This window comes from Vulpes lagopus, chromosome X, assembly GCF_018345385.1.
Source record: "Vulpes lagopus strain Blue_001 chromosome X, ASM1834538v1, whole genome shotgun sequence".
NCBI lineage: Eukaryota > Metazoa > Chordata > Mammalia > Carnivora > Canidae > Vulpes > Vulpes lagopus.
The window spans coordinates 57,128,531-57,189,478 of NC_054848.1; the positions used below are offsets into that span (position 1 = coordinate 57,128,531).

A 60,948-nucleotide genomic window follows, 5' to 3' on the forward strand; every position below is an offset into this window, starting at 1 on the left:
GGGGCAAGACGGCGGAAGAGTAGGGTCTCCAAATCACCTGTCCCCAACAAATTACCTAGATAACCTTCCAATCATCCTGAAAATCTACGAATTCGGCCGGAGATTTAAAGAGAGACCAGCTGGAATGCTACAGTGAGAAGAGTTCACGGTTCTATCAAGGTAGGAAGACGGGGAAAAAGAAATAAAGAAACAAAAGGCCTCCAAGGGGGAGGGGCCCTGCGAGGAGCCGGGCTGAGGCCGGGGCGAGTGTCCCCAGGACAGGAGAGCTCCGTCCTGGAGAAGCAGGAGCTGCACCAACCTTCCCCGTGGAAAGGCGCCCCCAGGCAGTTAGAGCAGGACCCAGGAGGGCGGGGTTGCCCTCGGGCTCCCTGGGACAGTAACAGAGGAACTGCGCCCCTGGGGGATGCGCCGAGCTCCCTAAGGGCTGCAGCGCTCGGCGGGACCCGGAGCAGCTCAGAGGGGCTCGGGCGGCGGCTCCGCGGAGGGGGCTGCACGGCTCTGGGAGCAGCTCAGCAGTGGCGGCTCCGGCAGAGGAAGAAGCTCCGCGCGGAGGGGGCGGTGTGGCTCCGGGAGCAGTTCGGAGGGGCTCGGGCGCCGGCTCCGCAGAGGGGGCTGCGGGGCTCCGGGAGCAGCTGGGCGGCGGCGGCTCGGGGCAGAGAAAGAAGCTCCATGGAGGGGGCTACGCGGCTCCGGGAGCAGCTCGGAGGGGCTCGGGCGGAGGCTCCGCGGAGGGGGCTGCGGGGCGGGAGCGCGAATCCAACAGCGCAGGCCCCGGAGCACAGGGCGCAGGGACACAGCCCAGGATCCGACCTCCCCCCGGGACAGGCAGAGACCGGGAGGGCCCAGGACAGCAAGGAAGCTCCTGCCTGGAGCTGACCAGATCAGCGGCCCCGCCCCGGAGCCCACAGGCCCTGCAGAGGGAGAGCCCGGGAGTTACTGCGGGGGCTGAATCCAGGGCTCCAGAGCTGCCCCCGCCACTGTGGCTTCCTCCCGGGGCCTCACGGGGTAAACAACCCCCACTGAGCCCTGCACCAGGCAGGGGCAGAGCAGCTCCCCCAAGTGCTAACACCTGAAAATCAGAACAACAGGCCCCTCCCCCAGAACACCAGCTGGAGGGACCAGTTCCAGGGGAAGTCAAGGGACTTAAAGTATACAGAATCATAAGATACTCCCATGTGTTTTTTTTGTTTTTGTTTTTTTGTTTTTGTATTGTATTGTTTTGTGTTTTTTTTTCTTTCTGCTTGATTACTGATTGCTTCCCCCACCCCCCCTTTTTTTCTCCTTTCTTTCATTTTCTTTCTCTTTTTCTTCTTTTTCCCCTTTTTTTCTTCTTTCTCTTTTTTCTTTTTCTCTTTTCTTTCCTTCTCTCTCTTTTTCTCCTTTTCCCAAAACAACTTGTTTTTGGCCACTCTGCACTGAGGAAAATGACTAGAAGGAAAACCTCACCTCAAAAAAAAAGAATCAGAAACAGCCCTCTCTCCCACAGAGTTACAAAATCGGGATTACAATTCAATGTCAGAAAGCCAAATCAGAAGCACTATTATACAGCTACTCGTGGCTCTAGAAAGAACCATAAAGGACTCAAGAGACTTCATGACTGCAGAATTTAGATCCAATCAGGCAGAAATTAAAAATCAATTAAATGAGACGCAATCCAAGCTAGAAATCCTAACGATGAGGCTTAACGAGGTGGAAGAACGGGTGAGTGACATAGAAGACAAGTTGATGGCAAAGAGGGAAACTGAGGAAAAAAGAGACAGGCAATTAAAAGACCATGAGGATAGATTAAGGGAGATAAATGACAGCCTGAGGAAGAAAAACCTACGTTTAATTGGGGTTCCCGAGGGCGCCGAAAGGGACAGAAGGCCCGAATATGCATTTGAACAAATCCTAGCTGAAAACTTTCCGAATCTGGGAAGGGAAACAGGCATTCAGATCCATGAAATAGATCCCCCCCTAAAATCAACAAAACCCGTTCAACACCTCGACATTTAATACTGAAGCTTGCAAATTCCAAAGATAAGGAGAAGATCCTTAAAGCAGCAAGAGAAAAAAAGTCCCTTTTATGGGGAGGAATATTAGGGTAACAGCAGACCTCTCCACAGAGACCTGGCAGGCCAGAAACGGCTGGCAGGATATATTCAGGGTCCTAAATGAGAAGAACATGCAACCAAGAATACTTTATCCAGCAAGGCTCTCATTCAAAATGGAAGGAGAGATAAAGAGCTTCCAAGACAGGCCGGAACTGAAAGAATATGTGACCTCCAAACCAGCTCTGCAAGAAATTTTAAAGGGGACTCTTAAAATTCCCCTTTAAGAAGAAGTTCAGTGGAACAATCCACCAAAACAAGGACTGAATAGATATCATGATGACACTAAACTCATACCTTTCAATAGTAACTCTGAACGTGAAAGGGCTTAATGACCCCATCAAAAGGCGCAGGGTTTCAGAATGGATAAAAAAGCAGGACCCATCTATTTGCTGTCTACAAGAGACTCATTTTAGACAGAAGGACACCTACAACCTGAAAATAAAAGGTTGGAGAACCATTTACCATTCAAATGGTCCTCAAAAGAAAGCAGGGGTAGCCATCCTTATATCAGATCAATTAAAATTTACCCCGAAGACTATAGTGAGAGATGAAGAGGGACACTATCTCATACTCAAAGGATCTATCCAACAAGAGGACTTAACAATCCTCAACATATATGCCCCGAATGTGGGAGCTGCCAAATATTTAAACCAATTAATAACCATACTGAAGAAATACTTTGATAATAATACATTTATACTTGGTGACTTCAATCTAGCTCTTTCTACCCTGGATAGGTCTTCTAAGCACAACATCTCCAAAGAAACGAGAGCTTTAAAGGATACACTGGACCAGATGCATTTCACAGATATCTACAGAACTTTACATCCAAACTCAACTGAATACACATTCTTCTCAAGTGCACATGGAACTTTCTCCAGAATAGACCACATACTGGGTCACAAATTGGGTCTGAACCGATACCAAAAGATCGGGATAGTCCCCTGTATATTCTCAGACCATAATGCCTTGAAATTAGAACTTAATCACAAGAAGTTTGGAAGGACCTCAAACACGTGGAGGTTAAGGACCATCCTGCTAAAAGATGAAAAGGTCAACCAGGAAATTAAGGAAGAATTAAAAAGATTCATGGAAACTAATGAGAATGAAGATACAACCGTTCAAAATCTTTGGGATGCAGCAAAAGCACTCCTGAGGGGGAAATACATCGCAATACAAGCATCCATTCAAAAACTGGAAAGAACTCAGATTCAAAAGCTCACCTTACACATAAAGGAACTAGAGAAAAAGCAACAAATAGACCCCACCCCCAGCAGAAGAAGACAGTTAATTAAAATTCGAGCAGAACTCAAGGAAATCGAGACCAAAAGAACTGTGGAACAGATCAACAGAACCAGGAGTTGGTTCTTTGAAAGAATTAATAAGATAGATAAACCATTAGCCAACCTTATTAAAAAGAAGAGAGAGAAGACTCAAATTAATAAAATCATGAATGAGAAAGGAGAGATCACTACCAACACCAAGGAAATACAAACGATTTTAAAAACATATTATGAACAGCTGTACGCCAATAAATTAGGAAATCTAGAAGAAATGGACGCATTCCTGGAAAGCCACAAACTACCAAAACTGGAGCAGGAAGAAATAGAAAACCTGAACAGGCCAACAACCAGGGAGGAAATTGAAGCAGTCATCACAAACCTCCCAAGACACAAGAGTCCAGGGCCAGATGGCTTCCCAGGGGAATTCTATCAAATGTTTAAAGAAGAAATCATATCTATTCTACTAAAGCTGTTTGGAAAGATAGAAAGAGATGGAGTACTTCCAAATTCGTTCTATGAAGCCAGCATCACCTTAATTCTGAAACCAGACAAAGACCCCACCAAAAAGGAGAATTACAGACCAATATCCCTGATGAACATGGATGCAAAAATTCTGAACAAGATACTAGCCAATAGGTTCCAAGAACACATTAAGAAAATTATTCACCATGACCAAGTAGGATTTATCCCCGGGACACAAGGCTGGTTCAACACTCGTAAAACAATCAATGTGATTCATCATATCAGCAAGACAAAAACCAAGAACCATATGATCCTCTCATTAGATGCAGAGAAAGCATTTGACAAAATACAGCATCCATTCATGATCAAAACCCTTCAGAGTGTTGGGATAGAGGGAACTTTCCTCGACATCTTAAAAGCCATCTACGAAAAGCCCACAGCAAATATAATTCTCAATGGGGAAGCACTGGGAGCCTTTCCCCTATGATCAGGAACAAGACAGGGATGTCCACTCTCACCACTGCTATTCAACATAGTACTGGAAGTCCTCGCCTCAGGAATCAGACAATAAAAAGACATTAAAGGCATTCAAATTGGCAAAGAAGAAGTCAAACTTTCCCTCTTCGCCGATGACATGACACTCTACATAGAAAACCCAAAAGCCTCCACCCCAAGATTGCTAGAACTCATACAGCAATTTGGTAGCGTGGCAGGATACAAAATCAATGCCCAGAAATCAATGGCATTTCTGTACACTAACAATGAGACTGAAGAAAGAGAAATTAAGGAGTCAATCCCATTTACAATTGCACCCAAAAGCATAAGATACCTAGGAATAAACCTAACCAAAGAGGTAAAGGATGTATACCCTAAAAACTAAAGAACACTTCTGAAAGAAATTGAGGAAGACACAAAGAGATGGAAAAATATTCCATGCTCATGGACTGGCAGAATTAATATTGTAAAAATGTCAATGTTACCCAGGGCAATTTACACGTTTAATGCAATCCCTATCAAAATACCATGGACTTTCTTCAGAGAGTTAGAACAAATTATTTTAAGATTTGTGTGGAATCAGAAAAGACCCCGAATAGCCAGGGGAATTTTAAAAAAGAAAACCATAGCTGGGGGCATCACATTGCCAGATTTCAGGTTGTACTACAAAGCTGTGGTCATCAAGACAGTGTGGTACTGGCACAAAAACAGACACATAGATCAATGGAACAGAATAGAGAACCCAGAAGTGGACCCTGAAATGTATGGTCAACTAATGTTCGATAAAGGAGGAAAGGCTATCCACTGGAAGAAAGACAGTCTCTTCAATAAATGGTGTTGGGAAAATTGGACATCCACATATGCAGAAGAATGAAACTGGACCACTCTCTTTCACCATACACAAAGATAAACTCAAAATGGATGAGAGATCTAAATGTGAGACAAGAGTCCATCAAAATCATAGAAGAGAACACAGGCAACACCCTTTTTGAACTCGGCCACAGTAACTTCTTGCAAGATACATCCACAAAGGCAAAAGAAACCAAAGCAAAAATGAACTATTGGGACTTCATCAAGATAAGAAGCTTTTGCACAGCAAAGGATATAGTCAACAAAACTAAAAGACAACCTACAGAGTGGGAGAAGATGTTTGCAAATGACATATCAGATAAAGGGCTAGTTTCCAAAATCTATAAAGAACTTATTAAACTCAACACCAAAGAAACAAACAATCCAATCATGAAATGGGCAAGACATGAAGAGAAATCTCACAGAGGAAGACATGGACATGGCCAACATGCACATGAGAAAATGCTCTGCATCACTTGCCATCAGGGAAATACAAATCAAAACCACAATGAGATACCACCTCACACCAGTGAGAATGGGGAAAATTAACAAGGCAGGAAACACAAATGTTGGAGAGGATGCGGAGAAAAGGGAACCCTCTTACACTGTTGGTGGGAACGTGAACTGGTGCAGCCACTCTGGAAAACTGTGTGGAGGTTCCTCAAAGAGTTAAAAATAGACCTGCCCTACGACCCAGCAATTGCACTGTTGGGGATTTACCCCAAAGATTCAGACGCAATGAAATGTCGGGACACCTGCACCCCGATGTTTCTATCAGCAATGGCCACAATAGCCAAACTGTGGAAGGAGCCTCGGTGTCCATCGAAAGATGAATGGATAAAGAAGATGTGGTTTATGTATACAATGGAATATTACTCAGCCATTAGAAACGACAAATACCCACCATTTGCTTCAACGTGGATGGAACTGGAGGGTATTATGCTGAGTGAAATAAGTCAATCGGAGAAGGACAAACAGTGTATGTTCTCATTCATTTGGGGAATATAAATAATAGTGAAAGGGAATATAAAGGAAGGGAAAAGAAATGTTGGGAAATATCAGGAAGGGAGACAGAACATAAAGACTCCGGGGAAACAAACTAGAGGTGGTGGAAGGGGAGGAGGGCGGGTGTTGGAGGGGAATGGGTGACAGGCACTGAGGTGGACACTTGACGGGATGAGCACTGGGTGTTTTTCTGTATGTTGGTAAATTGAACACCAATAAAAATTAATTAAAAAAATAAATAAATAAAATAAAATAAAATAAATAAAGAGCTCAATACCCCCCCCCCAAAAAAGGAAAATTGCCATATCCAACTTCTCATTAAGCAGAATATATGGTGCTTTTCATTTCCTCTCCATATGAGGAGAGGAAATTTAGAATTTTGAACACTGATGGTACCATAAATCCAGGAGTAAGCAGAGCAAATGACAAGAAGAGTGGTTCAGTCAGCCCATGAGGGAATCAGAGCTGCCAACGAAGTCAAAGCCTCATTAGACACCCAAGAATAACCTCAGGAGGAACTCTTTCCTTTTTTTTTTTATTTTTTGAGGAACTCTTTCCTAACCTCTCCACTTTTCCTCCACCAACTTATTCCTGTCCAACAGAAACAGCCCTGTAGAGAAATGAAAATAAATCAGCACGGATTACCGAGGTCCATTCTCTTTCAGAAGCAACACACCATGACATGCGTCAATTTTATCACCTGACACCCTACTCATGTATTACAAGGTTATAATGAGTTCTCCACGCACATGTGCTGAATTCACTTGGCCCATAAGGACTTAAGACCTTCTTCAAAGACAGTATTTGTCAGTGTATTTGCCAAAAAAGGAATAGAAACTCCTGCCTGTAAGCACTGCAAGGAGTCATATGCCTGTGAAGTCACCAATCTAACAATTCAGCATTTAATCATTCAGAGTTCTACGAACACCAAAAATCCATTGACTGAGTCAGGATTCATTAATTATAGGGATTTCCTTCCTGAATACATCCTACTTTCCACATCCTTAGAAAAAGTCTTGTTATGCCTTACTCCTGTATCACCCTGGTACCTAAATAGTTTTTTTGCTTCTCACATCTTTCTATTAGGTTGTACATCTCAGTATCCCTGGCCAAAGCAACTGAAGTAATAAACAAATGAGACCTCAAACCATTTATCCAAGCTGGGTGATTACGATAGAAAAAAAATGAGATTACTAGTGTATCTAGGAACACTGAGGTAGAACTTGTCACATCAAAATACAAAATTTTCAAAACAGTACATTTTATTTGACATTAGAAAACACATTCCCCAATTTGTTTCAGTTGTGACACGTAGATGGCTTTAGATTGTTTTTGTGGTCACTGATGCTGAGTAAGATTTTTCAATCTTCAAAACACTTAAAGCTCAAAGGTTCTGCATTTCACATCAGTTCATAAGTCCAAGTATATCTTCCCACTTATCGAAGTATTTGGCATAGATTCCCTTTTAGGTACAAAGGTAAAGACGAAGCAATTTCCTTTAAAAAACCATTTTGTTCAATTTCATTTATGCCATAAAAATCAGATGACAGCATGTTCTTATCCTTATCAGTAGGGGTAGTCTTAGGATGCCAGAAACTGTGAAAGGAAGGCTTTTAGTTACTTTCTCCTTTCCAATTTCCAATAATGCATTCCCCAACCCCAACCCCAACCTGAAAATACAAGTGTTACAGAATCCAGCTAATACCACATATTAAAAGCCAAACATTAGTATTTAGTTGATAACCATTTAGCCCAAAAATGTTTCTCAAAAACTTATAGAAATGAGTGGGGAGAAAGTACTGTGTCTTCATCTCAACAATGACCAGTTATTGGAATTGCATTAAACTGAAAAAAGGCAATCCCCTAGTTAGATTTGGAAGTAGTAATGCTCTTAAAACCAATCCAAAGCACAAGCAGGCTGCCCTTAGAGACTGGTTTGACCTTCTCTTTCACTCTTCCTCCTAATCCCACCCTCTGTGAGTGATTTAAAAATAGAAAAGGTCAAAACCCAGTTAGGCCTAGATTGAGAATTTTTTGTTGTTGTTTACCTCAAATTTTTGCCAATTATTTCCAATTTCTATTCTTAAAAATTAAACATGGTAAAATTGTTAAGCTATTTTTATTCACTGACGTAATTCCACTCTAAGAAATCCTTTCCTGAAACATGTTTTGATGGTGAGATTTCTAAAGGTTAAGTTGCAAAGCTGTTGCAAAAGAGAAATCATGTCTCTCCCATTATGTTATGTACCATCTGAGGCAGTGTTTATTTGTCAGAATGTAAAATGTAAAGAATTAAAAGCAGATAAAACTGGTAAATGCATTTCAAAACCAATTGTGGCCTGAGTATGAGTGATTTCTCAAGGCTGTTACCAGTGAGACTGGGGATTGGGAATTAGTTGTCATCCCTCCTCTTGCCCAGCAGTGGCTTTAATATTTAATACAAAAAAAAGCCATTTTAATGGCAACATTTATTACAAAACAGCCATTTTTCCTGAGGGATGGGTCGGTAAAAATAAAGTGTCTACTATAAGGAAAGTTCCTGATACTTAAAAAGCTAGCTCAATTGAAAACCCTGCTTATTGTAGTGGCCAGAGTACTAGAAGAAACATGGAAAAGGAATTAAAAACCACAACATTATTAAGGTACTAAGCACTGAGCCATGTCCCTACCACAAAACAAACCAAAAGGAAAGTTTAAATGTTCTCTAGGAAAGAATTCATTTTTATCTTGTCTCTGGGACAAACTGGGAATATAGCAAAACACCTTATACATAACAGGCACTCAACCCTGTAGAATGCATAAATGAAGAAATGAACAGTAACATCTTATATTCTAGTCTCTAAGCTAATAAAAAAAAAATCAACTTTCTTTCAGTCATGATCTTTTTTGTTTTCTGACTAGCAATTAAGAGAATGCCTTGAAAGAGACACTTCCATTTAAGGAAGAATTTCATTCTATTTTTTTTGTTTTGTTTTGTTTTACTGAATCTCCAAAATAAACTAAGTGCCTTTCATACCAGATCCATTCCAATTTAACATCACCTTCTTTGATGTTTGTATGAATAGAAAGTCCTCTCTTATTCCCACTCTACAAAACATGCCAAAGAGAAGGTGATCATTTATTCTTAGTGTCTTAATGTCACAGCTGCTCAATAAAGTTTTTTTTTAAAAAAAAGTTTTTTCAACTAATGAAAGAACTGCATTCTCTTATTAAATTTATTCTTATGTTTCCACCAAAAACTAATGAGATTAAATTACATTTTGGTCAAGGACCTTTACATTTCTTCAGGCGCACCATTTGAGAACAGTACTTCATTCAGAGTCAATAAATTTTTACAAAATATGGAAAATCTATAAAAAATCTATTGCTCAAGGTGCTTTCTGACTCTAAGCCAGGCCAATATGCAAATGTTTTTAAACTAGTTGTTTTATCTCAATTCTCATCTTAAGTCATTCATTTATAATAAAAACAGAATAGTAAATTAATTAATTCAAGGGTAAGCCCTAGGTGCTTTTATCAGTCTGCTGGCTTCAAACTAGGTCAATGAGCATGTGACACTGGGACTCTCTAGAACTAGGAGTAATGTCTTCATTTAATTTTAAAAGAACCATGTGCCGTATTTTTCTATGTTTTTAATCTCCAAGACAAGTCAATGGGTTTTCTGGACCAGACCCATTCAATGAATTTATTTAGCATAATACCTTCCAGAACATAAGCATTCAAATATTTACTCAAAACTCAATGATATTTTCTTATCTTCATCTATAATCTTTATTCTAATGCGCTCTTAACTTGGCCCATTTCAATTCTCTTAGGATCTAGAATGATGTATTCCACATAAAAAATGTTGTATATATCTAATGAATTTAAAAGCAAACCTTAGTGATTTATTTTTACTCCTTTAATGACTCAAGCCAGGCCAAGGTGGAAATAATTCACCTCCACCTTCAGCATTGAACATTTTAAAGACTGATAGAGAATTGTAACACCCTGCTTCTTAAAAATATTTCCCATCTCTTCAGCCAGGCCTGGGAGCAAGTACATTTCTGAGATTTTATCTTTCCACAGAGCTCAGCATTTAGCATTCTGCCTGGCACGATGGCATTTTTCCCATGTTTTTATTAAATAAGCTCTTTTATAGAAAGTAACCAGTAATCACTCATTAAGCCAAGTTATTTCCTTATAGAACACTAGGCTTTGTAAATTTACACAGATCTCTGATAATAAGTTTTTACATCCCCAGCTGCTATCTCTGGGGATAAAAGAAAGTAAATAATCAATAAATAATAAATAATTCAGCAGGTATTTCTTATATGTATGGCAGTTTAAAAACTTGTAAATTTATTTTATACATTATCTGCTGCTACCCAGGAAACAATAAAGATGGTTTATCTTCACATCCCCAATGCCTAGCAAGGAGATTGGCACATAATAGACAATTATTATCCAGTTTTACATTTATCAGATATTTAATCCTTTATATATTATATTCAGAGTGTTCAATAGTTAACAATTCTTCCTTAAAAAATTTTCAACTTTTTTCATAGTATAATGATGAATGTGATATAATTTATACTACTACTCAGCACCAAATTAGAAAATAAGTAGTTAAACTTACACGGTGCTGTAGACTTCCCAAAACACTAACATATATTGTTTTATTTTCAACTGTAAGCACAATGAAATGTTAAGTCTGTGTATCTCTATAGTGCCTGTAATGAGTTCACCTATTAAGCAACTGAGGATATTCATTTATTCAACAAGTATTTAAACCCTCAGTTTGTATAACTATTCATACTACCTTCATCATAGTGGATGTCAAGCACAAAATGAGAATTTTGTAGAGAAAATGCCTATTTCACAGAAAGGTTTTATTCATACAGAAAACAGCTAATACCTCACATTTATATAGCACTTTAGAAAGTGCAAGGGTGGGGACACCTGGGTGGCTCAGCAGTTTAGTGTCTGCCTTCAGCCCAGGGCGTGATCCTGGAATCCTGGGATTGAGCCCCACATAAGGCTCCCTGCATGGAGCCTGCTTCTCCCTCTGCCTGTGTCTCTGCTTCTCTCTTTCTGGGTCTCTCATGAATAAATAAATAAAATCTTAAAAAAAAAAAAAAAAAAGAAAGAAAGTGCAAGGGCAATCTCAATCATTCTAATTTCTTGTCACCTAGGAAAATACACTGGTGATAATTTAGACATGCCCAGTAACGTCTTGATTGATTAAAATAAACAATATCTAATTCCTTACATCTAAGTAGTCTAGGACATAAACCTACCTCTTATTACATGGGAGCATTATCTTGGATTTCACAGTACTCAAACAGTACCTGGACCGTAAAAGATAATTAATATTCATCGATTAATAAACATATAACCCACTAGTATTTATACAGTGCTTTAGTTTATAAAACACTTTAATATGCCCTTCATGATCTGAAATTTTTAATTCCATAATAACACTTTCTCCCTTTGACAATCTGTAACACCTAGCATGTATCTGGCACATTTTAAGTGCTCACAATAGCTTAATCCCTTTTGTTTGTAGTGTATCTTATGGTTTCAAAGCAGTTTCCATGTGTTTGTTTCTCTGCTACCTGGAATACTGTATTTTTACTTAAAATTACCAGGGCAGCAGAAACACAATGGCCACAAATACAGGAGTTATTCGTTTATCAAACAATTCCTAATCAAACAATTCTGCGTAGTATTACAGACTTGACAAAATACTTTATTCAGTCTTCTGTTAATCTTTGAATCTATAGTGTCTAGTACAGTAGAATAGAGTTACTATGTAATCAGTATTTGTTGATCAAATCAAACTGATAAACCTTTAAGTGCTCTATAATTTACAAAGCATGTTCACATATTTTTCTTCAGGTCACCAGGATGTGATCATCAATAATTATTGTATCCTTAGTGCCTAGCATAGGGACAGACACCCAGGAAAAATATTATTCAGCATATAGTCCCTGGTATTTACATCACAGGTGATAAAACCATGGCTGCCAGACCAAATCTACTTGGTTCACAAGCTAAGAATAGTTCTTCCTTTTTAAAGGGTTGTAAAAGAAAAAAAAGATGTCTGAGACCATTTGGCCCACAAACCCTAAAATATTTACCATTTGACCCTTATGGAAAGGGTGTGATGACTCCTGATTTATATAATGCTTCACAACTGACAGTGCACTTTAAATGTTAGCTGTGCATGGCTGCCAATATAGTATTAATAAGAATGCCTTGTGTTTTCTGTGTGTTAGAATATATGTTTTCACATATATTCTCAATTACTTATAATTATCTTCTCATGGTAAGGTAGGAAAAAAATCAAGGAAAGGATTAAACATGCTCAATCTTCCAAAATTCTCTCACCTTTAAGCCTAGAGGTGGGTATTAAACCCAGGAGCAGTGTTGGCACAATCTCCCAAATTATTAGGCCACTACTATAAGCAGGGAGTTCAAACTGTCTCCTTGGGGCCTTACTCTGTCCCAGGCCCAATTTTATAACCATCACTAGGAATCCCAAACCCCAAGAATCCCGCTCACCCAAGAGCAAAGAAGAAAGGTGTTGCAGGCTGGTGCTTCTCAACAGGCTGGCACATCTGGGTATTCTTTGTCTAATTCTTCTCATTGGCCTGGAACATCTCTTCACATTTTCTCTAGATAGCCTGGCACTTTTTTCCCCCAACAGCCTGATGCTTGCCTTTGCTTATCAGCCTACAGCTTCTAAGGAAAAGGGAGAACTGAAATACAATGTTATCTATATGTCTCTCTCAAGAAGTAGAGATGAAGAGAAATGGAAATTTAAAAAATAAACACTTAATAAATGGCTCAAAACTGTGATAAAAATTGGCTTAAGACTGGCCCAAGCATAATATTGCCAATCTCAAGATATGGCTCCTGAAGGCAATAGCAACATCAAAAAGGGCTTCTCACAAGAAGTGGGTTTATGTGAAAATGTAAGAACTGGAAAGGGAGAACTGAAAATGTCCATGAGTAGGGAGGACAGGAATAGAAAAAAGCTGGTGTTTTGTGTTCTCATCTTGGGATTTCCTCTGGTCTTGGGGCTTCTTTCCTTCCCGAATTCTGTGTCATGGGCTTCTAGCTGCCCACCTGATTAGTCTTGATATATCTTTCTCTTCAGCCTTCTGTCCATCTAGAAAGGCAGGAGTCCTCTGGGGTCTTCCATCCTTGTATCTTAGGTTTTTATCTCACTTAGACCTTGTGTCTTACGTCTCAGACATTCCATTAGTCCCCATGCTTAAGCCTTCAGTCTCCCACTCTGGGTCTCTGAACTCGTATTTAACTCAAGATGTGAACTTTCCATCCAACTCAGACAGGTCTTCTATCCAACAAGGGCCACCGTTTTAAATCATAGCTGCCAGGGCCATGATGGTCTCAAGCCTGAGGATTCCATCTATCTTGAATCACAGGTTTTCCATGCTTGTCTTCAGGTCACAAGTCTCAAACCATCTTTATTTTACGTTGGGCCTTCTATCCATTATGGGCCTTCCACTTTCTGTCCATCATAGTTCTTAGATCATCTCATAGGGTGTCCTGGCATAATGAACAGCTCTGCAATACTTATTTTGATAGCTGGCACTCAGTTCCTATTGGGAAGGGGTTAGGAAACCCCTCTGTCACAAACACACACATGTGACCATAGAAATGCACAAAATATGCAAGGACTCGAGGGGACTCCATAAAGCCAAAGGGGGTAAACACAGACACATAAAAAGGCTGAAATACTCAAAGGTAAGCAGAAGGGGGAAAGCAGAGAAGAAAGAAGAGAACAGAGATGAATGCTGAAATGGAAAGTCACAAAGAACAAAGAAACACTGATCAGGAGAAAAGAGAGAAAACTGCCCCCAAGAGAGGCAGGAAAAAAATACATATAAAAGAGAAATGTGAGGTAATGAGTAGAAAAAGCAGAAAGGGAAGCCCAGAATGAGGAAAAGGTGAAATGTCAAACCAACATGAAGAGGAAGGGAAGACAATCAGAGTTCACAACAGTAAGAGAAGAGAGGTATAGGCAGAACAAGAAATAAACAAAAAAGACATAGCATGTGACACAGAGACAATGAAGGGAAGAACAGTGAAAGAAGAGCCAGACCTAGGAGAGCAGAGAGAATCAGAAACAAAATGAAAAAACTAGAGAGAGACATCTAAGACAAGGCACAGACCACTCTTAGGAACAAAAAACAAAAGGAGACAAAGATACACATAGACGAAACTAACAAAATAATCAAGGAATGGCTAAGACACACTTTAGATAGAAGGACAACCAAAGAGATTTAAAAAAGAAATAGACAAGCAAAGAAATACACACTTTTGAGTGGAAGAGATAAGCCAAGGCAGACATTCAGAGGAAGAAATAAGTAAAGACAAAATACAGTAAGGGACACAGAGGCATATGAGAAGCATCACAAAAAGAAGACAACAAAAAGTGCATTAATAATTAAAATAAGCTATTATTAGTACTAATACTACTTATATTACTAACAGTAATAATCATTATAATAACCAACAACATAGATGTTTTCTACATATAAACCTTTACCTTACAAATTTCTTAAATAGAACCAAAACGTGCAACTCTGCCTGCCACTAGATGATTTAAGTGGTCACCTGTATTGTGTCAAATGAATTTATGAAATTTCTTGGGTTATCTTTTACTTACCATGGGCCAGAGACTACTAAACACTGTATATACATACATGATTTCATTTAACATTCACATGCAAGTCTAACCAAAACCTCTAGATTGACAAAGGCCATACACCTAATGAATGGCAGAAGACTTAAATACAGAATGTTTTGGGACACCTGGGTGGCTCAGTGGTTGAGGGTCTGCCTTCGGCTCAGGGCGTGATCCCGGAGTACCGGGATTGAGTCCTGCATCAGGCTCCCTGCATAGAGCCTGCTTCTCCTTCTTCCTGTCTCTCTCATGAATAAATAAATAAAATCAAGAAAGAAAGTGTACCTTTTAATATTCTGCTTCAACTCTTTACAAGGATTTCCAAAAGAACCAAACAAGATGCCACAGATATCTAATTATAAAAGGACCCTTAGAGCACCCAGTCAATCCTCTCCCTTTATATCTTCACTTTTCCCCATCCCTTAAAAAACTAACTTCATTTTCACATGCTTCACAAGTATGATGGCAGCTTCAAAGACTGGGCTTCCTTTAACACTAAATCTTAACTGCAGATAGATTCTTTCAAAAGAGAAGGTGAGAAAGAGCCACGCTTTCAGCAAAAAAAACAAAAAACAAAAAACAAAAAAAACACTTTTTTGTTTTAGGTTTCTATGGTTTAGGCTTCTAAGAATGGCAAAGTATTTATGCAGTGAAGAGAAAGAAGAGACATGGTAATTCTCAATTACTTGAATGCAACTGGTATGCAGACTGCAGTATCTTTGAGTTGCTTCAGTGAACCCATTTAGTAATATAGGTTTAATGGTTATCCTTAGATCTCATATTGGATACCAACTCCCTGTTAGACTATCATCTCTCATCCCATACAAACATAGAACAAACAGCTATGAGCTCTAAAATAATACTCACAGGATTACAACACCAACAACTTACTTCATTCTGATGTTCTAAAATGCTAGCATGCCAGGCATGTTGATCTTCCTTTGATATGTTCCACTTTCTTGCCCTCTGCACTGCTTTTGGGAGACAATGATTTGGTAGATAAAAAGGGAACAATCAGGAGCTATAAAAAATGAGAAGGAAACCATATAAATGCCATATACAACTATTAACTGAGTATTACTATGCAAGAGTTATGAGAAGATTCAAATTAATGAGCTATAGAAAATGCCTGTACAACACTTAGAAACATATAATGTTGAAGCTTTTATTCAACAGAATAGAAAACTATGGCAAAGACAGAAAAATGTGTTGCCTAATAACACTAGAAACACCATCAAATCATAGTCTTATTCTTAGTTGAATAGTATGTACAAAATCTATTTAATCAAAGTTTACTACTTACTGAATGGTCATTTCCATCTTCCAGCCTACATCCCCCTAATCAGCTTCTCTTACCACTACCCTAGAGTATGCAAAGTCTTACCTGACAATAGAAACTTTATGCCATTTCTGGTCAGGCTCCATCAATCACCAAGTACAGCAGAAATGATATAACTCCTATTTATCTTCTCTAACGGCTTGTTTCATGTTTTATCCCAAAGACATCCTAAGGTATCTTGAAGTATGTAAACGATTGTCAAAATTCTCCAACGGGGCCTCAAGAAAGACTTTGGGGACCAAAGGATCCAAAATGACGATCTGACCATGATCAATGTCACAGACATGGCAGTTACTGTCCATGCTCTCCTAAAAGAAAGAACAATTTAGCTGTAAGTCTCTACCACACACTAGTCCCATGGTAAACATCCTAACTCCTACAGCCTGCTACTCTCTTAATATCATTTTCACCCATTTCACACCCAGTCACTTCCCAGGTTAGTAAGGAAGCTATTTTTATCATAGCAGACACATTTGATAATGATGGAAACAAACTCAGTGGAAAGCTAAGTGCAATGTAATACAAGATCAAAATTAATAGCTATTCACCATGCCTTTAGAGACAACTTACCCACCTCTAATGTGTGGTGGTTGTTTTGAGACTTCATCTTCCTCCCTGGGCCCAAGGAAAAATCTTGGTAGTAGAACCTCCTGGCCTAGGGTTGTTGCCTAGTGGTAGTGAGCTTTTCCCCTGGAGGATCCTCATGCCCCATCTCCACCTAGGGATCGTCAAAGGGAACGGGTCACTAACACTGTAGAGCAACAAGCCTATTCTTCTGAGGAACATCTGGAGAAGAGATCAAAGAAAAATAAGTTACTGAAATGCAGAACACCAGGAAAGTCTCTCCCAATTAGCAACTAGTAGTTAAACTGTGTTTGCCTTTTCTTCAGATGGATTGAGGGGTGAAGATTTAGAACTGCATAGTGCTCTATTATCCTAGCTATGAGCCTAGCAACATGCAAATTCTTCTATTCATTCCAGCTCCATTCCTTGAACTTCCCCTCATCTCAAAGAGCAATTTAGAGCTGAATAAATCAGCAGAATTCCCATACTGTGCTTTATTCTTCAGTCTCCACTGATGAGCATTTGTCTAAGGTGCATTATTAATACCCTGGTATTCTTATCATAAAATATAGTGAGGTTCAAGAAATCTAAGAGTTGAAAATAGAAGTTTCTCAACCAAGTGAGCCATCAAGTCAAAAGCTTCCATGTGATCTGACCCTATGAGTTCTTTAAGAATTCTTCTTCACATTGCCTCAGGTTTCTTTTATAAGCACTATTTTAAGAACTGAACAATCTACCTCAATGAGAGTGCCTCTCCATCTAGTTTTATAGGATTTCTCTCTTGTAACTCATATGGCAAGCAGGAAGATGATAGAATATTGCCAAGGTAAACAAAACTGTTTTCTACTCAATCTACATAGTATATTTCTTGAACAGCTTATATAAATGGGGCACCAGAGTCCCAGGATTTCAGAGGAATCAAGAATGGTTAAAGACATATAAAACACCAGTAAAGGGCAGCCTGGGTGGCTCAGCGGTTTAGCACCGCCTTCAGCCCAGGGCATGATCCTGGAGACCTGGGATCCAGTCCCACGTCGGGCTCTCTGCATGGAGCCTGCTTCTCCCTCTGCCTGTGTCTCTGCCTCTCTCTCTGTCTCTGTCTCTGTCTCTCTCTCTCTCTCGAATAAATAAATCTTTAAAAATAAAAAAGTAAAACAGCTAAGCAAATATATGCAAAAGGAAAAACAATATACAGAAAGCTAGGAAACCAGTAAATAGCTTACACAGACTCTTGGGTCCCTGTTATTCTACCTCTCAACAATTTTATGGTTCTTCAAATTAAAAACCCTTTAACTTTTTTATTTCTTTTTTTTTTTTTTTTTTTAAATTTTATTTATTTATGATAGGCACACAGTGAGAGAGAGAGAAGCAGAGACACAGGCAGAGGGAGAAGCAGGCTCCATGCACCGGGAGCCCGACGTGGGATTCGATCCCGGGTCTCCAGGATCGCGCCCTGGGCCAAAGGCAGGCGCCAAACCGCTGCGCCACCCAGGGATCCCTAACTTTTTTATTTCTTGAGAGAAAGAATGAATGGGGGGAGGTAGGAGAGCAGGGAGGAGTAGTAGGAGAGGGGAGAGACAATTTTAATCAGACTCCATGCCCAGTGCAGAGCCCAATGTAGGACTTGATCATTCTCATCACCCTGAGATCATGATCTGAGCCAAAATCAAGAGTCAGAGGTGTAACCGACTAAGCCACCCAGGCACCCCAATCCTCAACTTTTTAAAACAAGGAAATGACAAAGACAAAGACAATAGAATTGGGCCTGCGAAAACAGGGCTATGACATATATTGAGATGGTACTATGCATCAACAAATCTTCAACACTTAACTACCAGTCTGCCAGAGAAAAGTGGAAATAATTTCAATGCCTGCTAATCAGAAGGCATAGATTTGTTCAGTCTTTTCTAAGTAGCTATGAGATGTGAAAGGAAGTAATATATTGTTTTGCATCTCTCGTTCTTTGTTTATGAAATGGGGATCAAGTGTGCTTGCCCTTACAGACCTCACTGGAGCCTAGCTCTGAAGAATAAATGAAATAATAGGCCAAACTCATCTATAAAGTTAAAATACATATGGATATGCAAAAAAAAAAAACCACTGTACGACTTGATAAAAACTGGTCCATGCTGTTTTAAATGGTAGATTTAAACAGGAAGTTTAAGTCCATAAAGCTAAAGACGGAATTCCCATAATGATGAGCTTCCCAAACTATCTTTGTTTTCCAGGTGGTCTGAGAGCCATCATCTTAAAAATTATTTGGAGCTTATCCAAATTCTCAAAAAGAAAGATCTGCTGAATGTGAAACTGCTACAGCTACTTGGAATCTTCAGGTTTCACATGCTCGGAATTTCCTTGAGAAGATAAAGCTCAGGAGGACACTAGAACTGCTGAGAAATCTTCAACAAAAGAAATTGGAAGCATTAACCTAAAGCATTAGATATTGGCTTCTCCTATCTCTCCTCTTTAGCCTGTTTGGTCTCCCTAAGGTCTGATAAGATCAAGTACTAGCAGTATCACAGAAGAATTAGGCAAGTACAGAAAAATGAAATGAAAATATGGGTCAAAGCAATATCCATCTTAAGGGCTGACCAAATTTACAACCTAAAGGTCATCCTCTTGTGGAAAATACAAGATGCAAGGTAGCAGACCAATTGCCACTATTACCTCACAGTACAATCGCCTTGACCATTTTTATTAATTGGCTAGTCGCCTTTACCATAGGATAGGAGCGCACCGAGCCAGGTGTAAACCAAGTTCACAATCCTGAAGGCACTTTGTTATGGTGTGTAAAGTACCAGGTATGGCTTCCAGATTCCTGATCAGGAATTCCCATTATAAAGACCTTTATATAAATATCAAAGAAGTTCTAACAACAGTATGTGAAAGATCACTTATTCAACTCTACTCTCTAGAGAAGATGTACAGTGAAGCCAAACCAGTGTTCTATGATGTTCTCAATATGAGCCCAACGGGCTTCAAAATCTCTTGGCAACATGCTCCCCATCCTTATCGAATTTAAAATTAGATACTTTATCCCCAAATTCGGGCTTCCAGTTAAACATGGCAGCTCATACATATTTGTATGTATTTAGTCTGCTCCTTCCTGAAACCCCATTAATGATGATAAATGGACGTTCTATGTACAAGTAAATGTACCGAAAGAATTTTTAAATTAATGGATTGAAGTACAAATTCATTTATACATACTCTAATTAAGATATCTAAAAGGAGGGATCCCTGGGTGGCGCAGCGGTTTGGCGCCTGCCTTTGGCCCAGGGTGCGATCCTGGAGACCCGGGATCGAATCCCACATCGGGCTCCCGGTGCATGGAGCCTGCTTCTTCCTCCGCCTGTGTCTCTCCCTCTCTCTCTCTCTCTCTGTGACTATCATAAATAAATAAATAAATAAATAAATAAATAAATAAATAAATAAAAGATACCTAAAAGGAAATGACTATTCCACAGTCTCCTCAGATCTTCTGAGCCACTCTGAACCATATTTACAGAGTATGGTTGCTTTAGATCAAAGCCTTCTAGTTTTGTTATTATAGTGATGAAATATTCAAGAAGATTCCTTTTCCCTAAGAGGGAATCTAAGGCCAGATAAAAATGGTTACATTTTGGAACTGATACAGAACCATGTATTAGAGTTCCTTATTCATTGACAAGAATTTTGGGACTGCTGATCACTCATCTCATAGCTGAACAAAATGACAACATACATTAGACTTAAAAACCAAGTGGCATAGCTGGCCCGCTGATTCAAGTACTCCAAAACTGCCAAGCCACAGAACCATCACAGCTAAAAAGGGTATTATGATCATGTAATCAGACATTTCATTCTCTACATAAAGAAACTGGGAGCCCTGAAGATGAGATTCCATCAATGTTATTTATACAACAAGTAAGTAGGTAGCCAGTACCTAAACCCAGATTGTCTCTCAGTTCAGGTCTTTTGCCCCTGAGATATGGGCAAGGCTACTCAGGGGTATAGGAGGTTTCTATAAAATTTTTTACCATATTTATATTTTACCATAAAACAGTCTAGATCATCTAGATGACTACATTAAAAAAGAAGAATTTCAGTGCCAGATTGGTGGCAAGCAGTACTACTTTTGTTGCCTGGAGCTTAAAGAAAAGAACAGAGGAAAACAATATATAAATGGGTTTTGTGTCATATGAAAAAATACAGCATTGGTATGCAGTACACAAGAGCTTACAGCAGCTTAAAAAGGTAATTTGGTTAAGGGCGTTAAAAAAGCACAAGAGAGATGGGATGCCTGGGTGGCTCAGTGGTTGAGTGTCTGCCTTTGGCTTAGGGCATGATCCCGGAGTCCAGGAATCAAATCCCACATCAGGCTTCCTGTGTGGAACCTGCTTCTGTCTCTGACTCTCTCTGTGTATCTCTCATGAATAAATAAAATCGTTTATTTAAAAGTTTAATCAAATTACAGCAAAATAGTAATTATAGGATCTAAGAGGTGAACATGTTGGTGTTCACTAAACAAATCTTTCAACTTTTCTGAAGATGTTCATAATAAATTTTGGAAGGAAGAAAGGAAAAATGTGAGGCAGCAGCTCCCTACTGTCAAACTTGTTATACAGATTTCAGAAACAGCGTCTCAAATATTTGACATAAATATTCAAATTATGCCCAATACAGATTTATATTATTTTGCTACTACTCTATATGCAATACCTGTGACATTAATCAGAACACTTTAAAATCAGCAGACCCATTAGCTTGAATAAAATCAAATAAAATTAAACTGTTGAAAATTGCATTTGAATTACATGTTGCCAAGAAATAAATCTACTCCTTGAATCTTATATTGGTACTTTGGAAAAGTAGCTGGAGCTCACTAAATGGATTTTTCCCTACCTCACATAAGAACACATCTTTCTCCTCCCTCCCACCTCAGTGTTCTCAAGGTACTCTAAGTATCAGAAAAAACTGAGAAAATAAATGCATAACCAAGGAGCAGATTACCTAAGTGTATCAAAGCAATTTAATCTGAAAATGAGGGGCAAAATGTGGATATTGGGATAGATCCTAGTTTTTAAGAAAGGTTTGTTTCTGGAACCTATTCTATGTTTCAAAACTAGGACAACCAGTTAGCATAAAACAGTCATTTTTAGTTTCAGGAGCTTTTAATCAACCTATAGCTAAAATCTACCTAAATCAACCCATAGAGGCAACTGTCAATGTTCTCATCTACCCTACATGAACATAAAAAAATCTCCCAACAAAGCCAGGTTGCTGGGAGTGGGAAGTAACAGATAAGCAAAGAGAGGAGACTATAACAATTCATGGGGTAATGGGTTAGAGTTGGAAACAACTATATAAACCCATGATTATCTTAAAATGAAGATTACATATATAAATATAAATAAATACATGCATATGGGTTAATATGCATGTGTATATTCCCTCAGTCTCATCAACTCAGAAGGTTTTGGAGCCATGACACCCAGGAGCAATGAGCACAAATAACACTCACATCTTGATTTCTAATACTGTTCTCCAATAAAAAGAATCAGGACTCCTTGAAGAAACAGTAGATCTAGAACTGGGATAAGAGACAAACAAATGAGCCTAGACCATCTTGGTAATGTCAGAAAGTAAGAAAATGCTCAATAAGGATGGGGTTATGTTCAATGAGTCAACTGAAAGAACTCCCAAAGGCCAAAGCTTGAACACTCTGAACAAAAATAAGTAATAATGAATTATTATCTAAAATATAAATATTCATGAGTCCATATTGCTATAAATTAATTATCAAATAAGTACATAAATTAAGGAAGAAAAGGCACATTTCCTGTGCAGAAGAATTCCAAATAACTTATGTAGACCCTAACCATCAAAGAGGTGGAACACAACTTCCCATTCTTTAAGTACATAGTGGCTTCCCTTCAAATACAGTATGGGAAAGGAAAAAATAATTTTATATGTTTAGTGGAGAAACTTGGCAAACAGTACCTTAGCCAAATGATAATAGTCAACATCAACAGTGATATGTCATATTGATAGTATGTACTTGAGAAAAGAAGAATGGCAGTGTACTGCTATGGTCTTGTTCCCAAAAACTCAAGCCCAGTCTAATCATGAGAAGAACATCAGACAAATTCCAATATAGGGACATTCTACAGAATATTTGACTATTAGTCCTCAAAATGGTCAATGCCATTAAGAATAAGGAAAGTCTGAGAAACTGTCATAACTAAGAGGAGCCTAAGGAAAATATGACTATTAGATGCAAGGTGGTATTTTGGATGTGATCCTAGAACATAAAAAGAGCATTAGAGAAAAACTGAGAAAATGTTGAGTATGGACTTTAGTTAACAACAATGTATCAATATTTGTTCACTAATTGTGACAAATGTATCATAGTACTATAAAATGTTAACAATAAGGTAAAATGCGTGCAGGGTATACAGGAACTCTCTGTACTATCTTCAAAACCATTCTGTAAGCCTCTAAAATACGAAAGTTTTTTCTTTTAAATCTGCCAATAGATTCTGAAGACTTACAAATTGAGGTGCTTTTTTTAAAGCAAGCAAAATAGAATCTGAGAACTGGTAATTCTGTTTTCCAGATTTTGCTACAGTAGGTATCATCATTGTAGGCAAATCTGACCTAAAGACTTGCTTTTTCTTTTCTGTTTAGAGATTTAATTGTAGTCAGTTTTAAAGTTGAAACATGAGGCCCAAATATTAAGAATTCATAATATCAAAAAGTTATTCAAATTAGCAACTTAAACTCTTATTCCTGTTCATCCACCGACCATATGGAAGGACCTACTCAATCCATTATAAAACGGAGGCAGTGATTTATAGCCAGTTTTCAGTCAAAGGAGACATGTAGGGCTGGAAAACTCTAATGATATATAGATTATGAGTAACAGCATACCAATTACACTATAAAATGGCAAGCATATTAACAAAATACAGTATGCCGAAAGTTATCACAGCTATGGATTAAAGTAATCTAGATATTTTACAAGATCCAGTAATGTAAAAATATAGTATGCTAAAAGTTTTCAGAGTTATGGATTAGGTAATATAGACATTTTATAATAAAACCCAGTAATATACACTGATCTCCCAGCCATATCCCTATTTTGAAAGTTACAAGCATTCAATTATATATTTTATGCAATTAAAAGGTATCACTTGGGTCTGCTGCACAGCTTCTATTATTTCTGGGGAAACTAGAATAGCATTCAAGTTGGTCAAAAAAATAATTTTTAAGTCTACCCATCATCTAAGAAATCTAGCACTGGTAAAATTTAAATTTTTCTTCAATCTCTCACCCTAACATGAAGAAATCAAAAGCTGATTTCCAATATAAGAATCAAAATAGTAAAAGAAAGTTCTTTATCAAACTCATTTGTACAGAGTATACAAGGAGCCTAACATTCCACATCTCAGTGTTCTAATTTGGAAAGGTCAAGGAAGAGAGCAATGAAGTAAAGCCTAAATCACCAATAAAAGCAGCCAACTCAAAGCCATAAATACAATGATATATAACGATGCATGGCCATTGAAGTTTAACTTGTTAAATTCAGTGGATCACCTAAGTCTCAAACATATACTTGAGATCCAACTTGAGTTCAATTTCTAGGGACACCAGTGTTAAGTGCTATTTGTCTAGAGTATGTCTCAAAACTATGGTATTGAGAAAATCAAGTTTTCATCCAAGCCAATCTGTAAGACTTGGGGCAGAAGGCATTAGCTCTGTTTAACCATACACATCAATAGTCTTTGCAATCCAAACATATAAGAATTGGGGAACAGCACACTCAGTTGAGGTATAAGTTTTCTTCTCTTTAAGCTGGCAAAAAAATTCTCCCAGGACACTTTCACAAATAAGAATATTTTAGCAGATCAACTTTTAAAATTCTTTATTTAGGGCAGCCCAGGTGGTTTAGCGCTGCCTTCAGCCCTGGGTGTGATCCTGGAGACCCGGGATCCAGTCCCATGTCAGGCTGCCTGCATGGAGCCTGCTTCTCCCTCTGCCTATGTCTCTGCCTCTCTCTCTGTGGGTTTCTCATGATTTAGTAAATAAAATCTTTTTAGAAAAATAAAATAAAATTCGTTACTTAAGTCAAAAACTCCCGTGCAGGTATACACTTGCTAACCAGGGCCCAGATATCCTGAAAAGAAATTATGAATGTTCAGCCATAGCAGTCCTAGGTCTTATTATCTTCTACAATTTAGGGAGGTGGCTAGAGAAATGTGTAGATAAGTTACAAAAGGATACGTAGAAAAACTAAAGGGGGATATGGGAAAAAAACGCACAAAACCAGGGTCAGAAAACTTCCTCCAATCCTGTATATTAAGGTTCTATAATGAAGAAGTCAGAAATGAAAACATAATAACTCCTTAAGAGAAATGCCAAAAAAAACCTTAAACGCCTTCAATTTTCCAAATGACAAAATGTCATTTTCAGGGATTGAGATGATCAAGTCTCTGTCGTAATTCATTAGCCATCCCTAGACACTAAAGTTTCAATGTATGGTGATTTGATCAAGGATGAAGTCAGAATCAAATACTAGGTGTTCTTATTCTCAGTTCAGAACTTACTTGGAAATTTGCCAGTATCTCATTCCTTCTGACCCTAAATCCATGAAAAAAAAAAAAATAGTGACTCACTCTAGGGGCACCTGGGTGGCACAGTCAGTTAAACATCCAACTCTTCATTTCATCTCAGGTCGTGATTTCATGGTGGTGGGATCAAACCCAGGTCAGAACAAAAAGACATGAAAGGCATTCAAATTGAGAAAGAAGTCAAACTCTCCCTCTTCGCCAATGACATGATACTCTACATAGAAAACCCAAAAGCCTCCACCCCAAGATTGCTAGAACTCATACAGCAATTTGGCAGCGTGGCAGGATACAAAATCAATGCCCAGAAATCAATGGCATTTCTATACGCTAACAATGAGACTGAAGAAAGAGAAATTAAGGAGTCAATCCCATTTACAATTGCACCCAAAAGCATAAGATACCTAGGAATAAACCTAACCAAAGAGGTAAAGGATCTATACCCTAAAAACTATAGAACACTTCTGAAAGAAATGGAGGAAGACACAAAGAGATGGAAAAATATTCCATGCTCATGGATTGGCAGAATTAATATTGTGAAAATGTCAATGTTAACCAGGGCAATTTACACGTTTAATGCAATCCCTATCAAAATACCATGGACTTTCTTCAGAGAGTTAGAACAAATTATTTTAAGATTTGTGTGGAATCAGAAAAGACCCCAAACAGCCAGGGAAATTTTAAAAAAAGAAAACCATAGCTGGGGGCATCACAATGCCAGATTTCAGGTTGTACTACAAAGCTGTGGTCATCAAGACAGTGTGGTACTGGCACAAAAACAGACACATAGATCAATGGAACAGAATAGAGAATCCAGAAGTGGACCCTCAACTTTATGGTCAACTAATATTAGATAACGGAAAGACTATCCATTGGAAGAAAGACAGTCTCTTCAATAAATGGTGCTGGGAAAATTGGACATCCACATGCAGAAGAATGAAACTAGACCACTCTCTTTCACCATTCACAAAGATAAACTCAAAATGGATGAAAGATCTAAATGTGGCAGATCCTGCGCCGGCGGAGATGCGCGCTGCTAACCTGGTCTCCTTCGCGCGTCCCTTACAGCCGCTGGTCTTGGGGCACAATGGCAACTCTTAAGGAAAAACTGATTGCACCAGTTGCAGAAGAAGAGGCTGCAATCCCAAACAATAAGATCACTGTAGTGGGTGTTGGCCAAGTTGGTATGGCATGTGCCATCAGCATTCTAGGAAAAGTCTCTGGCTGATGAACTTGCCCTTGTGGATGTTTTAGAAGATAAACTCAAAGGAGAAATGATGGATCTACAGCATGGGAGCTTATTTCTACAGACACCTAAAATTGTGGCAGATAAAGATTACTCTGTGACTGCCAATTCTAAGATTGTGGCGGTGATTGCAGGAGTCCGCCAGCAGGAGGGAGAGAGCCGCCTCAATCTAGTGCAAAGGAATGTTAATGTCTTCAAATTCATTATTCCTCAGATAGTCAAGTACAGTCCTGATTGTATCATAATTGTGGTTTCCAACCCAGTGGATATTCTTACATATGTTACCTGGAAACTAAGTGGACTACCCAAGCACCGTGTGATTGGAAGTGGGTGTAATCTGGATTCTGCTAGATTTCGCTATTTTATGGCTGAAAAACTTGGCATTCATCCCAGCAGCTGCCATGGATGGATTTTGGGAGAACATGGCGACTCATGTGTGGCTGTGTGGAGTGGAGTGAATGTGGCAGGTGTTTCTCTTCAGGAACTGAATCCAGAAATGGGAACAGACAACGACAGTGAAAATTGGAAGGAGGTGCATAAGATGGTGGTTGAAAGTGCCTATGAAGTCATCAAGCTAAAAGGTTATACCAACTGGGCTATAGGATTAAGTGTGGCTGATCTCATTGAATGCATGTTGAAAAATCTCTCCAGGATTCATCCAGTGTCAACAATGGTGAAGGGAATGTATGGTATTGAGAACGAAGTCTTCCTGAGTCTTCCATGTATCCTGAACGCTCGGGGCTTAACCAGTGTGATCAATCAGAAGCTGAAGGATGAGAAAAGAAAAGTGCACTCAAGAAAAGTGCAGATACCTTGTGGGATATCCAGAAAGACCTAAAAGATCTGTGACTTCTGGCTTCTAGGCTGTAGAAATTTAAAACCATGATGTAATTAACTGTGAGCCTTTAGTTTTTCATCCATATACACGGATCACAGTTTGCTTTTATCTTCCTAAATATGTGAATCTGGGCTCACAGAATCAAAGCCCATGCTTGGTTTAATGCTTGCAATATGAGCCTTGAACAAATAAAATTAACTACCGTAGTGTTAAAAAAAAAAAAGAAAGAAAGAAAGATCTAAATGTGAGACAAGATTCCATCAAAATCCTAGAGGAGAACACAGGCAACACCCTTTTTGAACTTGGCCACTTGTAACTTCTTGCAAGATACATCCACGAAGGCAAAAGAAACAAAAGCAAAAATGAACTATTGGGACTTCATCAAGATAAGAAGCTTTTGCACAGCAAAGGATACAGTCAACAAAACTAAAAGACAACCTACAGAATGGGAGAAGATATTTGCAAATGACCTATCAGATAAAGGACTAGTTTCCAAAATCTATAAAGAACTTATGAAACTCAACAGCAAAGAAACAAACAATCCAATCATGAAATGGGCAAAAGACATGAAGAGAAATCTCACAGAGCAAGACATAGACATGGCCAACAAGCACAGGAGAAAATGCTCTGCATCACTTGCCATCAGGGAAATACGAATCAAAACCACAATGAGATACCACCTCACACCAGTGAGAATGGGGAAAATTAACAAGGCAGGAAACAACAAATTTTGGAGAGGATGCGGAGAAAAGGGAACCCTCTTACACTGTTGGTGGGAATGTGAACTGGTGCAGCCACTCTGGAAAACTGTGTGGAGGTTCCTCAAAGAGTTAAAAACAGAGCTGCCCTACGACCCAGCAATTGCACTGCCTGGGATTTACCCAAAGATGCAGATGCAATGAAACGCCGGGACACCTGCACCCCGATGTTTATAGCAGCAATGTCCACAATAGCCAAACTGTGGAAGGAGCCTCAGTGTCCATCGAAAGATGAATGGATAAAGAAGATGTGGTTTATGTATACAATGGAATATTACTCAGCCATTAGAAATGACAAATACCCACCATTTGCTTCGACGTGGATGGAACTGGAGGGTATTATGCTGAGTGAAATAAGTCAATCTGAGAAGGAGAAACATTATATGTTCTCATTCATTTGGGGAATATAAATAATAGTGAAAGGGAATAGAAGGGAAGGGAGAAGAAATGGGTAGGAAATATCAGAAAGGGAGACAGAACATAAAGACTCCTAATTCTGGGAAACGAACTAGGGGTGGTGGAAGGGGAGGAGGGCGGGGGGAGGGGATGAATGGGTGACGGGCACTGAGGGGGGCACTTGACGGGATGAGCACTGGGTGTTATTCTGTATGTTGGCAAATTGAACACCAATAAAAAATAAATTTATAAAAAAAATAAATAAAATTATTATTTAAAAAAAAAAAAAAAAAACCAGGTCAGGCTCTATGCTCAGAGTGGAATATGCTTGCGTTTATCTCTTTTTTTCCCTTCTGCCCCCGCCCCCATGTTCTTGCTTTCTCTGCAATAAATAAATAAATAAATAAATAAATAAATCTTAAAAAGTGATCACTATTTAAGAAAATATGTGCTTCATTAAAATGCATTTGCAAAAAGCAAGAAATACTACTGGCTTAGTGTTTGTAAGCCCTCAGCTTATGTACTCTATCAGCAAACTGACCCAGGTGCTCCCCTAGCCATCACTTTATTCAGTAACTGTGTTTCCTCCACTCTTCTTCCTCTGTGCCCCATAGAATTTCCCAACATTTTTATAGTATACATCAAATTGCCCAACACCATAATGATCTGCTCATTTTGGCATCCTCCTTAACAGGAATCATGTCTTTGGTTTCATTATTTATTCCAGTGTGTGACCCAATAAAGTTTGTTGAGTTAACACAAGGATTATTTCAATTTTGAAGATGTCCACATTTCCAGAGCATCCCATTTTACAAATGCCAGACTTTATCTCAAGCAATGAATTGAAATACAACTCCAAGATTCACCTTTGGATGATGCTGTCTAGTGCAGGCTTCAATCCACTTAAAATTGATCCATCCTTCCTCTTGAATGGGGGTACAGAACCAGCTCAGAATTCATCCCTTTAAAATAAATTCCAATAAATATAGTTGTATATTAATACAGAATAATTTGATTAGTAACAATAAAAGATCTCATAGGCATAAACCAGTGTTTCTCAATTTGGGGTGATAAGAACCCTGGGGTTTGTGGATATATCCTCATGGATTCCTAAATCCTATATAAATTATATAAAATATTGTATATCTTTAATAAAGATACCTTAAAACTGGAAAACATGTTTACATTTCAAATAACTTTAAGTCAGTGTTCCTCAAAACATATATTCTCTAGTATCTCAGAAAATGTTCCTTTAAGAGGCATTTATCCTGACAAATTACTTCAGTTTGAGAAACAATGGCATAGACCACATTTCCAAGGCTCATGGCCATTTGTATACTGCCCCCAATCAGTAATACCAGGAGATGTCTTTAGATACTGGTGGAAAAGGAACCATGAGGAAATATGGATATGAATTAAAACGAGCAGTAAGACATGCCCCACTTAATATGGTTCTTATTCTTGCCAGGATGCATGGATGTACACCAAAAAAAGTGTCTCAAGTTTCATGTTAATATTTTTTTCAGCTGGACTCTGTATTTTACATCAGGGAGGCTAAACTTTTTAGCTTATCAAGGTATCCATTGACAAAGGTGAAGAGGAAAGGGTATAATTAACTCTATAAGTGGGCAATGTCATGGCTTTCTTATAAAACTTACATTTCTCTATTGCCTTCTTGCAAAACAGGTTCCATAAATATCTCAAACTAAAAAGGCATTACTACTGTTTTGTAACAGAGATAGAATAAAAAGATACAAAAAGCCAACATATCAAAATTATACCCCCAATCCCTGAACCTTGAAAAATTCAAGCCTGTAATGAGATTTAACAATGAACAATTTCCCAGCCTTGTCATATAGCCAAATACAACAGCTAGGCTTTATCTCTTCATTTTTCATACTTCCAAGAGGTAAAAACCAAATTACATTAAAATAAACCAACTGGACTACATATATGGCTGCAATAAAGTAAACCCACCTCACTCTTTAAGTTTATCCAACTAACTTCAAACCTTAATGAGCTCCCTTTTTAAAACTCTATAACTGGGATCCCTGGGTGGCGCAGCGGTTTGGCGCCTGCCTTTGGCCCAGGGCGCGATCCTGGAGACCCGGGATCGAATCCCACGTCGGGCTCCCGGCGCATGGAGCCTGCTTCTCCCTCTGCCTGTGTCTCTGCCTCTCTCTCTTTCTCTCTGTATGACTATCATAAATAAATAAAATTTAAAAAAAAAAATAATAAATAAAACTCTATAACTTACAATTCACACACTGCAGCACTTGATTATCATTTCCTAAAGGTATTTCAAGTGTGCTTATATTAGCTCCTTAGCAATACACCAGTGCTAGAATGAGGTTATATAGGACCACATCGTTTCTACCCCTCACTTCAGTGTGACCTAGCATAGGGCAGGGTATACAATATCTGCTAACTCATATGGTGATATATTTTATATAGATATAAATATATATAATTGCAGATGAGGTAGGAACAAGGAAGGAAACTTACAGGAGGACCCTCTGACTTTTCTACACTAGCATTTAAGAGAAAGAAAATAGAACAGGGGAAAGATTACTTAATATCTACAAAGTAGTACTTACAGTATTCTAAAGAGCCAGAGACTCTTCTCACAGCTGTCCAAGGAGCTAGTAGTGCATACTGCAACCCTGAGCTGGGCGGATCTTTTGACATCCTTGTCAGAGGAATAGTATTCTTTTTCAGTGATTACAAAGAACTGCTGTTGTGATAACTAGTTATTTGCTTCAGCAGTTCCATATTAGACACTTCTCTGCCACATCCTGCACACTAGAGGTTAGGAAGCTATCTCACTGTTGAAATTTATGTCCAGAAGAATGATTAGATCTTGGCTTATTTTTCCTTTAATACATAACAGAGAAATTGGTCCCATCATTTATTTCTAAGTCCTCGCTTCAGTGTAGTGCTACGGCTACTTTAAATTAGCAGAATTAAACAAGATACATTTTATTTACGTAATACATTAATCAAGGTGAACTATGGTTTTCAAAAGTGCCTCAGCATATGTTCTCTCATTTCATTCTTTTACAGCAATCTTCTTGAAATAAGTGGGGGGGGGGGGGGGTTGATGCTCCAGATGAAGAAATTTAAGGATTAGAAAGTTTAGGTAGTTTTTCTAAAAGTGAATGGTGGTAAAGCCCAAATAATGATTTTTAAATGGTGGTAGAGCCTAAAGATATATGTCTTAAGAGTTCTACTCTAGAACTCTTGAGAATATTCACAGTGTGTATCCACAGACCCACCACTCTCAGTAAAATGAGAGACACTGGTCATCAGGTACACGGTATAAATGGGTTTTTGGACTTCGAAAATTAAATGACCAGGTTTACAATTCCATCTTGCAAACAGCATTTTATTGTACCTGGCAACAGGCACTGTAAAATAGCAATATACAAGAGGAGAAGAGAGATTCTTGGCCAGGCAATCTGCTCTGGAAGGAAGAATGCACAGATGGTGCTAACCTTTCTTCCTGGGTAGACAATTTTCAACTGATACTTATATTGAAAATCCAAAATAAAGAGTGGCAATCCACCTTTCTAGGCCTGACTTGCCTTGAGCATTTTGCTCAGTAAAGTAGTAACAGAGGTGGGCAGGGACAGTTCCTGTCCCAGAATGTGACAACTGGAATCGGGATCATTAACAAATGCAGAAAAAGGAGTGAAGGCCCATCCACCTAATTCAGGTCTGCTTTTGGTAATCAATGCTGCACATAACATCAAAGTGGTAGGAAAATCTTGGGCTGATGAGATGAAAAATGTGATAATCAGCACTGTGTTAATAACACAGAAGGGATTTTGGGTAGTCAGCACTACTCAGAAGTAATGCAAAGAAATGGAGGGGTCCATGTCTGATGGCTGGGACCAAGGAAGGTGCAACTGAGGCATTATAGCAATATAAAGTGGGTAAGGCAATGACAGCAGGGATTGTTAATGTTTTAAGTCCTAGAGAACGGCCTTACCCAGTAAACATTCCCCAGCAATAATGCAAAAGGGGCAGGGGGTTGGGGGGGGGGGGACAATCTTATTTCATGGCTGAATACATGAACACTTGAAACTGTGAGAATAGTCCATAAGAAGTGTGCTAGCGTGAGCGTGGGGAAAAGGGAAGATAAAGGGAAGACCATGACTTATTTGGAATTTTATACATAGGAGCAATACAAAAGGAGAGGGAATATGAGTTGCTATTTGACAGACAAGTTCTCGGCATATTACAATGTTTATACTCTATTATGCCATGCAGATGGGAGTGTTTGCCTAATAAGGCCAGGAAGGAAAAACCCATTGCTAATGCCATTGTGCCTATTAACAATCCCAGGGGAAGTTTTGTGTGGTCAGCAACCCCTGTAGTAATGCAAAAGGGGTTTAAGGGAACATTATCCTAAATCTAACAGAAGGGAACATAGATAATCGCCCACTGACAGCCCAAAAGAGAGGGGCCCTAGTACCCTTAAAATATACAAAGGGGGTACATAGGTCCTATCATTGCTAGTGGTGCATATCAACTGTCCAAGAGCTGAGGTCATGACAGCACTCCTCAGCAACAATCCAAAGGCAGTGGTAGGGGCATAGAACATCCTTTCACACTGCACAGATCCACAAACAAATACAAGTATGTATATAAATAATCTTGAGAAGAGCTCATTTATGGTTAACATGCCCCTGGTGCAAAAGTTGTTTGAGTGGATGCAATCCTAGTCCATTAGAAAAGATGGACAATTGCAATTATACACATTAAAGTCCAAAAGAAAGGGCATTAGGTAAATAGCATCTCCTTACTCCAACTCAGATGGTACAGGGGTTCTAGCATAAGGCGTTCTTAGCTAACTACATTTACACATGAACTTTTCAAGTGAAAGAGTCTTAAGTAGTGGACACTACCTGCTGAACACGCTAAGAAGTAGGTAGGGTCCTTATTGAGTGCACAAAACAGGAAAAAATCCAATGGCACGTATTAACACCAAAAGAGGACCTTAATTGATCAACACACTCTGCTGTACTGCAAAGGGTAGGTGAGGCTGTAGGACAACAGATAATTTCAATTATGAATGTTAGCAGTTTGCTAGAAGGAACTTTGGGAGAAAATAGTATTCCCTGCAGCAGTGCAAAGAGGTATGAGTTCTGGAAGTGATAAGGTTGTGGAAAACTACAAACTCTGCACATTAACTATCCAAATGTAAATGTCTTAGCAGTGGGCACCACCTACTGGAAGGCTTAGAAGTAGGGGTGGGGGGATGTCTCCCCATCTAGTGCATAAAAACCCAGACGAATACAATTATGCACATTAATAGGAAAAGTGAAGGGCCAGCAACCCTGGTATATTGCAAATACATACAACAGGGTAGGATGAACTAAACTCCAATTATGTACATTAATGCTCAAGGGATATGGTATGGTTAATTAAAACCATGTACCTTGTACAAATATAAGGAACTCAAAGTAATGGGCACTCCCTGCTAAAAGGTAAAGGGAGTGGGGAGAGGGGTGTCCTTATTTAGTGTACAAGACCATGTACAAATACAATCAGGCATAATCACAAGCCATGAAAAAAGGCCTTAGTGACCAGTATCCTTGCTTTATTATAAAAGGGGTCTGAGACAGTAGTACCTTATTCGATGGAAGGAGCCATGTGCAATTAGGCACATTAATGTCCATGGTGCATAGCTATGGTCAGTTACAGTTGTGTTCCTTGACTGTTCAAGTGTGTAACAGCCTTGTAGAGGGGCCACTCCCTGCATAATATTAAATAAAGGGAGTATGGAGAAGTGTTCTTCTCTAGTACACAGAAATCCAGACAAATACAATCATGCACCTCAACAGGCCAAGAAATGGGGACGTTATGGGTCAGAATTCTCTGTAGTACTTCAAAGGCAGTGTAAAGGGGAAGAATCCTAATTGTTATCATGCACATTAACTGTTTGAGAAAGGGGCCTTAAATTGACAGTATCCCATGCAGTAAAGCTTAGAGGCTGTGAAGAGTCAGGGACCCAAGTTAACTCAAAGGACAGTGGACAACTGAAACTACACACATCCAGAGTCCCAAGAGAAAGGCTCTAAAGTGATCAGTCACCTCTGCTTCAATAAGTGCAAAGTCCTGAACTAAAAGGCACAGTTATGGACAACTGAATATGTACAAGACAAGGAAGGTTGTGCACATTAACTGTTTTAGTGTATAAAATCTTGAGTAGTAGGCACCTCCTGCTGGAATATCAATAGTATGGGGAGCATCCTTACCTGGTGCACAGGTAAGAGCAAATGTAAGTATGCACATTAACAGTTCAAGAGAGTGAATCTTGGCTAGTTGGAAGCCCCTGCAATAATGTAAATGGGGCAAGGAGATGAGATCCTATTCTAACATAAAGGAGCATGGATTACCGTAATTATGCACATTTAAACTGTGTAGGGAAAAAAAAATAAACTGTGTAGAAAAAGCAGTCATAGTTGGTCAACACCCCTGACACAGAGAAGGTGTGATGGGGCTGGGATTCTAGTGCAATTGGGCACATTAACTGTCCAACAGAAAGACTTCAGGTGGTCAGTACCCTCTGGTATAGTACTAAGAAGTAAGGATATTAGCTTATCAAGAGGGCATATGCACATCAAGAATCCCAAGAAAAGAACTTTGAGATACCAGCATTCTCTGATGTAATATAAAAAGAGTGGGAAATTAATTTGAAGAGAAGGATTTTGCACACAAATAGTTCCAGAAAAAAAGTGAGGTAATTAATATAAAGAGAGTACAAGGAACTTAAATGAAAGACACAGTGTGGTCAATTACCATGGTTCACTTTATCCTAGTACAAAGGTCTTAAATAAAGTGCATCCACTGCTGAATATAAGGGAAATTAGTGAAATCTTATCTAGTGCAGAGAAAAAGGAACAAATGCAATTATGCACTTTAACAATGCACAAAAGGGGGGGGGGCTTGGTGTTCAGCATCCCTTACCATAATGCTAACAGGGTGTGAGTGGGATACACCTTTAATAGTCCTAAGTATCTTCTGTGGTAATGCAAAGGGAGTTGGGGGAGATGGAATGAGATCATAGACTAAAAAAGGAACCATTGTTGTAACTCAACACAAAAACTGTCCCAAGTACTTTCCCAAGTAATGTAAAAGGAGTTAGAAGGCATGGGATCCTAGACTAAGAGAAGGGGACCAAACCTGCATTTAAGCACATTCATAGTCCCAAGTACTCTGGGTGATAATCCAAATGAACTTGAAGAGCATGGAATCCCAGACCAGTGGAAAGGATCACACCTGCAAATGGGACCTTTAACAGTCCCAGAAAGTAGAGGGGATGGGATCCTGGACCACAGCTGCAATTAACACCTTAACAGTCCCAAATACTTTCCCAGGTAATGTAGAGGGGGTGGGAAGTCATGGGATCCTAAATTACAAAAGGGACCACAGCTGTAAGTAAGCACTTTAACAATTCCAACTACTCTTTGCTATAATGCAAAGACAGAGGTACATGGAAAACTATACTAACAAGGGAACCATGGCTAAAATTAAGCAGTTTATCTGTCCCAAATATACCCCCAAATAATGTAAAGGGAGCTGGTGGGCATGATATCCTACAGGACAGAAAGTACCATAGCTGCAGCAGAGCATTTGACAGGTCCAAGTACTCTCTGATATAATACAAAGAGAGTTGGAGGTATAGGAATCCTAAACTAACAGAAAGGAACACAGCTGTGATTAAGCATATTTCGGTACCAAATCTGCTCCCAGCTAATATAAAGGGAGGAGGTGGTCATGACTAGCAATATGGATCACACCTGTACTTAAGCACATTAACAATACCAAGTACCATCTGCCCTAATACAAAGGGAGTTAGAGGGCATTGGATCCTAGACTAACAGAGGGCACCATAGCTGCAAATGAGCACTTAAACAGTCTCAAAAATCCTCCCAGGTAATGTAAAGGGAGTAGAAGGGGATGGGATCCTAAACCAATGAAAGTTACTACACCAGCAATTAAGTACTTTAACATCCCCAAGTACCCACTGCTATAATGCAGAAGAGTAAGAGGGCATGGGAAATTATAGACACACAAAAGGGACCACAGCTCCAACTGAGCATTTAAACAGTCCCAATACATCCTTAGGTAATGCAAGGTGAGCTGGAGGATGTGGGATCCTAGGTTAATAAAAGGGATTAGGATTGCAATTAAGCCCATTAAAAGTCCCAAAGATCTTCTGCTGTAATGGAAAAGGAGTTAGAGGGCATGGGATGCTAGACTAACAGAGGGGAGCACAGCTGCAAATGAGCATATTACAGTCCCAAATCTGTTCTTGATAATGCGAAGGGAGTTGGAAGGGACTGGAAACTGGACTAACAGAAGGGACAACAACTGTAATTAAACACGTTAACATTCCAAATCTCCCAGTAATGTAAAGGGAGAAGAGAATGAGGTCCTAGACTAACAGATGGGACCATACCTGCAACTAAATATTCTAACACCAAGTACCATCTGTTGTAATCCAAAGAGAACAGGAGGGCATGGGAAACTATACTAACAAGTTGTTCAATTTAGTGGTGCAGCCCCCTCTAACACTCCCAAAAATCCTCCCGGGTAATGTAAAGAAAGTAGGAAGAGATGGGATCCTAGGAATTACAGAAGGTACAAGAGCAGCAATTAAGCATCTTAACAGTCCCAAGGACCCTCTGTTGTAATGTAAATTGAATAGGAGGGCATGGGAAACTATACTAATAGAAGACACAGCAGCTGCAATTAAGTGATACAAGTCTCAAATACACTCCCAGGTAACACAAAAGCAATGGAGGGCCTGGGATACTAGGCTAACAGAAGGTACCATAGCTACAGTTAAGTCTGTTAACTGTCCCAACGCCCTCTGCTGTAATACAAAGGGAGCTGGAGAATACTAGGATCCTCTAACAGAACCACAGGTTCTAAAATTAAACACATTAACAGTCCTAAGTAGCCTGTGCTGTGTGTAGGAGTTGGAAGACACAGGACCGCAGACTAACAAAAGGGACCACAGTTGTAAATGAGCACAATTTAGTAGTCCCAAATCCACTCCCAGGTAATGCAAAGTGAGTAGGAAGGGATGGGACCCTCGACTAAGAAAAGGGACCACAGTTGCAACTAAGCACTTTTAACAGTCCCAAAGACAATACTAGGGAATATAAAGGGAGTTAGAGGATAGGAGATCCTAGACTAACAGAAGGGACCATAGCTGTAATCAAACACCTTAGAGGTCTGAAGTACCCTCTGCTGTGATGCAAAGGAAGTAAGAGGGCGTGGGAAACTAGATTAACAGAAAGGATTGTAACCACAATTAAGCACATTCACAGTCCCAAATGTCCTGTCATAGAATGTAAAGGGAGTAAAAGGGGATTGGCATCCTAGACCACAAAAGGCACCACAGCTACATTTAAGGACCTTTAGGTGCCAAGTATCCCCTGCTGTAATGCATAGGGAGTTGAAGAGGATGGAATCCTACAAACATAAGGGACAGAGCTGCATTTAAGCACATTAACAGTCCCAGGTACACTGTTGTGCTAATGCAAAGTGAATAGAAGGGGATGGGATCCCAGATTAACAGGAGGGATTGTAGCTATAATTAAGTCCCAAGTACCCTCTGCAGAAATGCAAAGGAAGCAGGAGGGAATTGGATCCTAGACTAACAGAAGGGACTTACAGCAGCATTTAGGCACACTAACAATCTCTAGTATCCTCTGCAGCAATGCAAAGTAAGAGAGGATGGGAACATTAACAGAAGGGGCCATAGCTGAATTTGAGCACCTTTAAAGTCCCAAGTACCCTCTGCAATAATGCAGTTAGGTGGGTACCGGGTCCTAGGTTAACAGAAAAGATATTAAGCACATTAACAATCCCTTGTACCGTCTGTGGTAATGCAAACAGTGTGGAATGGAATGGGATCCTAGACTAACAGAAGGGATTGTAGCAACAATTAGGCACACTAACAGTCCCAAGTATCCTCTGCAGTAATGCAAAGTAGGAGAGGATGGGAACTTAAACAGAAGGGGCCAGAAGTGCATTTAAGCACTTTAAAGGTCTCAAGTACCCTATATGTAATGCAAAGTAAGTTAAGGTGGGAATGGGATCCTAGACTAACAGAAAGCACCATAGCTGAATTTTAGCACATTAAAGGTCCCAATTACCCTCTGCTGTAATGCATAGGGAGTTGGAGTATAAAATCCCTACACTAACATATGGGCTGTAGCTGCATTTAAGCACATTAACAGTCCCATGTGCCGACCATGATCATGTAAAGGGAATAGGTGGGGATGGAATCCTAGTCGAACAGAAGGGACCATAACTACATTTAAGCATACTAATAATCCCTTGCACCCTCGGTGGTAATGCAAACCCTGTAGGAGGGGATGGGATCCTAGACAAACAGAAGGGATTATAGCAGCAATTAGGCACATTAACAGTCCCAAGTATCCTCTGCAGAAATGCAAAGCAGGAGAGGATGAGAACATAAACAGAAGGAGACACAGCTGCTTTTAAGCATCTTAAAGATCTCAAGTACCCTCTGCTGTAAGGCAAAGGAAGTTAGGTGGGGATGGATCCTAGACTATCAGAAGGCACCATAGCTGTATTTAAGCACCTTAAAGGTCCCAAGTACCCTCTGCTGTAATGCATAGCGTGTTAGAATGGAATTCTACACTAACACAGGGGATCATAACTGCATTTAAGCACAGTAACAGTCCCAAGTACCCTCTACAATTATGCAAATGGATTAGGTGGAGATGGAATCCTAGGTTAACAGGAGAGACCTCAGCTGCCTTTAAGGCACATTAATAGTCCTTTGTACTTTTTGTGGTATTGCAACCCCTGTAGGAGGTTAGAAGATCCTAGACAAATAGAAGGGACTATAGCAGCAATAAGGCACAATTAGCAGTCCCTTGTACCTACTGTGGTCATGGGAACTCAGTAAGAGAACAGGATCCTAAATTAACAAAAGAGATAGTAGTTACATTTAAACACTTAATTGTCCCTTGTACCTTCTGTAACAATGCAAATGGTTTAGAAGAGGATGGGATTATAAACAAACAGAAGGGACTGCAGTGGGAATTAGGCACATTTACAGTCCCAAGTACCTTTGCAATGATGCAAAGGAAGTAGGAGGGGATGGGAAAATCACCTAACAGAAGGGCTATAGCTGCATTTAAGCACCTTTAAAATCTCAAGTACCCTCTGCTGCAATGCATAGGCAGTTGGAGAGGATAGAATCCTACACTAACTTAAGGGACCATGGCTTCATTTAAGCACATTAACAGTCCCGTGTCCGCTCCATGATAATGCAAAGGGAGTAGGTAGGGACGGGATCCTAGTCTAACAAAAGGGACCATAGTTGCATCAGAGCACATTAAGAGTCCCAAGTACCCTCTGCAATAATGCAGAGTTAGGTGGGGACCAGGTCCTAGGTTAACAGAAGAGATCTTAGCTGCATTTAAGCACATTAACAATCCCTTGTACCCTCTGTGGTAATGCACAGTGTGGAACGGAATGGGATCCTAGACTAACAGAAGGGATTGTAGCAAATTTTAGGCAAGTATCCTCTAAGTTAATGCAAAGTAGGAGAGGATGGGAACATATTCTAACAGAAGGGACCAGAGGTGCATTTAGCACCTTGAAGGTTAAAACTACTGTAATGCATAAGGCATTGGGAAGGATGGAATTCTACATTAACATAAGGGTCTGTGGATGCATTTAAGTATATTAACAGTCCCATGTACCCTCCATGATAATGTAAAGGGAGTATGTGGGGATGGGTTCCTAGTCTAACGGAAGCGACCACTGCTATGATAAGTTCATTGACAGATTCAAGTACCCTCTGCAAAATGCAAAGAAAATTCGGTCGGGATGGGAACCTAAGTTAACAGAAAAAACAACAGCTGCATTTAAGCACCTTACCAGTCCCTTGTACTCTCTTTGTTAATGCAAACCATGCAGGAGAGGATAAGAATCTAGACAAACAGAAAGGACTGTAGTAGCATGTAGACACATTAACAGTCCCAAGTAGCCTCTGCAGAAATGCAAAGGAAGTAGGAGATGGGAACAGAAACAGAAGGGGCCATATCTGTACTTAAGCACCTTAAAGGTCTCAAGTACCCTCTGCTGAAATGAAAGGAATTAAGAGTGCATGGGGAAACTAGGTTAACAGAAGGGACGAGGGCTGCAAGTAAGCTCATCAACAGTCCCAAATACTATCTGTTCTAAAACAAAGTAAGTCGTAGGACATAGGATCCTAGACTAACAGAAGGGACTGTAACTACAGTTAAGCACATAAACAGTCCCAAATGCCCTGCCATGTAATATAAAGGGAGTAGAAGGAGAATGGGATCCTAGACTAAGATGGCACCACAGCTACATTTAAGCACCTTAAAGGTGGCAAGTACCCTCTGCTATAATGCAGAGGGAGCTATAGAGGATGGAATCCTATATTAACATAAGAAACAGAGCTACATTTACGCACATTAACAGTTCCATGTACACTGTCATTCTAATGCAAAGTGAATAGGAGGGAAGGGGGTCCCTAGGGAAGGGACCACAGCTAAAATCAAACGTATTAATAGTTCCAAGTAGCCTCTGCTGTGTGCAGGAGTTGGAAGGCAGGGGACCCCAGACTAACAAAAGAGACCACAGTTGCAACTAAGCACTTTTAACAGTCCCAAAAACAATCCTAGGGAATACAAAGGGAGTTGGAGGATAGGAGAATCTAGACTAATAGAAGGGACCATAGCTGTAATCAAACACCTTAGAGGTCTCAAGTAATGCACAGGGAGTTATAAAGAATGGAACCGTACAGTGATGTAAGGAACCATAGCTGCCTTGGAGGACATTAACAGTCCCAAGTATCCTTTGCAGTAATGCAAAGGAAGTTAGATAGGAATTGGAACCCAGGTCAAGAGAAGAAACCATAGCGGCCTTTAAGTACAGTAACAGTCTCTCTTGCCTTCTGTGATAATGCAAATGCTGTAGGAGGGGATGGGATCCAAGACAAACAGAAGGGACTACAGTGGCAAGGGGCACATTAACAGTCCTAAGTAGCCTCTGCAGTAATGCAAAGTTAAGAGGGCATGGGAACATTAACAGAAGAGGCCACAGCTGCATTTAAGCACCTTAAAGGTCTCAAGTACCCTCTGCTGTAATGCAAAGGAAGTAGGAGTGCCTGGGAAACTAGATTAACAGAAGGAACTATAGCTGCAATTAAGCTCATTAATAGTCCCATTGTACCCTTCATGATAATGCAAAGGGAGTAGGTAGGGACAGGATCTAACAGAAGGGACCTGAACTACAATTATGCACATCAACAGTCCCAGGTACCCTCGAGAATAATGCAAAGAGATTTAGATAGGGAAGGGATCCTAGGTTAACAGAGGAGACCTTACCTGCCATTTAAGCATATTAACAGTCCCTTGTACTCTGTATAATTCAAACTGAGTAAGAGGGAAGGGATTGGGATCCTGGACAAACTGAAAGGACTCTTGACAGCAATTATGCACACTACAGTCCCAAGTATCCTCTGTAGAAATGCAAAGGAAGTAGGAGGGGATGGGTTCCCAGACTAACATAAGGCACCATAGCTGCCTTTGAGGATCTTAAAGATCCCCAACTACTCTGCTGTAATGCATAGGGAGTTGAATAGGATGAAATCCCACACTAACTTAAGGGACAGAGCTGCATTTAAGCACTTTAACGGTCCCATGTACTCTTTCTGCTAATGCAAAATGAGCAGGAGGGGATAGGATCCTAGACTAACAGAAAGAATAATAGCTGCAATTAAGAACATTAACATTTACAAGTATTCAGTGCAGTAATGCAAAGTAAGAGGGGATGGGAACATAGACTAACAGAACTGACCATAACTGCCTTAAGCACCTTAAAGGCCCAAGTAGCCTCTGCAGTAATCCAAAAGGAGTTAGGTGGGAATGGAATTCTAGGTTAACAATAGGAGACATTGGAGATCACAATTTTGCACATGAACAATTTTAAGAGCCTTAGGTAATTAACACCTTTTAAGATGTAAAGATGGTGCAGGGTTCCTGATACAAAAAACACAGTCTAATCAATTAATAGTGTATACATACACTGTCCTAAGTGTATAGCTCCTGAGTAGTAAAGGTCCCCTGCTAAATTACAAAGGGAGTGGGTGTGGCTACTTCACAGACCGTGTGCCAATGCAATTTGAAAATTATCAATTCAAGAGGATACTGGAGTGATCAGCCCACATTATAGTATGCAAATGGGATACAGTGGCCCTTTCAAATGGACAGGACTCTGCACAACTGCAACTGTGTAAATTAACTGTCCAAGAACTGAGTTTCTGAATAATCTGCACTCCCTAACAATATCCCAGAGAGGTTAGAATGAGTTGGGATTCCATTTTTTATTGCACAGCACCATGGACATATGCAATTATGGACATCAACTGTTTAAGAGAAGTGACCTTGGGTAATCAGAACTCATAAGCTATGGCATAAAGATAAGGTTATATCCCAGATTAACTGGTGGAACCATGGGAAATGAGGATTTTACATATTAATGCAAAGTGGTAAGTAGTCTGTACTACCTAGGAGAAATGAAAAGAGCATGAGTAGGTCTTATCAAAAGATAAGGCAGGACCATGAACAATAATGATTGTACTCATTAATATCCCAAAGTAAAGGACTTTGAGGATGAGCACCTCTGCCATAATGCAAAGAAGTTGCAAAGGACTTCTGTAATGAACAGGGGTATGGACAATTGGGATTACACTCATTAATAAATCAAGGAACATGGTCCCAGGTAGTTAGCACTTCCTAGTAGCAGTGCCAAGGAGACTGAGGGTCACTGATCACTGGACAAGACAATGTACAATTTAAATCTGGTACTTTAATCCCAGAAGCAGGACAAACATGGTAGGGTGCCTTTGTTTACTCAACAAGGCTGATACAACTGGGATGAGCATGTTAACTGTTTAAAGACTCATGTTTTCTGCAGCCACTCCTGAATTCAGCAAAAGGGTTTAGGACTGTGATCTTAGCCAATAGGTGGGATTATGGACAATTAAAATTTCACTCAGTGTAGTGTTCAGGTGATCAGCACAATATATGAACACTGCCCAGAAAACTGGGGCTGGGGTTACTGCAGCAATGACAGAGGAATGGTTTCTCCTTCCTCAATGGCAGGGGAGGGATGATGAATAACCAAAATTATGAACAATGGGTGTCTGATATAAAACTCTCAACTAACACTTTCTAACATTAACACAAAGGTACATGGATTGTTTGTTCTAACATGGGATAGTGGACAAATGTAATTGTGTACATTAAAAATAAGGACTCAGGTAGTCAACTCAAAAAATCAGCAATGCTAGAGGGAGAGAGGGTATTCAGTCTTACGGATGAGCAATGGATAAATTATTTTTAGCACCAAATCAATGCCAATTGGAATAACTTTACGGGTGAGGGCTGGGGCTGGGGCCGGGGCCGGGGCTGGGGCTGGGGCCGGGGCCGGGGCCGGGGCCGGGGCTGGGGCTGGGGCTGGTGCCGGGGCTGGGGCCGGGGCTGGGGCTAGGACTGGGCAAATGGGGCTAGTACTGGGCAACTAGTGGTAAGGCTGGGCTGGGGCAGGGCTGAACACAAGGCAGGGGAAGGGGTGGTGCTAGATGTGGGGGCATTGCTGGGAGCAGGGCTGGGGAGGATCTGGGGACTGTGGAGGCCAGGCACCACGGAAAATTGAAATTGTGGGCAGTTGACAATCAGTAATGGGAAGTGCTGGTGCTAGAGGTCGGGGCGGGGGTTGCTGGGAGCAGGGCTGGGGAGGATCCGGGAACTGTGGAGGCCAGGCACCATGTAAAATTGAAATTGTGGGCAGTTGACAATCAGTAATCTTTGACTAGAGGAACAAGACCACAGCAAGTCAAGTTTCCTGATAGAGAAGTTATTAATTAGTGCAGCCTTAAGATGGGAACAAAGCAAGGCCTGGACTGGAGTGGGCCTTCAAATATTCCTTATTACATTTGATCAAGTTAAAATTTTAATTATTTCTGTGTCCTAAGACTTCAAAAATCCAAAAGGAAGTAGTTTATTAGGTCAATTTGAAAGTTAAAAAATAGTAAAAAGTTTTTAAATGCCAGTTTGACTTTGAATATCTAAAGCCCAAAAAATGTTTAAGCAATTTATAAAGAAGAAATTGAAAACTTTAAGTAATTTTAAGGAACCCAAAAATGAAAACTCATTAAATGTAATTGAATTCTACAAATAAGCTCCTAAATACATTCCCAGAATAGTCACTTAAAGCTTAAAACCAATACTAGCAAACTACATAATCAAACCATGTAAGACTGACAATCAAAATCCGACCCCAGCATTAGCCACGGGGTAGGTGTTCCTCTTGAGGAAGGTAGAGATTCCTCTTCTGCCACCTGTTGGCCAAGGATCATCGTGATCCATTTTGGTTCTTGCCAGGACTCACCACCAGGTTCACACCTGGCAGGCATGGAGCACTGCCCCTAGCCATATTGCAGAAGAGCAAGGGGGGGGGCAGACTAGCCTTAGGCCATGGCACCAATGCAGAGAAATGGGGGTTAAGGTTCAGCCCATAGCCAAATATCCAACACTGCAAGAAGCAACGCTGGAGGGGAGGGAGCAAATTAGAGGGGAGGGAGCAAGTGAGAGGGGAGGGAAGTGGTAAAGACAAGTGTCCTTGGAAAGACCTTGGGTACCACCCACTGGGAGAAGACGTACAAACATGGCTCCTCTGCTTCCTCCTGACTGGCTGAATAAAGACGGCTGTGTGGTGCTATGCTAACTCACACAGTCTAATTCCATCCTCCAGTAATTGGCTATGCCCAATTCTACCACCCTTTCTGATTGGGTGGGTCATGCGGCAATCCAACATTGTCCATCCCACCTTTCTCTCACTTTTCGCGGCAAACACGACAATGCCCGCCATCTTTAACAATGCGGCAGGCCCACCTGGTGCAAAGCCCGCCAAGAATGTACCGGGCAAAAATCCCCGCCATGACGTCCACGTGACAAACTGCCATGATATCCAAATGACAAGGTCTGCCATATTGTCCCTGCGGCAAAACCTGTCAGGAAATGCACACGGCAAGACAAAAGCCCGCCATGTTTTACACTGCGGCAAGTACTCCAGCCGCCATCTTTTACTATGTAACAGAATATTTGTACCGCCATGCTGTGCACCAGAACAAAGACACCACCATTATGTGGCCTTCCCGCCACATGAACACTGCGGCAAAATTGGGTCCGCCATTTTGGACACTCTAACAAAGCAGAGAGCCATGCTGAGCAATGCCGCAAACCCAAAACCGCCATTTTGAACCCTGTGCCTAAGTCTTCTCCCTATTATTTTCGACCAGCCTCTTGCAACATGACACAAGACCATACTGTTTTTCTACCTCATGATACCATGGTTCACGCAAAGCTTCTAACAAGCCCCCAAATCAGCTCATTCAAAACATTTAGCTAATGCAACGCATATAACTGCCTCTGCCTGTCCCGTTATCCATATTAGTTCCCTAATTTATAGTTGGCACAAACAACTAGCTCTCAGCCGACCAGCTAAAGTGGCCGCCATCTTTCCTCCCCAGCCTACCTAACCCCTTAGCCTAACTGCAAAGTCATCTCCCAGCCAAAGCCGTAGGTCCACTCACACAACACCAAACGATTAGCCGCATAAATTTGCAGACATTCCAGATAGCTCAACGAACCACAAAAAAACAACACTTCCATCCATAAAAGGCCCCGATGGGCAATGAGAAAAAAAAAATCTAAACAGGTATCCACAGCCCCGATGGGCAAGGAAAAAAAAATTAAAGCAGGTATCCGAGGCCCCGATGGGCAAGGGAAAAAAAAAATAAAAGCAGGTATCCGAAGCCCCGATGGGCCAAAAGTAATTTTTTTTAAGCAGGTATCCATTGCCCCGATGGGCCAGGGAGTTGGGGGGGGGGGCATAGCAGGTATCCGAGGCCCCGATGGGCTAAGGGGAAAAAAAAATAAAAGCAGGTATCCGTGGCCCCGATGGGCAAATTTAAAAACAAACAAACAAAAAAAGAATTAAAAGGCAGGTATCCACAGCCCCGTTGGGCAAGAATAATAATAATAAAACCCGGTATCCGCAGCCCCGATGGGCAAAATATAGAAAAAAGAAGGAAAAAGAAAAGCAAACCACGAAAAAACAGAGGCATCAACCAAAAATCATTCCAATGAAAAATTCTTTTAAAATGGAAAATTGCCTAAAAATATCCCAAATACCTGAAAAATAGGGAGGAGGTGTCAAGAAAACACTCGAAGAAAGTTTAGAATTGTTAAGATATTTTATGGAATTTGGGTGAATTTTCTTAAAGAAATACGCCATAAGGGGTGGTTGGAGCTGGAAAACGTTCCAGAAAGAACCACACGGGCGAAGACACCCACTGTTAGCGAGCTTCCATCCCGGGAAGGGAAGAAATATGGCGGCAGCAGCAAATTGCAGTGCTTTAAGAAGTGAGGGGGAGGGAACCTGAGGGCGGAGGGAGTAGAAGAGGAGTGGCCTAGAAGATTGAAAGCCAGACATCTTTGTGGTTTAACTGGTTCAAAATTTAACCAGTAACAAGAAAAAGGGATATTTCAAGAAAACAGCAACGTTAGAAAGAACAGTAGACTGGAAGTAGCCTTCATTTCTTGAGCACAAATTCAATGGGCTTTCAATGGGTTCTTATCTATAGAATAGGGACGTTGAGGAAGTCAAATTAGATAACTAATGCTAAAATTCTCCACAAACAACATAGCAAATGAAAGGGTTTTAGTTTAGTTTGGTTTTGTTTGAAATGGGAAGAAGGAGGAAGTAAGCTTTGATATGTTGATAAAGAATCCCAATACCTCTTTCAGCCAGAAGGTATAACTCCCCCACCACAGCTAGGAAGGGTACTACATTAAGGTTAGAACCCTCTCCAAAGGACTTTCCCTTTCATTATCTAATGAGATAGTGCCCGTTTGTTCCTATGTTTGATAGATAATGAAGCTGTTATATGATATGCATGAGGTCACACACCATGATTTTGAGTCCGTGTATTTTCTACTCCAGCATTCTGCCTTTGTATGGCCCCCAGATCATGGAGATGTAGAAGTGCTTTTAAGTCAAACGGTGAGCAAGAGAAAGGAAGGAACAGAAGGTAATTCACAGAATGTCATTTTGGCCACTAAATAATCAAGAAGCTGTACTGTCTGTGATCTGTTTGCAATTTTTAAACCGTGAGACCTTAATATTTAGTATTTTCCTATTTCCTCCATGAATCTGATGACCCCCAACATTGAACCGATCCTAAGGTCACAGCAGTGAAGTTCACTCACTGACAGTAACTGGTAGGCAAAAGCTCTTATAAAAGCCAAAATTGCCCCCCAGAAACCTGGCTATTTCACTGAGAAGATTCAATCTCATAAACTTTCTTATATTGTTTATCAGAGAAACAATGGAGAACCAGAGGGAGACAATGAAAACTAAGTATCGCACAATGATTCTTAGAAAGTCAGAGGATACATTGCCTATGGCAATACATTCCCACTGGCTGAACTAAAAAGTGTAACTATTAATCCAAATGCTATCAGGTAAGCAATACCCTCCAGTCTCCAGAAAATAATAAAGTATATAAAATTTTCTTCCTCAGGGACACCTGGGTGGCTCAGTGGTTGAGCATCTGCCTTCTGCTCAGGTCATGATCCCGCGGTTTTGGAATTAAGTCCTGCATCGGGCTCTCCACAGGGAGCCTGCTTCTCCCTCTGCCTGTCTCTCTGTCTCTTTCTGTGTCTCTCATGAATAAATAAATAAAATCTTTTTTTAAAATTCTTCCTTAAAGGATACACTCCATCTTCTAAGTGCTCTTGGTTCACCCACAAAAAAGCATCTGACATGTTATTCCAAATGAGGGAAATTGTGTTGTACAAGTGCTACCCTTGAGAAGACAATGTTTAACACAAAGAGAATCTATTAACAGAATTTCAGTCTGGAGGATAATTTTCCACAAGAGCCTTCCTGAACACCCAAAAATTAACTTTGGAGCAAAAGCCAACAAACAAGACCTGCTATGCTTTCCGGATTTGGGACAGGAAATGGGATTATAATTCTGAATGCCTTTAAGATTTCACCCTAATTTAAGTTTTCACAAGTTTCTAGTGAAAGAAATAGGAGGAAAAGGAATCCTGTTGTATAAGTTAGTACATTGAGATTGAGGGATACTGGTTTCTTTGTGTTTGGTTTAAAAGCTAGTGACAGCATGAGGATCCCAGAATAAAGACTTATAGCTTTGGTTGCACTTTAGTGAAATAATTCTGTTGATAAAACTGCCTCGTGTATTAGAGTCTCTAGTGAGAATTGTGGAATTTGTGTGGAGTTCTACATCACTGTAATGAGGGACACCTGGGTGGCTCAGTGACTGAGCCTTTGGCTCAGGGCATGATCCCGGAGTCCTGGGATCGAGTCCCACATTGGGCTCCCCTGGAGAAGCCTGCTTCTTCCTCTGCCTATGTCTCTGCCTCTTTCTCTGTCTCTCATGAATAAATAAATATTTAAACAAACTAAATAAATAAATCACTGTAATGATCATGTTGCATTCCAAAAATAACCATACCTGTAAAAGTCAGTCGCTACAACCACTTTGATATCACTCAGTCATCAGAGAAAAACAATGATTATATAAGTACTATTCCCTTAACACGGGGCCTCTCAGCCTGGATTTACCAGTAGGACTTGAAAAGCAAACCAACTATCATCAGATAATGTTTTTATCAGGTCACCTGAACCAATCTTAAACTCCTTCTTTATAGGCCATGAACTAATAGTATTACCAGGAATCTGACCACCCCTCCCAACATAGAACTTAATGTGTTTCAGCTTATTGTGTCTTTAGCATAGGCTACCAATCATTAGGGTAACGAGGCCTGCCTAATATAGCTCTGTCCAACAGAATATTCTACAATTTTGGTAATGTTCTATACTTTTTAGACCTTGGGTTAAAGAAACTTTTCTTAAGCAAGATTCAGATCATCAGCTACAAAAGATTGATAAATTTGACTTTTTGAAATTAAAATGTTTTGTTTCACAAAAACACCTTAAAAGGTAAAAGACAGACTATAAATTGGTTGTCCTGGAGTTCTGCAGCCAGGTTCTAGTTCCTGAAGAGCAGCCAACCTAGCAGTTTACTTCTATTGGGTCTCATAGTAATTTCTTTCATGGGATTGGGTGAAATGTGGCCACCAAAATGGTGACGACATACTGATTCTCAATGACTGTCACTGACATCAGACACAGGACATTTCCAGGCTCTGGGCTATTAAGATCCACAGCCAACACAAAGAACTGTGGAGGCAAGAAATCTTTATTCTTTTGGTACAAATCGGTTCCAAAGAGTCATTGCATTGGAAGTTATAACAGTGTTGCTACCTTTTCTTATAATGGGAAGTATAAAATTAGCCAGGTATGGTGCATTTGACAAAAAAGGAACTTGAAAAAATGGTTTTGGGACCTGAAAAGGAAGAGGTGGTACATGGCCATTATGAAGAATTTTCACATGAACTGTTTAATAAACAAATCTGCAACTACCTCTTTCTACACATTATTCTAAATCTTCTTTGCTAAATTACTACACCTCACATGGACCCATGAATTTTATAATACATTTTATTTAGTTACATTGAAAGGATTCCTCCAAATTTTTGCCTAAGATCCTGCATGCCTTAGAGAAGCCCTGCTCTCTCCTACCATTTATCACCTTTGGGCTTTAATTATTCCTCCCCCACCCCCACCGTCAGACCACAGTCCTTTACTTCATGCTCTTCCCTTTGCCTTTACTACTACTTGGCTTTTTTCTGTGGCTATACCCTCGCTGTGTCCACACCTTCTACTTTGGGCTCCCAAATGCATGGAGTACACCAGGAATTACATAGGAGGAAGGAATCAAGACCTGTTTCTGAAAGATTCCAATTATTCTACTTTTAGGCTTGTCATTTTGTTAACGTAGAATTCCTCTCCTCAACTAGCTTAAAAAAAAAAAAAAAAAGCAAGAACTACTTGACTTAGCCAGCAGATGGCAGCATGAAATTAACAAAGAAGCCAGAAGAAAAGGAGTCAAAGTCTTCAACTAACCTGAACTAAGGTCTGAGTTGAAGGGGGAAACATTCTTACAAGTTCAGTAACAGAAAAAAAGAATGAAAGAAAAATACGCAAACCCCTCTTATTTGAACAGTTCTCCTGAGTGGAAGTTTGTTCTTGGCTTCAAAGCAGTGCCACTGAAAAAGGACTTTCATAAAGCGTTCAGAGTCAAATTAACAGACTGGCGGGGGCCCTGAAAGCCATCATTAGTGAAAAGCAGTTAAAGGAACTAGGACATATTATGGACATGAGAATACTTGTGGAAGGGTTCTTTACAATTCATAAGGACTGTCTACAATGGGAGAAAAATGATGAGCTGTGTTGTGTATAGCTTTATATAAATAAGGATGTCTGAATACTCTGAGTTGTCCAGAGATGGAACAAACTACCCCCAAAACTGGTGAGATGCTAATCTCTAAAGGTAGGAAAGCCAATGACGGAATTAGTGGGTATGCTATGAGAAGGATCATCAGATAGAAAAGTCGGATCCTGTGCCCTGTAAGGATCTTCTAACTAGCTCAAGATACTCTATATGGGATTTTACCTTTTTTTATTTTTGTAAGGTTGTAATAAATAATTATAATTATCACATAACAGGTGATCACTATGATCCCATAGTAATAAGTGATTCTTAGGATCAATTGAAGGCCGAAAATTTAGATAACCTAGATAAAATGGACAAATTCCAAGAAACACACAAACTACCAAATTTGCCTCAAGAAGAAATAGTAAATCTAAACAAACTTATACCAAGTAAGGAGATTGAATCAGTAATGAAAAATCTCCCAACAAAGAAAACTACAGGACCAAAGGGCTTCACTGGGTAATCTACCAAAAGTTTGAGAAAAAATCAACATCAACCATTCTCAAACTACTCCAAAAAACAAAAGAATAGGAAACACCTCCTAACTCATTCTATGACACCAAAGCCAGATGAAAGCATCACAAAAAAGAAAGCTACAAACCAATATTGTTTATGTACACAGATGCAGAAATTCTCAGCAAATAGTAACAAATCAAATCCAGCACCATATAAAACATTTATACACCATGACAAATTGGAATTTATCCAGGAATTTAAGAGTATTTCAACATCTGAATATCATCATCTTAATTTATATAGAAAAAAAAATTTGATAAAATCCAACATTTTATCGACACAAAAACAGTCACAAGCTATAAATAGAAGAGAACTTCCTAAACCTGTTGAAGGGCATTTTTTAAAAATTAAAAGCCCACAGCTAATATCACACTCAATGGTGGAATTCTGAAAGCTTTTCCCCTAAGACCAAGAACAAGCAAGAATGCCCATTTTCACCACTGCTTTCAACATTGTCCTGAAGAAGACCTAAAACAAGCAATTGGGCAAGAAAAAAATATACAAGACATCCAAATTGGAAAAGTAGAAGTAAAACAATTTCTATTCATAGATGACTAGATAATATATGTATATATATATCATCTAGTCATATATATATAATATATTATATATATATTCTAGTCATATATATAATATATCATATATTATATATATAATCTTAAAGCAATAAAAAACATTATTAGTGCTAATAAATGAATTCAGCAATGGTACAGGATACCAAATCACAGGATACCAAAGACAACTGTCTTTCTATACATTAGCAATGAATAATTTGAAAAGGAAATTAAGAATATTATGCACAGTAGCCAAAAGATGGAAACAATCCAAATGTCCATCAACTGATGAATGGGTAACAAAATGTGGTATAGCCATACAATGAAATATTATTGAACAATAAAAGGAATAAAGTGCCGAGATATGCTACAAGGTACATGAACTTCAAAAACATTATGCTAATTCAAAGAAGCCACACACAAAAAGATCACATATAGCAGCATTCTATTTATATGAAATATCTGGACAATGCAAGTCCAGAGCCAAAAAGGCTATTCATGGTTGCCAAGGTCTGGAGGGAGTGAGGGGAATGGGGAATTGCTCAATGGAAGAGTTTTCTGTTTAAGGTCATGAAAATGTTCTGGAACTAGATATTGGACTTGGTTGCACAGCATTCAAAGGTACTAAATGTCACTGAATTGTACACTTTAAAATGGTTCAAATGTTAAGGTTTACAGTATGTGTATTTTATAACAATTTTAGAAAGTAAATGTTGGCCAAAAATGGGGGAGGTCATGGACATATTGGGGCCCTGGCCTATATTTAAATAGTTTGATTTCCCTGATAGAAGCCCAGCAGCTTCCAGCCATTCCAGCTACCCCAGCTAAGGCACCAAACAAGTGACCAAAACTATCTTGGGTTTTCCAGCCATAGTCAAACTCCTGGTTAAAAGAAGCTGCATGAATGACTCCAGACAATACCATATTAATCATAACTGCCCAGTTGAGCCCACCCAACTCACAGAATCATGAGAAATAATGAATTGTTGATGTTTTAATTGTTGATGTGTAGCCCCAGGTGATTTGATAGCACATCAAAGTTTACCTCTCCAGAAAGGATGGGATAGGAAGAGACTGCAGCTCACCTCTTTAAAAAGAATTCAACAAATAAGTATAACCTTGATTAAAATAATCCACCAGAAACTGATCTGGTCTCAATTTTGAGTAGCGTACGCTATCAGTAGTAAAAGAAGAATGGCCATAGTTGCCACGCATACTGTTTCTCTCTTATCACCTCTCAGATTAATTCTATTCAAATTGGTATATTCGACTGTTTCACATAGTTTTTTGTTGTTGATGATGGTATCTATCAGTCTAATAGGCCAATAGGCTAGATCAGTGGTTCTCAAAGAGGGATAGGTCCAGCAAACCAGCAGCATCAGAATTATTTCAAGTTGTTTCATTGTGTTAGCTTCCCTTTTCTGCAATGATAACTACTATTGAACATATATTCCATGTAAAAGCTTTAAATATATTATTTGACTTAATATTTACAAGAGGCATTATGAGTAGTCTTCATCATACAGATGCAGAAATCAATCTCAGAGATATGAGGTGATCTGCTCAGGATCACGCAAACTAGAAATAGAAAGGATTGACATTTGAACCTGATCTGTCTTAATGCCAGAGTCCATGATAGAAGCACTACTTCACATTGTCTCCAAAAATCTATCCTATCCCGTGGGTGCCAACCATACCAAACTGCCACATGAGGCCCTATTGTGGATTCTTAAAGTCAGGAAGGAAAAAGAGACAAAATAAGATCTTAAATTCAGAGCTGCCAACTCCAACTTTTTAAAACTTAATTCTATCTTAACTTGTCTAAGAATACTTCCTAGGAAACCCAAACCAAAATTAATTTTTGATTTTCTCATACTTCTACAGTTTGTAACATATGACACAATCATCCTAGCTTAACCCCCTGGCCTTTTGAGATTTAGTATTGTAAGCTCTGTATGTCAACTCAAAGTAACAAAACAAGTGTTACATAAAGTTGCTTCAAAAATGGCTTTCATTGGGGTGCCTGGGTGGCTCAGTTATTTAAGCAACTGACTTGATTTCAACTCAGATCATGATCTCAGGGTCCTGGGATCAAGCCCAACATTGGGGTCCAGGCTCAGCGAGGAGTCTGCTTGAGAATTCTCTCTCTTTCTCTCTCTCTCCTTCTGCCTCTCTCCCCCGGTCATACTCTTTTTCTATCTCTGTCTCTATATATCTCTCACTCTCTCAAAAAATAAATAGATCTTCAAAAAATGGCTTTCATCTTCAACAAATGGTATTGGGAAAACTGGACAGTTACATGCAAAGGAATGAAACTGGACTACTTTCTTACCCATACACAAAAATAAATTCACCGGACACCTGGGTGGCTCAGCAGTTGAGCATCTGCCCTCAGCTCAGGGTGTGATCCCGGGATCCCAGGATCAAGTCCCACATCAGACTCCCTGCATGGGGCCTGCTTCTCCCTCTGCCTGTGTCTCTGCTTCTCTCTGTGTGTGTCTCTCATGAATAAATAAATAAAAATCTTTAAAAAATTTTTTAAATAAATTCACAATGGATTAAGACCTAAATGTGAAAAAAAAAAAGACCTAAATGTGAGACCTGAAACCATAAAGATTCTAGATGAAGAGTGCTTGGGTGGCTCAGTCAAGTGTTTGACTCTTGATTTCAGCTCAGGTCGTGATCTCGGGGTAGTGAGATCAAGCCCTGCATCGAGCTCTGTGCTGGGCATGGAGCCTACTTAAGATTCTCTCTCTCTCCCTCTGCTCTCTCCATTTATGCATGTGCTCTTTCTCTAAAATAATAATAATAATAATAATAATAATAATAATAATAATAATAATAATAAATTATTTTAACATTTAAAAAATAAAAAAGAATACATTTTCTAAAAATCCTAGAGGGGCGCCTGGGTGGCTCAGGCGGTTAAGTGTCTGCCTTCAGCTCAGGTCATGATCCTGAGGTCCTGGAATCAAGCCCCAAGTTGGGCTCCCTGCTCAGCAGGGGAGCCTGCTTCTCCCTCTCTCTCTGCCCCTGCTCCAGTACTCTGTCTCTCACTCACTCTGTCAAATAAATAAATAAAATCTTTTTAAAAATCCTAGAGGACAGCACAGGCAGTAACCTCTTTGGCATTGGTCATAGCAACATTTATATATATATATATATATATATATATATATATATATATATATATATATATATATGTGTGTGTGTGTGTATATATATATATATATATATATATATATATATATATATGTCTCTTGAGGCAAGGGAAATAAAAGCAAAAATAAACTATTGGGACTACATCAAAATAAAAAGTTTCTGCACAATGAAGGAATCAATCAATCAAACTTAAAGGCAATCTATCGAATGGGAGAAGGTATTTGCAAATAACATATCTGATAAGGGGTTAGTACCCAAAATATATAAAAAACTGATACAACTCAACACCCAGAAAAAAAGGGAACTCTTGCGAACTGTTGGTGGGAACGTAAATTGGTACAGCCATATGGAAAACAGTATGGAGAGTCCTTTAAAAACTAAAAATAGAATTACCATACAATCCTGCAATCACACTTCTGGGTATATATACAAAGGAAATAAAATCTGTTTCTCAAAGAGATATCTGCACTCCCACATTCCCTGCAGCATGATTACACAATAGCCAAGATATAGAAACAACCTAAGTGTCCATCGACAGATGAATGAATTTAAAAAATGTGATTGTATATGTATATATCTGTGAACACACACAACATTTACATGTACATACACATTATTTAGCCATAAAAAAGAAGGAAATCCTACCATTTTCAATAACATGGATGAACCTGTAGGGTATTGTGGTATGTGGAATAAGTCAGACAAAGAAAGACAAATACTGTATGATGCCACTTATATATAGAATACGAGAAAGTCAAATTCTTTGAAATAGACAGTACAGTGGCAGTCACCAAGGGCTAGAGTAGGCGAAATGAGGAGATACCGGTCTAAGGGTACAAACTTTCAATTATAATATGAATATGTCCTGAGGATCTCATATATAGCATTGTGATTATGTCACTATAGTGGACTGAGACTCCACTCTCCTATCTCCTGAGACTCCAGATTTCAGTTCCCCATCCATTTCAAATCCTGTCTTTGGTTAAACATATTTCTAGCATTGGCCTACTAATCACAGGATACTCTAAGTCTCTGAATGATAGTTCAGGTCTAGACCTAGTAGGCAAACCTAAAGAACACTTCCAATGTAGTTTCACTTAAATCTTCTTGTACTCCAAAAGCGTGTTTTCTAATTAGTCAAGTGGCTTTAAGCATACATTCCCTGGAAACATGACAAACTTATACTCTCCCATGCATAAATTCTTTTGCATTTTCTTTTTTAAAAATATTTATTTATTTATTTATTTATTTATTTATTTAGGGAGGGGAGGGGAGGGGCAGAGGGAGAGAATCTCCAAGCAGACTCCTTGCTGAGCACAGAGCCTGACTTGGGACTCCATCTCAGGACTCATGAGATCATGACTTGAGCTGAAACCAAGAGTTGGAGTCTTAACCAACTGAGCCACCCAGGCATCCCTCCATTTTCAAAATAAGCAAAACTAAAACCATTTGCAAGCCTTAAAAACAGCTACACATTATTCAAACCTTATGCACCTTTCCTTGGCAACTTACTTCCTGCCCCACCTTTTTACTGCTCTTTAGTATCATTCATTAAACACATAATTGTTGCAAAAGTAACTCTTCTGCTCAGAATTGAGTAGAAATAAGAGTTAAATGAGTTTGGGGTGTCTGGATTACTCAGTTGGTTAAACATCTGGCTCTTGGTTTTGGCTCAGGTAGTGATCTCCATCAGGGTTGTGAAATCAAGGCCCAGTTTAGGCTCTGTGTTCAGGGTGGAGTCTGCTTGGAATTCTCTCTCTCCCTCTCCCTCTGCCCCTCCCCACCTGCTCACGTTTTCTCTCTCTCAAATAAATAAATAAATAAATAAATAAATAAATAAATAAATAAATAAAATCTTTTTCAAAGAGTTAAATGAGTTTCTCATGTCAAATTCTTTTGAGATTATTATAGATTGACTGACATGCAGTTGTAAGACCTAATACAGAGAGACCATGTGTCATTTACTCAGTTTCACCCAATGGTAAAATCTTGCAAAGCTTGATAAAATATTATAACCAGAAAATGATGCCAACATAGCCAAAATACAAAACATTACTGTCCCTTGAAGAATGGCTCCTGTTGTCCTTTTCTATCCACAGCCATTTTCTTGTCCTACCCTCTCCACACACATCCTGAGCCCTGGCAATCACTAATCTATTCTCCATTTCTATAATTTTGGCATTTTAAGAATGTTATATAAATGGAATCATACAGTGTAACTTTTGGGGATTGGGTCTTTTGCTCAGCATAATTCAATGGAAATCCACCCAAGTTGTCATATGTATCAATAGTTCATTCTTATTGCTTAATAGTGTTTCATGTTATGTATGTGTCACAGTTTGTTTAACCATTCACCTGCAGAAATACATCTGAATTGTTTCCAATTTTTGGCTATTATGAATAAGGATGTTATGAACATTCATTTACAGGGTTTTTATGTAACCACGAGTTTTTATTCCTCTGGGATAAATGCCCAAGAATGGATTTGCTAGATCATATAATAGTGCATGTTTAGTCTATAAGCTGCCAAAGTGTTTTCCAGAGTGATTTACTATTTTACATTCCAGCTGCAATATATAAGTGATCCAATTTCCCTGGCCTTTCACAAGCATCTACTGTAGTCACTAGTTTTCATTTTAAGCATGTTAGTAGATGTATCATGATATTTTATTGTAGTTTAACTTGTATCTCACAATCGGCTAATAATGTTGAACATCTTCACATAGACTTATTTGCCACCTGTATAGGCACCACAGTGAAATGTCTTATCACATTTTGGTGTCAAATATATGAATTCTTTGCCCTAAGATCCAATGATTTTCCTCTATATTTTTCTGAAAATCATATAGTTCTGCATTTTACACTTAATTTTGTGATTCATTTTGAGTTAAATGTTAAAAGATATGAGACTCAAGCAAAGGTTCATTTTGCTTATTTATGTCCAATTTATGTCCAATTGTTCCACCATCATGTATTTAAAAGGTTTTCCTTGGGGCAACTAGGTGGTACAGTCAGATGACTCTTGGTTTTGGCTCAAGTCTTGATCTCAGGGTCATGACATCCTGCTTCGGGATTCATGCTCAACTTGGAGTCTGATTGAAATTCTCTCCCCCTCTCCCTCTGCCCCTCTGACTCATGCATGTGTGCACTTTCTCTCTCTCTCTCTCTCTCTCTCTCTCTCAAATAAGTAAACCTTTAAAAAAAATTTTTTAGGGACACCAAGGTGGCTCAGATGGTTGAGTGTCTGGCTTTGGCTCAGGTCATGACCTCCAGGTCCTGAGATCGAGCCCCAAGTCAGGCTCCTTGCTCAGCAGATGAGTCTGCTTCTCCCTCTCCCTCTGCCCCTCCCTCTGCTTGTGTTCTCACACTCTCTCAAATAAATGAATAAAATATTTTAAAAATAAAAATTTAAAAAGTTTTTAAAAAGATTATCCTCACCCCATTGAATTGCTTTTCCAAATTCAACAAAAACCAATTGTACATATTTGTGTGTGTCTATTTCTGGGTTCTCTATTCTCTTCTACTTATCTATGTGGCTATATCTCTTCCAATACCATGTTGTTCTGATTATACTAGATAGGTAGTAGGCCTGTATCAGATAGAATAATTATTTGTAATCTATTTTTTTCTCAGATTGTTTCAGATATTCTAGTCCTCTGTGAAACGTGTGATTTGCTTCACTCTTCCCATGTAAATTTTAGAAGTCTTTCTGTGTCTATAAAATGAGCTGTGATGTTGATAGCAATGTTATTAAACTCATAGATCAGTTAGGGAAGCTTGACATAGTTACTGTGTTAAATTTTCCAATTCATGTACATGGTTAGTCTTTCCAATTATTTATGTCTTCTTTGCTTTGTTTCATCAATACTTAATATTCAGCATACAAATCCTATATGTGTTTAATTAAGTTTATACCTAAGTATTATTTATTTTCTTTGTGGTGCTTATAAATGCTATAGCATTTTAAATTTAGTTTCTACGTAATTACTGTCAGAATATCAACTGTCAGAAATTCAGTTGATATTTGTATGTTGATTGTGTAGCCTGATGCATTGCTAAACTCATTCATTCTATGAGACTTTTTGTAGATCCCTCTGAATTCTCACATAGACAATCATGTCTTCTGGAAAAAGAGACAGTTTTATTTCTTTCTTTCAAATTAGAATGCCTTTTATTTATTTTTCTGTCCTTACTGCAGTGGCTTGAACTTCCAGTAACATATCAGAGTGATAAGAGCAAACATCATTTCCTTTCTCCCATTCTTAGGGGGAAATATTCAATCTTTCACCATTAAGTATAATGTTATCTATTGGTATTTTTTAAATGCTTTTTATCAAGTTGAGAAATTTCCTCTCTATTCCTCATTTTCTGAAAAACTTTATTAAAAATTGGTGATGGACTTTATTCTGAAGGTGTTGGAAAAGTATAGAAAAGTATTTTTTATCAACAGATTTCAGCACTTAGGGTGAATTTCTGACAGTTAAGATGGACGGATTATATTCAAAAATGGGTCAATATTCAAAATATACAAGGAACTTATGGCAACTCAAAATCAAAAAGACCCCAAATAATCCAATTAAAAATGGAAAGAAGACATGAACAGACATCTCTGCAAAGAAGACATACAGATGGCCAACAGACACATGAAAAGATGCTCAGCATCACTCATCATCAGTGACATGCAAATCAAAACCACAATGCAATATGACCTCACACCTGTCAGAACAACTAAAATCAAAAATAAAAGAAACAACAAGTGTTGGAAGGATGTGGAGAAAAAGGAACCCTCGTGTACTGTTGTAGGAATGCAAATTGGTGCAGCCTTTATGGAAAACAGTATGGAGGATTCTCAAAAAACTAAAAATGGAATTAACCATATGATCCAGTAATTCTGTTACTGGATATTTACCCAAAGAAAACAAAAACACTAATTTGAAAAGATATATGCATCCCTATATTTATTGCAGTATTATTTACAATAGCCAATTTATGGAAGCAACTCAAGTGTCCATTGATAGATGGATGGGAAAAGAAGATATGTCAAACACACACACACACACACACACACACACACACACACAGAGGAATATTACTTAGCCATGAAAAAGAATGAAATCTTGTCATTTGCATCAACATGGATGGATCTAGAGGGTATAATGCTAAGTGAAATAAGTTGGTCAGAGAAAGACAAGTGCCGTATGATTTCGTTCACATGTGGAATTGAAGAAATAAAACAAACAGACAAAGAAAAAAAGACAAACAAAAAAACAGACTCTTAAATATAATGAACAAACTAGTGGTTGCCAGAGAAGTGGGTAAGAGGATGGATGAAATAGGTGAAGGGGATTGAAGGTATACTTATGATTAACACTGAATAATGTATGAATTGTTGAATCACTATATTGTACACTTGAAACTGATATAACACTATGTATTAATTATACTGGAATTTTAAAAAATAAGTGAATAAATATATATTTTTTAAATATGGACTGATTGGAAACAGACCAAGTAGGGAGTTGCTAACTTTTCTTGTGGTCATCCTCTCCTGCCTAG

At 39.3% G+C, this 60,948-nt stretch overlaps 1 long non-coding RNA gene and 1 pseudogene across 4 annotated transcripts; one reads left to right on the forward strand and one right to left on the reverse strand.

Moving 5' to 3' along the window:
* Nucleotides 1-7,431: 7,431 nt before the first annotated feature.
* LOC121482884 lies at nucleotides 7,432-47,114 on the reverse strand. Of its 4 annotated transcripts, XR_005985653.1 has the most exons (8): nucleotides 31,233-47,114; nucleotides 29,502-29,597; nucleotides 16,799-17,010; nucleotides 16,270-16,532; nucleotides 15,777-15,906; nucleotides 12,734-14,515; nucleotides 11,467-11,517; nucleotides 7,432-7,783 (listed from the first exon to the last, which is right to left on the reverse strand). It is a non-coding gene; the product is annotated as an uncharacterized LOC121482884 (long non-coding RNA). The 4 variants fall into 4 exon arrangements; XR_005985651.1 differs by having other exon boundaries at nucleotides 7,432-11,517; XR_005985652.1 differs by having other exon boundaries at nucleotides 11,467-14,515.
* On the forward strand, nucleotides 26,434-27,691 carry LOC121482883 (annotated as a pseudogene).
* Nucleotides 47,115-60,948: the final 13,834 nt, after the last annotated feature.